At 33.8% G+C, this 72,089-nt stretch overlaps 3 protein-coding genes across 3 annotated transcripts in view; 2 read left to right on the plus strand and 1 right to left on the minus strand.

The window, feature by feature from the left end:
- Positions 1-5,596, minus strand: part of LOC105953535 (pre-rRNA-processing protein TSR2-like) — an 11,580-nt gene extending 5,984 nt beyond the window's left edge. Inside the window, exons 1-3 of the mRNA XM_088827219.1 lie at positions 5,419-5,596; positions 5,049-5,137; positions 4,598-4,705 (exon numbers count right to left, since the gene is read on the minus strand). Of these exons, the coding sequence (XP_088683345.1) occupies positions 4,598-4,705; positions 5,049-5,137; positions 5,419-5,596 (375 nt within the window). The remainder of the gene's footprint in view (positions 1-4,597; positions 4,706-5,048; positions 5,138-5,418) is intronic.
- A 9,116-nt stretch (positions 5,597-14,712) lies between these two features.
- LOC148766291 (uncharacterized) lies at positions 14,713-16,606 on the plus strand. The gene is made up of 4 exons (XM_088827107.1): positions 14,713-14,946; positions 15,068-15,156; positions 15,895-16,002; positions 16,132-16,606. The coding sequence occupies exons 1-4, from the start codon at positions 14,754-14,756 to the stop codon at positions 16,414-16,416; spliced, it is 675 nt and encodes a 224-aa protein (XP_088683233.1). The 5' UTR covers positions 14,713-14,753; the 3' UTR covers positions 16,417-16,606.
- A 5,423-nt stretch (positions 16,607-22,029) lies between these two features.
- Positions 22,030-23,250, plus strand: LOC105963947 (fasciclin-like arabinogalactan protein 12). Its single transcript, XM_012988444.2, is given in 2 exon segments — positions 22,030-22,838; positions 22,841-23,250. Coding segments are annotated over 2 exon segments (531 nt in total). The 5' UTR covers positions 22,030-22,567; the 3' UTR covers positions 23,101-23,250.
- The last annotated feature ends 48,839 nt before the right edge of the window (positions 23,251-72,089 follow it).

Raw genomic sequence — 72,089 nt, forward strand, 5'->3', positions numbered from 1 at the left:
GATCCAGGTAAGTTCACTATCCCTTGCACTATTGGAGGTAACAATTTTAGGTCACTCATTGATTTAGGTGCTAGCATTAATCTTATGCCTTATTCCATTTACAAAAATCTTGGGTTAGGTGAGATTGAACCAACGGCTATAACCCTTCAATTAGCCGATAGGTCTTTAGTTTACCCAAAAGGTATTTTAGAGAACGTGCTAGTGAAAGTGAATAAATTTATTTTCCCTGTGGATTTCGTTATACTTGATATAGATGAAGATAGGGAGATACCTCTTATTCTAGGAAGGCCGTTTTTAGCCACGTCGAAAACTCTAATTGATTGTGCTAGTGGTGATCTTTCAATGACGATGCATGATCAAACGGTCAAATTTAACGTTTTTAGCGCTAATAAAAATCCATGTAATGATAATGATTGTTATGCTATTGATCTTGTGGATTTTACAAATCATGAAGATTTTGACGCTTTGATCTTAGACCGTGGGAAAGGATTTTTGAGTGCAGGAGATGGTGGCGGAAAAGATAGTCGGACGGAGCAAGTTTATTGTGCGAGCTCAATTTCAACTCCGCCGAGAGACAGTCAAAAGAGTCGGGGTGATAATAATGATGAACGTGCAAGGTGGATGTGGCCACCTAAAGAACCAAACGAGCATTATTGGGGAGAGAAATTCAATCGCCAAGTGACTTCGGTCACGTTAGCTTGAACAAAGAAGCAGACAAAGTCCGGCTGAAGACTGTAAACTTAGCGCTTCTCGGGAGGCAACCCGAGCTTTCGTTTGTTTTTATTTTATGTTATTTTAAATTTTTAATTTTTATTTTATTTTATTTTTCAAAAAAAAAAAAAAAAAAAAACAAAAGTTTTGGGGGCACTAATAGGAAGTTTTTATTTTGCAGGGACCTAATTGCAATTATTCACACGGCCGTGCAAGAAAAGGGCAGGAATCTCACACGGCCGTGTGAGATTTTGGGGAAGCTACTGCCCAAAATAGGAAAAGGGCACGGCCGTGCGGATTTTACACCTAAATCTCGCACGGCCGTGCGAAATTTGAAGAGGCTACTGCCCAAAATTGGAAAGGGCACGGCCGTGCGGATTTTACACCTAAATCTCGCACGGCCGTGCGAAATTTGAAGAGGCTACTGCCCAATTATGAGAAATGGCACGGCCGTGCGGATTTTTCACCTAAATTTTGCACGGCCGTGCGAATCAAAAAAAAAAAAAAAAAAAAAAAAAAAAAAACAATTTCCATAATTCCCAAATCCCCTCTCTCCCCCAATTCGAACCCTCGCCTTCCTTTTTCGAAATTTTCCCTTTTTTTTACAAATTTCACCGAAAATTTACCAACTACACACATATACTACGTAATCAAGGTGGTTTGTTGTTGATTTGCACAGGGAGATTCAAGAACGGTGCAATTTTCTCGAAAAAACCCATTCCACCAAGAACGCCCACAAGGTGTTCGACGATTTTCCCGCACCGATTCTTGAGCCGGTACCCGAGCTATTGGAGGATAACGAGGAGGATGATGCTCATGCACATGGTGGAGTTGGTGAGCAACCTGACGGGGGTCCCGACGTTTAAACAGGAGTTTTCTATCCTTAAACTCCGGGCGAATCACATTGAGGGCAATGTGAATTTTAAGTTTGGGGGTGGTTAACTACTTGTTTTCGTTATGTGCGATTTATTTGTGTTTTTTTTTTTTTTGTGTGTTTTAATTTTTTTTTAGTTTGCATGCTTTAGTTTTCGTTTTATTATTCCCGTTTTTTTTTATTTGCTTTGATAAAAAATAAAATAAAAAAATAAAAAAATATCTTTCGATGCATCGATGAACTACGATGATGGGAGATGGTCAATGTTTGATGATGAGATTACTTGTTTTATGTTGATAAGGAGTATGTATTCGGTTAGCTTTCGATTCAACGGAACGTAGAAGTGAATTATTGCTAGAAATCACGCCTTATGCATTGCTTTGGTTGAATGTTTTGCATTTTAAATTTGGAATTTATTTGTGCTCAATCATGCTTTGTTCGGTTTTAAATCTCACCTTAGGACATTTATGATACGAAGTGTTGATAGTAAGTGATTTGAGATATGATTTGGGCCTTCTTTGAACCGTTTGAGCCTTTCAAGCCTACCCTTTTTGACAAATTATCCTTAGAACCTTGATTTGAGCCTCGGAGAAAAGGTATTCTTTCTTTTAGCCAATTTGTAGTAGGTAGAAAAGTGGAGATTTCTGAATAATCATCCCTTGGAGGTCGGTCGAAAAATTCTTATAAGATCTTTCTTCTTTTTCGAAAAAAAAAAAAAAAAAAAAAAAAAAAAAAAAAAAAAAAATAGAAGAAGAAGAAGAATAGATTGTAAGGGAGAAATAAGGACTAGTTGTTGAATTGAGTTGAAAACTCGAGTCATTGCCTCAAGGCAAAAGTGTTGACGTGTGAATTTTGGAGAATCGAGTTTATTAAAGTCCCTAGAGGTGAATTCATTGTTTCAAACGCCTATCTTTCAAATTTTGGCATAATCACCTCAATTCAAGAAAATTAGCCACACATTCCCATATTACCTACCTCGGACCAAAGAGCCTAACAATTGAAAGCCACAAAGCCCCAATGATCCCAATAGCTTATTGTTCAATATTAGTTGAGTAAAATAATTTGGTGAGTATTTGGAGTCAAATATATGCATGTAAGTATAAATTCTTTCTATCTTTAACTTGCAAATATTGGATACTTGAAGCAATTGTATGATTTGTGGTTTTTGGTAATAGTGAGTGACTACGTGCCGTTGAATGTTAAGCTTGCGAATACCTATGAATTTTCATCATAATTGCAAGTTCTGAAAACGCGAAGTTGACCAATCGATCTATGTAATGAGATGTATAGTCGTGTTTTGTGTTCTTACATTGATTTTACTTGAGGACAAGCAAAAGTTCAAGTTTGGGGGTGTGTTAAGTGTATATTTATACACTTAATTTTACCTTTTAATTGGAGCTTTTGATGTGTTTTTACGATAATTGGTGCTTAATTTGGTTATTATTTGTATTTTAGGTGCAAATTGAAGAATTGGCAACTTTTGGGGTGAAAACTGCAAATTCGGAGAAAAAGTGGGCCAAAAGTGAAAAAAGCAGAATTCTGGAGTATCAAGGACCGCGCGGCCGTGCGGATTTTAGGCATAAATCTCACACGGCCGTCCGGATGGTCGTGATGGCGCAGTGAAGAAATTTTAATTACACAAGGAAACCCGCCCTATTATATTTGTGCACCCTATTTAAAGGCCACAAGCACACAATTAGGATTATCTTAGATCTTTTACCTTTTATCTTTATTATTAGTTTTTAGTTTTTTTATCTTTTCTACACGCAATCAAGGAGCAAGAGAACGAAGACGAAGACTTGACGACTCTTCATCCTAGTTTTCCTTTTTCCTTTTCTTCTCTGATTTTTATGAATTTTCGTATTTTTATTATGTTTTTCGTAACGAACATGAGTAGCTAAGTTTTTATTCTAGGATTTTATTGGAACCCTATGTGGTGATTCGTACCTCTTATTCGACTTTTATGCAAGTTTAATTCTTCGATTATTTCTTCTATCTTGATCTTATTTAGTGCATGAGCGTAGCTAACTTATGTTGCTATTTGTTATTGTTAGAATTGATTGACAGATCGTTTTAATAATTAGAACAGGGATAGAAGAGCCTTCGAGTAGTTTTTCACCGAACGTGTGTGTTAATTGCATGTATTATCGTAGACATACAGATAATACCTTAGGTAGCCGTTTTCGAGACTTGTTATTTAATGTTTTATTTATACTAGGTTTGCATAGACATATAGTGAATCTTTTATGAATAATAGGCTCATAGCGCAGCGACAGCTGGTTATGAGTAATTTCGTGTCTTGGGTTAATAATCGGGAATCGTAACTTGCATGATAGGAGATTAATTGGGTGAAGAATTATCGCATAGGGGGAAGATAAAATCCTAGATCCGTTTATTATTGATATTTTCTCGTGATTACTTGCTTTCTTAATTAGTTTAATTTATTTAGTTAATTAATTTGACAACCCTGCGTAGGCTGGATAAAAATCACAATTGTTAGGATTTGGTACTTAGGATTAAATAATTTGCGTATTCCCTGTGGGATCGACATCCGACTCTCACGAGTCTACTTTACTACTGGTTTGCGATACGTACACTTGCGTGTTGGTATTTAGCACCCAACACATTCCTCTACACCCAATAAATGCGTGCATAGTCGTTCCCGTGAGAAATAATCAATACAAAGTGCAAAACGGGTCCGATGTGATGTGCAAACGGAAGAGAGCGATAAGGGAGGTTTTACAAAACGGGGAGTATTAGTTGTTCATAAGGACGATAAGGGAACCAATTACTGGTTTTGTTTGTTTGGGGGTCGGGTTTTGCAGGCATATCTTTTTTTCGTGAGTAAACATTTGTTAACTGATAACTAATAAAGACAACACTTTCTAAGGATCTTCAATTAAATTAATCGATACGTTAGTAATGAATAACCGCAGAACTGGCTAAATACACACATAAGACTCGAACGTTTCATTAAAAAAAATTAAAGTATGAAGAGTTAATCGATGTTACTTGTCTCACATAAGAAAGATTAGGAATATTTGTTTCCCGCAAACTCCTTATCGAGCCAAAGTTACCTTCTGAACATTCTTCACGCATTACCATCAATTTATCTGCTATCTGGATAAAATTCTTGTAAGAAAATATAGAAAAAAAATGAGAGTAGAAAGTCAATACGGTCAGTAAGTGCAGACGGGACTTTTATCGATGATCCAAACAGATCCTATATTTCGAGAAGACTCGATCTCACAATAAACGAAACAATGTCTATGGCAAACCAAAGAGAATCACATAATTCCATATCAAACTATCTACCCCTGCTTTCGTTCCAAGTTCGACTCATTAGCCTCAAAGTATTATAGATATTGAAATCGTTGAATCTAGTAGCTTGTAATAAGTAAGCAAGCAAATGAAAACGTACCGAAAAGCTGAAGTTGAATAACTAACGAGGAATTAGAAATACCTCATCGATGCTTCCACGGTCTACATCAGTATTGAGAGTATCCACGAAATCGTAAAGCATGTCGTCCATATGGCTAATAGATACTTCCTCTTATCCCCAAAATCAAACAACAAATTGAACATCAATTCACTCTGCTTACAGCAAAAAATGGAGAACAAAAAAACAAAGTCAAATCTCAATTTTATTATTAATTAGGGCACATTAAATCCAATTAGGCTTGCAAAAACTCTCCCCCGTCCGAAATTTTCGCAATACTTCAAAATTCAAATCATAATACCCTAATTCCACAAAATTAAAGCTAGCGCTAAAGATAAAATTAGAGCTATAAGAATTTTCATTCAGAAATTTAACCTAGAAGAAAGAAACATACCTTTGGACTGAGTAAGAAGACGAAAAATATCGTCGCCGAGTTGCTGCGATTTCAGGAGAGATCCCCGGCCGCCCCACTTGTTCTCGACGGCCATATGAAGCGCAGTCCACCGAGAAAGCAACAAATTAATTCCCTCCTGCAGCTGCACCGCCGCACCAGCCGTCGTCGCCGCCGCCATCGGATTCATATTCATCCTTCTGTGCTTAAGAGTGAACGAAGCACAACCCTAGAAATAAGGTCTGCACTTTTCATAATTTTTATGTTTTATACTTCTTAGATCGCGTGTTATCTCGCGCGCTTCTATTAAAGACGCGGTGGAAAATATTTTCTCTTTAAATTGTAAAAATTGCAACTTCACCATTTCACCCTTGTATTTTTTGGCCGTATCACTTTACCCCATCTATTCTTATTTTTTCTTACTTAACCCCTTGTACTTGGAAAGTTGTGTCTATTTTTTATTTTTGGAAAGTTGTATCTATTCTCATTAAAAATACGTGAAACAAATAAAAACCGACCAGAAACAAAAGATAAAGCAAGATTACGAATGTCATCTAAGTAAGCCCCAAAAGGGCACAATGAAGAGTCTTCTCCGTACAGCGCCGTAATGAGCTGACGACAATCATTTTCTATGATAATCGACTACCAGCCCTTTAATTTACTCGGGCATTCTGGATTGTTGCGAGAGCGGCATGAGCTTCGCCGCCTTCAACTCCTTGCAGTGTATGTCCAGGGATTGTTGCAACACTCTACCAGATATGTTCCCTTGGAATTTCGGGCCACGATGGAGATTCTGTAATGCGGCATCAAATTAATCTTCACCATCCCATTCGCAGGCGGAACGGGGCATTTGGAAATATATAGTCGGCTCAAAGCATGTCATCCGAAAGATATTAAGGTACTATCTCCAACTTCTCAACTTGCATCTCGCAAACCCTTTTCCCCATGCATGAGCTTCCCGGTTCATTAAATCCCACGGTTTCCAACAAATGACCATAGCTAGATGTAAGGTCTCCCGAGATAATTTCTTTCATGATCTGTCTAACCAACTTCGAAAAGAATACTGGTTCCGACGAAATATCGAGATCAAAGGGTTGACTCTGCCAAACCTCGGGCATGCATTCCTCTACACCCAATCAATGCGTGCATAACGGGTCCGATGTGATGTGCATGGGGAAGAGAGCGATAAGGGAGGTTTTACAAAACAGAGAGTATTTGTTGTTCATAGGGACGATGAGGGAACCAATTACTGGTTTTGTTTGTTTGGCGGTCGGGTTTTGCGGGCATATCTTTTTTTGTCAGTAAACATTTGTTAACTGTTAACTAATAAAGACAACACTTTCTAAGGATCTTCAATTAAATTAATCAGCACGATAGAAATCAATAACCGCAAAACTGGCTAAATACACACATAAGACTCGAACGTTTCATTAAAAAAAAAAAAAAACAAGTACGAAGAATTAATCGATGTTACCTGTCTGACATAAGAAAGATTAGGAGTATTTGTTTCCCGCAAACTCTTTATCGAGCCAAAGTTACCTTTTGAACATTCTTCACGCATTGCCATCAATTTATCTGCTATCTGAATAAAATTCGTGTAAGAAAATATAGAAAAAAAACGAGAGTAGAAAGTCAATACGGCCAGTAAATGCAGACGGGAGTTTTATCGATGATCCAAATAAAGCCTATTTCGAAAGAACTCGATCTCACAATAAACGAAACAATGTCTATGGCAGACCAAAGAGAATCACACAATTCCAGATCAAACTAGTTAGCCCTGGCTTTTGTTCCAAGTTCGACTCGTTAGCCTCAAAGTATTATTGATACTGAAATTGATGAATCTAGTAGCTTGTAATAAGTAAGCATGCAAATGAAAATGCACCGACAAGCTGAAGATGAATAATTCACGAGGAATTTGAAATACCTCTTTGATGCTGCCATCGTCTACATCAGTATTGAGAGTATCGTGATGCGATCTCTTGTGTATCATAAGAATTCTTTACGAAAGCGTAAGAAAACTCTTCATTAATATTTCTCTTCCTTATCAAAACCCTAGCACAATACGACTATTTAAAGATAAGAAAACCCTAGAATCCTAATCTAACTAGGAAAGATAATTACCTAAACTAATAAAATACTTAATATTTCTCCTAACTACTAACTCACGGCCGATTATATAAACCTAAACAAACTATTCTAATTAATTAATAATAACTAAATACTAAATAAATCAATAACTAAACTATTAATGTAAATAATAATTAAATAATAATTATAATCGCAACATTCCTCCCCTCTTGAAATTAACCTTGTCCTCAAGGTTCGATCAATTTGGTCCCTCTTCTTTGTGTTTCCACCTATGTTTGACGCCATTAAATTTCTTCGGAACTGATTTGATATGAACAATGCTGACAAGACAAGTGTAAAATAGTTTTTCGACCACTTCATTATAAATGGGCATCTCTTTCGTCTCTTCCACCTTCAAGTTTGCAAGCAAATTACTACTAACTTCAGAAATATTGTCGGATTTCTCGGGTACCACAATCTCCGCACTTAAAATCGGATCTTCCTTAAAGCTATGGAATTCTTTCAAAATCCCTTGCAATTCTTCGTTTTCATCACCGATTAATTTCTCATCTTCATCCCAAATTACAGCAACTGAATCCGATAACTCTTCTTTCGGCGAACTCACAACAAATTGGGACTCTTCGAAAAAATAATCGCCGTCATCTTTCTCTGCCTCTTGCGATAGGCTTGGCATTGGCGGCAACGGTGGATCTTCGAAAAAATCATCGTCGTCCTCTTCCTCTCCCTCCGGCAATAGGCTCGGCATCGGTGGCGGTAGCGGCGATGGCGGTGTTGGCCGTTGGTGGCGGTCTCTTCGGCTCTTATGTTGTCGTCGTCCTTGACTTTGTTCGAGCAATTTTTGGACACCAATCCGTATTTTCTCCACGGATTTTTCCAATCGCTCTAAACGTTTTCTCTCGGATGACATAATTTCACAAAGTGTTGATGTAATCTCAACTTTGCTCCAGCGTAGCTTGATATAATCTCTGCCTTGCTAACGAAGCGTTGGTGTTAATCGCAACTTCGCTCTGATACCAATTGATGCGATCTCTTGTGTATCATAAGAATTCTTTACGAAAGCGTAAGAAAACTCTTCATTAATATTTCTCTTCCTTATCAAAACCCTAGCACAATACGACTATTTAAAGATAAGAAAACCCTAGAATCCTAATCTAACTAGGAAAGATAATTACCTAAACTAATAAAATACTTAATATTTCTCCTAACTACTAACTCACGGCCGATTATATAAACCTAAACAAACTATTCTAATTAATTAATAATAACTAAATACTAAATAAATCAATAACTAAACTATTAATGTAAATAATAATTAAATAATAATTATAATCGCAACATTATTGATGCGATCTCTTGTGTATCATAAATATTTCCTACGAAACGTAAGATCTATTCTTTAATATTTTTCTCTTCATAATAAAACCCTAGCACAATACGACTATTTAAAGAGAATAAAACCCTAGAATCCTAACCTAACTAGAAAACATAATGACCTATACTAATAAAATACTTAATATCTATCCTATAACCACTAAACCTACGGCTCCTAACTAAATTAATACTTAATAATATATATTAAATAATAAAATAATAACTAATGAATAAATATACGATATATTAAATATATATCGTATCAAACCACCCCTCTTGAAATGAACCTTGTCCTCAAGGTTCGAGTTAATTTGATCCCTCTCCTTTGCGCTTCCACCTATGTTTGACTTCATTGACTTGCTTCCCGATTGACTCCAAAAAACACGATGAACGACCGAGCTTTTTAATACATTGTTCATGCTGATCCAACGAAATTCCAAAGGCTACTTTAGCGAAAATATTCAATCTTTTTCCCGACAAATAAACCTTTTCAATCGTCTTTGTAGATTTTGTCTCCTCCAAACTGACCATCGGTTCTTCGTCTCCTTTCTTTTGAACACCATGGAAATCTCCCAATATCCATAGTAACTCTTCGCTCTCCTCTCTGGTTAATTTCTCGTCTTCGTCCCACTTTATCTCGGTTGACTCCGATTCTTCTTCTTTCGGCTCTTCGTCCCACTTCATCTCAGTTGAATCCGATTCCTCTTCTTCTGGCGAACTCACAAAAAATTGGGGTTCTTCGAAAAAGTCATCGTCGTCCTCTTCCTCTTCCTCCGGCGATAGGCTCGGCAGCGGCGGCGGCGGTGGCTCTTTGAAAAAATCATCATCGTCCTCTTCCTCTTCCTCCGGCGTTAGGCTCGGCAGCGGCAGCGGCGGTGGCGTTGGCGGTAATGGGCGGCGGTCCCTTCGACGTTTGTGTTGGTGTTGACGTCGTCTGTGACTTTGTTCGAGCAATTTCTGAAAATCAATCCGTAATCTCTCTACGGATTTCTCCAATCGCTCTAACCGTCTTGTTTCGGACATCATGATTTTCACAAAGTTTTGATGTGATCTCAACTTTGCTCCAGCTTAGCTTTGATATAATCTCTGCTTTGCTAACGAAGCGTTGGTGTTATCGCAACTTCGCTCTGATACCAATTGATGCGATCTCTTGTGTATCATAAATATTTCCTACGAAACGTAAGATCTATTCTTTAATATTTTTCTCTTCATAATAAAACCCTAGCACAATACGACTATTTAAAGAGAATAAAACCCTAGAATCCTAACCTAACTAGAAAACATAATGACCTATACTAATAAAATACTTAATATCTATCCTATAACCACTAAACCTACGGCTCCTAACTAAATTAATACTTAATAATATATATTAAATAATAAAATAATAACTAATGAATAAATATACGATATATTAAATATATATCGTATCATATCGATGAAAATATTACCTACTTGTTAAATAATATGAAGGGGAAGTTCACCATTTCACTCTTGTACTTTCGGATCGTATCACTTTATTCCATCCCATCTATTTTTAATCTTTCTTTTTTTTACCCCTTGTACTTGGAAAGTTGTGTCTATATGGCCAACATTGTTAGTGTCCATTGTCCAAGCAGTTGCCTTATATATCATCATTTGGTCAGGGTTTTGAATTCCAAAAATACTTGCACTCCCCCATCCTCTACTTATATTTTCCCAAAAAAAATTGGGTCGAAATTGTAATATATTTGAAATTTTAATTACGACCATCCTCTAAGGTAAGGTTTAATAATTACAAAACTCGTTCTGTCTGGGTGATTACAACTACCTCTTAAACTATAAGTCTTCTTACACGTCCACCATTATGGTGTCAAATTCAACCAAATCTTATAGAGTTCGTGTAATGTTCTCTAGTCTTTACACATTTTCTGCAAAAATGCAGTTTATGATGCACCACAATGAGATATATACAAGCCAAAAAACACATCTTGCGGTCATATTGATTCAAAATGTGGAGCTCCAGCGGGATAAAACGGATACAAAACTGAAAATATTCCATATAATCTAAAAGATTATACTAAATTTGAAACCGCAAGGGTGGACGATTTATAGTTGATGGGTGGTTGTAATTCCCCAAACATGAGGGTTTTTTTTTTTTTTTTGTAATTTGACCATACACAGGGGTGGTTGTAATTTACCCTTTTTTTTAATTGGATTTAAATTGACGAAATTCAAAAAATTTGATAAAATAATGGATTTTTGAGATACTATATCTGGTGAAATACATCGGGTAATTATTAACCGTTAATATGGTGAAATTACTTCCCATTAAGCACACATACACATTGGTGTGGGTGTGATTGTATGCAAATCAACGGTTAGATTTCACCGTGTATAGCATCAAACAAACCTAAAATAATGTTAAGAAAAACTATGTGAGGGTCCATTGAGCCAACATATCATCTCCATGGGACTGGTCAACAACCTTCCCACCAGCCCATTTCTCATAGTTGTTATACAATGTAACCCACACATTGTAGGTTACTATACGCCCCACGTATCTGCTCACGATCATCCTCCAACATGGGCCCCACTGCCGAACTGGGGATCGAACGGTAGCCAATATCGTTCCCCATCTTCTCTTCTTGTTAGGGTTCACAACTGTCAACTCGGTCTCCCCTGAGCCGACTCAGATCTTGGCATCTGACAAGGAGTGTGAGCAAGCCAAGCTTAGCTGTTTTGGCAGGTTCAAGCTCAAGCTCATTTTGTTTTGTTTGTTTGTTTTTTTTTTTTTTTTTTTTTTTTTTTTTTGGTTTTTTTTATAATAATTACTAATTTTTTTTATTAAAAATTGTTTATAGTATAATGAACTTTAGTATATATATTTTAAAAAAAATTAATTTTATTTTATATTATTATGATAATATTTTATATTATTATGCATTATCTAAGTAATATAGATTTGCTTTCTATTTAAATATTAAAAATATTTATTATTATAAACTAGTTACTATTTAGTTATTCGGTAACTAATAAAATAACTCTGTCTCTTTTTTTTAATAATAATAATAATAATAATAATAATAATAATAATAATAATAATAATAATAATAATAATAATAATAATAATAATAATAATAATAATAATAATAATAATAATAATAATAATAATAATAATAATAATAATAATAATAATAATAATAATAATAATAATAATAATAATAATAATAATAATAATAATAATAATAATAATAATAATAATAATAATAATAATAATAATAATAATAATAATAATAATAATAATAATAATAATAATAATTAAAAAAAACTAAAAAAAAAAACCCAGCTCGTAAGCCGGCTCACGAGCTGTCGAACAACTATATTTAGGCTCGAGCTCGTCCGAAGCTTGAAGTCGTTAGCTCGGGTTCAAGCCTTTGTCGAGCCGGCTCGGCTCGTTTACCACCCCTACATCTGACTCGGTCTTTGCCACGTCATTCATGACCGCCTAGTAGCTCTTCCTCGGCGACGACGGAATTCCGACGTTGTTCGGAACAACTTTAGTCTGCAGGTGAGTTTTTACGAAGGAGTTTGCGCGGCCGTCAATGTCTAGGTCAAGATGGAAATTGACGAAGTGATCGTGTCGGGTTCCAATGGTGTTCTCTCCAACTAATGTACCGTATAATTCCTCTCCATCTTCTGTTTGGTCCTTGTGAGTGTATTTTGATGCCTTCACCAGGGCTGGCTCTAGCATGCTGGGGGCCCTAGGCAAAGCGACAACATTGGACCCCTGTAATTAACATATAGTTTTTATTTTTGTATTGATGCAATGCATCAATTAATGCCAAAAAAAATATAAAATAAAATAAATTTTACCAAACTAAAATAGTAAATGAAATTATTCCTTATTGTAGGACCAAAAAAATTTGTATTAGCGCACAAGTAAATTCACAAGGTTGTGAATTTTTTTGTTAAATATTTACATAAACAAATTCAAATTCATCAACAAATGTTTTTTTTTAAATAATAGAACAAATAAAACAATTGAAATTCATAAATTTTAATTCAATATTAGAAAAACGAGTGAAATTTTAGTAACAAATATAAATTTTAGGGTGTTTATAGTATAATTAAGTAATTAACTAACAAAAAAATGTTTAGTTTTAGTAGTTTGGGTTTTTTGCACCAAAAGGCGAATCCCTCGCCCCAAGGGCCCCCATCCCTTGGCCCGACAAGGATTGATGGAGGATGTAAATCATGGTAACTCAACGGCCCGTTAAGGTAGCGGACCCGGACCTGGTGCCCACAAGGAACCAACCCTCATTTGGAGTTGAAATTCCCACACTGCGGCTGCCAGGATTCGATCCTAGGACCTTAGGGGTCGATCTTAGGATATTGGGGGCTGGGCGAAGCAAAACTTGGGCCCTAATATTATATATATATTTTTATTTTGTATAATTGTTTTTATAAATTATCAAAGAAAAAGTGAAAATTGCAATAAAAATTAAATGTACCTACCCAAACAAAAATAGTAGAAAAATCAATAAAAAAACAAAAAATAAAGAAAAAGTTATAATACAACACATTTTCATTTCTTGAAGTCAAGTGGTAAAAAAGAGTGATAACGATTGAAGGATAATATTTTTGTTAAAGTAACCGAGGACCCACACAATTGAATATACATGTATTATTAATCATCTATTATATTAATTAATTGAGGGGCCTACAATAGATATAAAATTTATAATATAAAAAATTAATGTCTACTTTATACAGATATTTTATATAATATATAATACGTATTAGTATAAAAAAAACAAAACAAAAAGGAAAAAAAAAAGTGTACAGGTGGGCCTCCACTTAAAATGGGACTCTAGGAAACTGCCTAATTTGCCTAGCGGTGGAGCCGACCTGGGTTATTTCTATGCTACACCCGGTGAAGGTTAAACCGGGTGATTTTTTACCGTTGATAAACTCACATGTTTTGAATTCGTGATAAACTCACATGTTTCGAATTTGTAGGGACAATTAATTAGTTTCATAATTAAAATTTTAGATTTATCAAAAAAAAAAAAACATAAATTAAAATATTATTCTTCTCCACCACTTCTCTACAGCTGCTCAAAGAACCATGGAGTTGCATGCAGCAGAAGGTATCTTTCCTCTCATGACCTCCCACGAAAAGTATGTGAAGGTGATGCTTGTGCAGGCTCAATAATTATTTTTTTTTTATTTAAATTAGAGATTCAATATAATATTTGATTCAATATAAATTAGAGACTAAAAAAAAAATTCAAGGCAAAATTTAACGGTACCAATATCTTATACGAAAAAAAATTCTGGAAAAATCCTTTAGTAGAATAATATTTAAGTAATAGATTTTTATTTGTATTTTAAATAATAGATTTTTAAAGATTTGGAAAAAATACTTTGCAACAAGAATTTGAAAAATAAAATAATATTTGTGTGTATTTTTTTATATTGTTTGGATTAATGAGAGAAAATAAGTTTTGAAATCTTGAAAATATTATTAAATATAATTTAAAATGTAAATTCCAATTTCCCCCTCTTTACTTTGGTTTGGTATTAGTTTACCCTCTTCTACTATCACCCCAAAGTAGTGTTTTTCGTTACTTGCTAAAGGACATGTAACGGTGGGGACCAAAAACGTTTAAAATTGAAACTTGGAGGTGAACTTTGTTCACATTGAAACAAGGGGATCAAAAGTGAAATGGGGTCAAATACGAGGGACCAAAAGTGCAATTCTCCGTATAATTTCCAATCACGTCTTAAATAGAAAACGCTGTCGTTTGATAAATAAACATAAGGCGATTTAAGGAGTACAAAAACTATGAAAAACGCCGACCAAATTCCTAGGGTTGTGCTCTGTCTGCGGAAGGATGAATAACAATCTGTCGACGGCGGTGATGACGGCTGAGGCGGCGGCGCCGCTACTAGAGGGAATTAATTTGCTGCTTTGTCGGTGGACTGCGCTTCGTATGGCCATAGAGAACGAGTGGGGCGGCCGTGGCTCTCTCCAGAAATCCCAGCGGCTCGGCGGCGATATTTTTCGTCTTCTCACTCAGTCCAAAGGTATATTTCTTTCTTCTAGGTTAGTTAGTTAGTTTTCTGAATGTACATTATTATAAAGTAGTCTAATTTCATCTGAAAATTCTGAATTTGTTGTTTGATTTTTTTTGGGGCTCATCATCAGAGGAAGTATCTATTCGCCATGTGGACGACATGCTTTACGATTTCATGGATACTCTCAATACTGATATAGAAGATGGCAGCATCGAAGAGGTATTTCAATTCCTCCTTATTTATTCTGCCCCAACTTGTCACCATGTTTCCTTTGCATGCTTACTCATTTGCAGAAACCTTTAATTTATTTATTTATATATCTGAAAGTCTGTACTAGATTCAACAATTCCCTCATCCTAGCTATTTTGGTCTGGAGTTTTGTCATTCGATCCATTTTTTTTAGAAACATATGTGCAGTTTTGTATCGTCGATTTTGGAATATGAGGAAAATAGAAATGCAAAAGAAAAAAATATGAATTTTGAAATCTAAACAACAATGAAAATGATTTTGTGGAATACTATTGATGGATTTTTGGTACCTTGGAGTAAACAAGGGTGTACAACAGAAAATTACCTTATATAGGATTTTACCTTCTAACAAAAAAGCAGTTATTTTAGTTGTTAATAGATCCAAACACAGCCTTAATGTTTCTATGTGTGTATATACATAATTTTATACTAAAAAATAACTGAACCTTTTCTACTGGTCGACAAGTATTACTATCATCAAAATTTTGAAAGTACTACTTATATTCAAAGCTTATAGAAAATGATTACCATAGGCATAAGAAGAATATGACCCTCAAATGTTCACAGAGTATTTGCACTTGCACTGTCGATCGGTTTAAAGATGAAAGGCTAATCTGAACTTACTGATCATATTGTGTTTTTTCTTTTTAATCTTTTCAATAGATACTTGTTTGTTTTCTATATATTTTTTACACGAATTTTATGCAGATATCGGAAAAATTAATGGTCATGCATGAGGAATGTTTGGAAGGTAATTTTGGCTCAATAACGAGTTTGCGGGAAATAAATACTCCTAAACTGTCTTATGTCAGACAGGTAACTTATATCAACTCTATGTACTTGAAATTTTGTTTTGAGATGAAATGTTTTGATACTTTATTCGTTTCTCCGGTGTTGTACATTATACATTTTTTTCTCCATTGCTTTCATTAAAATTATTGTCAGAGGGGAATCAATGACGACGAGGAAGACAGTGAAGACGATGATGATGATGATGATATACTAAGAGAAGCTAGCTTGTCCAAAATGGAGGTTGACGGTGAAAACAAAGATACATTAAGAGAAGGTAACTCGTCTGAAATGGAAGTTGATGCTCGCCAAAAAGACTCAGTTACTGATGATCGCACAAGCATGAGAGGAACACCTGAAGCTGTAGATGAATGGATTGTAGTATGCTCCAAGCGTCGTAAAAGTCGAAAAAGTCGAAAAAATTCAAGTGCTGATATATGAAGTGTGGGGTTGCATGTATGTTGCTGTTTTTACAAGTCTTTTTTCAACTATCAAAACCTTTTCCACTTATGCTTGTGATTGGATTTCAGGTTTCTTGTATCTAATACATTTTCTAGGTTTCTTATTTAGCTCTTCCTGATGTAAATGCGCCTTCTGCAACGATTTCTTATTGATATTTAGTTTTATTTATACTACTCTCTACTCATTAATGGATAGTGGTCTCTGCCATTGGCTAACTTTTATCCTGAAATTAGAATGTTGTCGGACAATGAAAAAGCTAGCGCGAAATTACCACCATGGATTATACACTCTTAAATTATTTCGGTGTCTAATGGATGATGGAATAGTTACAGGGATCGTCTTTTTGACTTATATAACTCGTTCGATATTTGGAAGAGTATATATGGCACCTCAACTTGCAGGTTATTGTAATATTAGACCAGCAATCTAAAGATTCGGGAATAATGATCAAGAACAATCAAAACAATCATGACAGTTTATTCATTTTAAACTTAATTTCTGAAGTGAACCGAAATTCATAATGACATTTAAAGTCTAGATGTAACAACGGCATCAACCATGCATTTAATTTAACATTCAAAATAGCGAATCACAACAACAATTATTAAACAAGGTTTTACAAGTCTCACACAACAACATAAAGGAAATAGATATTGTTTTACATCCCCGAATTTAACAAGTAGAGAGATCCGATCCATAAGTAAAACATAGTAATAATAATACTGAAATAAAACTAGGGCAAATGGCAAAAAGGCCCATCACATAGGACTTAAATACGTTTTAGTCCACAAAAAAAACAGTCTCTCAATTAAGTCCATCCCCATGTCTAAGATACCCTCAATAATATAATTCTTATCAATTACACCCATTATGCTCTTACTTCCTTAATATTACACATTGACCCCGGATTTAAACAAATATATCACATTAACCCCCCAAATTTTTTTTTTCAGAAAATAATTTTTTTTCTGAAATGTTTTTTTTTCGGCCAGATTCCGGCGTTGACTTTTTTTTTTTTTTGAAATTTTTTTCTTCCTGATTTTTTTTCCGGTCGGTCAACCACCGTTGACCGCCGGTCTCCGGCGTTGACTTTTTTTTTAATTGTTTTTCTTAGAAAAAAATATTTTAATTTATTACTATTTTAGCTACTAAATTACTGTCTCAGACAGTAATATTACTGTTTGGTACAGTAATATTATAAATATTATTTTTCCGAACAGTAATATTATTAATATTATTGTCTAAGACAGTTAAATTACTGTTGAAGACAGTAATTTAGCATCTAAGGCAGTACTATTAATTAAAATATTTTTTAATTAATGAAAAAAATGAAAAAAAGCCAATTAACAGCTAAATTACTGTCTCCCATAGTTAAATAACTGCTGGAGATAGTAATTTAGCAAACGAATACAGTAATATTAATTAAAAATATTTTTTTTAAGAATAAAAAAGTCAATTAACAGTTAAATCACTGTCTCCAACAGTTAAATAACTGCCGGAGACAGTAATTTAACAACGAATACAGTAATATTAATTAAAAATATTTTTTTTAATAATAAAAAAGTCAATTAACAGTTAAATTACTGTCTCCAACAGTTAAATAACTGCCGGAGACAGTAATTTAGCAACGAATACAGTAATATTAATTAAAAATATTTTTTTTAAGAATAAAAAAGTCAATTAACAGTTAAATTACTGTCTCGAACAGTTAAATAACTGCTGGAGACAGTAATTTAGCAACGAATACAGTAATATTAATTAAAAATATTTGAAGAAAAAAAAAGAGTCAATTAACAGTTAAATTACCGTCTCCGACAGTTAAATAGCTGCCGGAGACAGTAATTTAGCAGCCAAGACAGTAAAATTAATTAAAATATTTTTTTTAAGAAAAAACAAAATTATAAAATAAAAAAAAAAGTCAACGCCGGAGACCGGCGGTCTCCAGCGGCCAACGCGGAATCTGGCCGGAAAAAAAATATTTCAGAAAAAAAATTATTTTCTGCAAAAAGAAAAAGTTTTGGGGGTTAATGTGATATATTTGTTTAAATCCGGTGTCAATGTGTAATATTAAGAAAGTTATAGCATAATGGGTGGAATTGATAAGAATTAGGGTTAAAATTGGGATCAAAATTGAAATAAAAGTTAAAATTAGTTAATTGATGAAATTGGGCTAAATTGGAGTGTAAATCATGAAATTGGAGTTGAATTGAGTTTTAATGAATTGAGGGTAATTTTGGTATATATGAAAGGATTTTCCTTATTTGCAAATAAGTTTGAATGTGTTGGATTTATTTGAAAGACAAAAAAATTGGATGTCTCTCTTTTAATTAAGTGCCCTTGTCATGGGCCTATTTGCCATTACCCCATAAAACTAATCGAAGATCGACGGGACAGTGAGATCTCTCAGCTCAATCAACCATTATTCATCACAAACCAGTGCAAGCGTGTATAAGCTAGTCACCTGCAAAAACATTATGCAAAAATCGCGCTTGACTGTAGTTTAAATTAATGTAATTAAGACCATTGGTGCGCACTTAGGTGATGGGTAAAGTATGCAATTAAACTTGAATGAAATATATACGTTCTCTGGAAAATTCAAACCCTGATCATGCATGCAATTACTAAACTAATTTAAAGCCAAATCAGTTGAAGCCCACATATCGGGAATGCCAAAGGGTTCCACTCGTTAACCTACGCTCAAGTCAGAAAACTATCACAATATAAGCAAATAATATTAATTAATTGCCTAAATAGTGCTTACCTTGTTATGTGATTGATAACACATATTTATAGGTGGAGTTTGGTATGGTTTTCTTGTAGAAAAACAATGTGGGACAAAAACATTAGACTTTTTCCCATAGCTTCTTATGAGGTTCTTAATTAAGTGCATTTGTGTTGGGCTTTTCCTTTGAATGAGCCTCATGGGCTTTTTGGGTTAAAGCCCAATTAGGCGCATCACAATCAAATACCAATTCTTTAACTAATTAGATCAATTGAACATATTCATACATATACATATCCCAAAATTAATACACGTTCGAGCATAGCATCTATAATAATTTACAAAAAAAAAAAAAATTATATTGTACCTGATCCTTCACCATCATCGTCTCCATCTCCTGATCCTTCACCATCATCGTCTCCATCTCCTTAATTAGCCATGCATGACAAAAGTATGAAATCATTGTATACTTGCATTTATCCACATATATAATTCGAAAGAAAGAAGGAAAGAAAGGAAAAGAAAAAATAAAAAAACACACTTAATACCTGCCCCTGCTCGACTCATCATAGCAGCCTCCAAAAGATTAGCAAAAGTCGTAACGTTTACAGCAACGCCGTTGAAATCCAAATCCATCAAGTCCACGTAATAATAGCGAGACACTTGGTTACACAGCATCTTAATCTTTGAGTTATGCGGGAAATGCTCACGGTTGTAGTCTGTGATTCTCCTCGGCACCCGTACAGGCTGTGTACATTGTCTGAGAGTCACGTCTTCATTTGGCAGCTTGGTTAGAAGAGATGCAGTGTTTTTCAGCCCTAGCCATATGGCATACTCATCCTTGCCATCGACAAACGGACGCAAATTATAGGCAAACTCCTCCACCATATCACCAATGTGATCGAGTTTCCATTCGTTGCACGAACTCAAACCGTCGACGGGGCGTTCGATGCCCAGAGCCATGAAATTCATGCAGTCCTCTTAAGAGTAACCATTGCCACTATTTTCAAGCCTACGGAAACATTCTCCAGCTGTCTCACCTGGTTTCATCTTAACCATAACCCTCGTACACACTAGAATGTTTTCCATGTTTTCTTCCATGGTATATAATATATATATATATGGTTTGAGTTTATAATATATCCTGGAGTGTGCATGCAAGTAATTATAGGGTATATATAGAGAGGAAAGTTAAAAGAAACAAATGTACGTTATCATACTTTTACATCCATCACGTGAAGAATAATGTTTTTTTTTTTTTTTTTTTTTTTTTTTTAATTAAAGGTTTTAATTAGTGACCTATCCACATCATATGCAGGTCTGATTCCTCTACCCATTTCGGCACAAAATCTCTCACCATTTTCTGTAGTTTGATTCCTCTACATTATTATTAATGGGACCCAATATATATGAGTAAACTGCAAAAAATACTCTATGTAATCTCCAAATAACAAAAATCGCCCTGTGATACATGTTAGAATCCCTTGGATTCTAATTATACGAGAATTAGATGAAACTTGTGCCACAAGTTTACATATACCATGAGCTAAAGAAGGGAAGAGTCCTCGAAACTTTTAATTCTTTTAATTTGTCATTAATTGATTTATAATAGGAATTATTCTTCTAAAGAGTTTCTTTGTATTGAAAATATTATTTCCTACGTGATTAAGAGTTTCCTAACCTAATGGACTCTGGTTTTCCTTGTTGTACAGTGAATCAAAAAATACGTAGGAGAGCATATATACGAGAGCAGCATGGGATCGTGATTGTTAGAATCCTTTGAATTCTGACTTCGCAAGGAAACGTGTAAAAGACTTGTACCACAAGTCTAGATATGCCGTAATATAAGAAGGGGAGTTTCCTTGTGTTTTAATTCTTTATTTTATCATTAATTGATTAATAGTGAGAATTATCCTTATACAAGCATACTTATTTTTTTTATATTTTATTGTCATATATTACTAGAGTTTGAATAGATATGGGAATTATTTATTGATAAGGCAAAGCAATCTCCTATTAAGACTCCCACGTGACTTGTATTTTTAAGATTGTGGTCTCTGACTTTTCCTTGTATAGGGATCTTATGGCGTTGGATATAAAAGGAGAGCTATCTCAGCAATAGGTTTCAAGCCTTTTATTGGAGAGAAAAAAAAAATATTTTTCTGCTCTTATTTTTGCTGCTCCCGGAACGTCTTTGATCGAGAGAAATTTTTCACAGAAAATATTTTTCCTCTCGTTTTTATTGTTCCATCGTGATACGTGATTTTCATAGAAAATATACCGGCTTCAAGGCTTTGTGGTGAAGACACCAAGATTCAAGGAGTATCACAAGTTTGCTTTTTCTATACAAAAAGAAGATCGGTTCTTCGGGAGAGGGGCTTAAACAGATCTCGGGAGGAGATCGATCCGCCACCTGAGGGATTCAGCGTTGAAGGGAGTACAACCGTGCGGAGCAAGGGACGTCCTGCAAATTGAAGATTTATAATTCAACGTAGTATACAAGAACGGCGTCAACAAAGAGGGAGTCTTTGTATTTTGATTAAGTCCTAATATTGGGGATAATTACACTTTTCGTCCCTATACATTACCACTTAAACGATTTTCGTCCCTAAACAAGATGAAGTTACAATTTTCGTCCCTAAACATGTCACTTTTATACCGTTTCTGTCCCTCCGTCCATTTGTCCAGTTAGTTTGGACGGAAAATTGCACGTGCGCCGCACGTGACACACAAAAATACATCTGTAGTATTTATTTAACTCATTTGAAAAATGGTTTTGAGAAGCAGTATTGATTATAGAGCCGTTGAATTCTCGATATGTTGTCATTTTCTTTGTGTACGATGTGGTGTACAAACTACTATTGTGCTTGTCATCTTAGATTAGTAGGCTAATTTCTCGGGGACTCTCGACAGCGCCATGTTTGGCAAGCAACCAAACTTCTTATTTCTAGTTGTCCCATGAACATCCAACTTCATCAACTGAAACTGCTTTTCTTAGTAACTTTTATCTGCAGATAATCAAATGTTTGTCTTACATTTTCTGAAAATATACATGTGTACGGCAGACCCACATTAATTTCAAAAAAAAAAAAAGAGAATTAAAAAAAAATGATGGATGATTAGATATAGAAAAATGATGTTGCAATGACAAGAATTTGACAAGAAACCAACAATACAATGAAATAAGGTGAGTGAGAATTGAGTTATTTCTTAATTTTCCCACCTTAATCTGCCATTGCTTTCACCTTGATTTTACTCACCACACTATATATAAACCTCACCTTCTCATTCATTCTCTTCGTCGATAAACCTCCAGTAATCGATTCGGTTTATTTTGTTTGTGCGTCATTCATTCTCTTCGTCGATAAACCTCCAGTAATCGATTCGGTTTATCGCACAAAATTAGAGATGAAACAGTTGGTACTTATCCTATTCCCCTTACTTTTCCTTTTCTTTGCCGCACTAACTTCCGGCCAGTCCACGGCGGCAGCCGCCCCTGCAACGCCAGGCCCAACCAACCTGACCGCCATCCTCGAGAAAGCCGGCCGATTCACCATATTCATCCGCCTATTGCAGAGCACCAAAGTGGCGGACCAGATCTACACACAGCTCAACAATTCAAACCAAGGCCTCACTGTTTTCGCCCCAACCGACGGCTCATTCTCCGGCCTGAAATCAGGCACATCAATTCCTTCTCCGACGAGCAGAAAACCGAACTCATCCAATTCCACGTCCTCCCTTCCTATTTCTCTCCGTCGCAGTTCGATACCGCGAGCAATCCCCTGCGCACGCAAGCCGGCGGCAGCGAAGAGCTTTTCCCCCTGAACGTAACCGCCTCGTCGACGGGGAATCAAGTGAACATCACAACTGGAGAGACGAACGCGACGGTGGCAAATCGCCTTTATAAAGAGGCGCTCCATTCCCCAATATCACAACTGTAGAGGCTATTTTTGTGTGTCACGTGCGGCGCACGTGCGATTTTCCGTCCAAACTAACTGGACAAATGGACGGAGGGACAGAAACGGCATAAAAGTGACATGTTTAGGGACGAAAATTGTAACTTCATCTTGTTTAGGGACGAAAATCGTTTAAGTGATAATGTATAGGGACGAAAAGTGTAATTATCCCCCTAATATTGTATTCGTAAAACTAAAAATTAGTAAATTTCATTTGCAGGTCCCCGTGGATGTATGGTACAATTGTATCCGAACCATATTAAAATTTGTGTCTCGTTTATTTCTGTTTTTACAAACTGCTTCACGAACCGTTGCAACACTTCACGCAACAGTAACGAAAAACTGAGACTGACACAAACAATTTATATCTGCACGAAATAAATTCTAACAATACATATATTGGAGATATTAATATTAAATGATACATTTCACTAATAGCTTAAGCTTTTGGTTGAGATGGTCATTCAACATGGTATCAGAGCCAGGCCAAATGAAAGGTCCTGAGTTCGAATCCCACAGCCACCCATTTAAAAATATTTCAAGTGCAAGGCTTCAAATGTAATTTGCCTGCACTTGAGGGGGCGTATTGGAGATATTAATTCAACAACATAAACTAGCAAAAAACCCCCGTGAAATTTAGTTAAAGGCAGAAACGCCCTAGTTGAGTTTCGTGTGGCTCACTCGCTGGATATGCGGCTGTTAGCTGATTTTTGGACGTGAAATGACAAAATTAGCCCTCAAAATGTATTTACATATATGTACATTATCATATGCATATATATTTTCTTTTTAATTTAATTATTTAGAAATTAAAATATTATTAAAAAATTATTAAACAATTAAACTAAAAAAATATTAAAATTTTGGTAATCAAATTAAGTATAAGTTTTTTTAAATACAAAATAAAGAAATACATAATAATGGTATTTAAGTTTTCTTTTGATGTAGAGATAATTTAAAATATATACGTAAATTATCTAATGATAAAAATAGAAATAAAAGACTCCATTGTACTATTATAATTAAGATATAGCAAAAGTAAAATAATTAAAATATTTATAAAATATAAGAATTTATTAATTGCAAAACTTTTCAGGGGTATCTGTGTCTTTTTCTATCAAGTCAACACTCAAATGAATAATGGATCAAGTGTGCTATATAAATAATTTCATAGGGAGGTTTTTGCTAATTTATTTATTACATGGGAGTTTTTGCTATTTAAAAATTACACATGGTTACTTTTTGCATTTTGCTCCAATATATACCGATTCTCTCTGTGTACGTACGTAATATATCATATATATATATATATATATATATATATATATATATATATATATATATATATATATATATCCTTTAAATAAAATGTATAATTTGGGGGGAATCTCTGAAAATGATTCAGAGGGAATAAAATGACATCACTCCTTGACAATAATTGCCTTGGAAAAAATGTCCTAGGATCGATCGGTCCAATTTCCAAATATTCCATAGGCTTTTCCAGGCTTAATTCCACTTTCCACCCTCAAAATAAATTAATAGCACTTTGTATTCTGGAAAGTCGAAAAACAATAAATCATGCATAATGCACCCTAAATGAATTTTTAAAGCTAAAAAAGGTAATTTAATAATTTTAGTGGTATTTTTTTAAGATGTCAAATTTCAATTCAATTTCCTTTATTCATCAATCATTTGAAACTATAAATTACAAAAATTAAAATACATCTAATCAACATATTTAATTATTATATTTTTTATGAAAAATATTTTACGGAAAAAAAAATTCCTTCATCTATTTCGTTATCAAGTAATTTAAAAATCATTTACCTAATATTTCCACAAATTACAATAAAAGATCCATCGATCGAATAATGTAGTGATAAAATTTTAATTTTATTTATTTTGTAAGAAAATATAGTTTTTTCAACAATTTTGGTGTGATTTTTATTTTTTTTCGCACTTTATGTGCTTGAAATTAGGTTGGAAATTGAAGAAAATAACAATTTAATTTGTATTTTGCATCCTGGATTTATTTTTTTTGAATTTGCCTTTATTTTTCAATTCATGGTGCATAATAAATGATTTATTGCCTTTTGAGGGTGTAAATGTACTTGTTATATTTCAAGGGTGAAAAGTGCCAAAGACTCTATTTCAAGGGAGTAAAGTGGAATTAAGCTGGCTTTTCTACTACTTATTTATTTATTTTCTCCTCGTCACCTTTATCCCATGTCCCATGTAGATTATTTATTGTTAAATATGGATATTATTCTATGTAACTTGTGTAATTAGTAAAAGAATATCACGTGTCAATGTGTGACAACATTTTATATATAAGGATAAGGTAAATTTCACTTTCCCCTTGTACTTTGGCTTGATATCACTTTAGCTCTTTTTACTCTTAATTGTATCGATTTGCAGCCCTGTACTTGAAAAGTTGTCTCAATGTGGCCCTCACCGTTAGTTTTCACACATTTGACCTTAACACCGCTTGATCCAAGTATGAAAATTACAAAAAAAACCACCTCTCTCAGTTTAAATAATTATTAAAAAAAATTGTGATTGGCCAAACGGTGTTAATGTCATATGTCTGACAACTAACAACGGGGGGGGGGGGGGGGGGGGGGGGGCATGTTGAGACAATTTTTCAAGTGCAAGGGCGCAAATTGATGCAATCGAGAGTAGAAATAAAGTAAAATGATAACGAACCAAAGTTAATGGGGAAAAGTGAAATTTACCAATAAAAATATTCATAGCTAAACAATCAATTATATATTTATCTTTTCTACCACAAGTTATACAAAAATAATTACTTAATAAATTAATTAAGATTTTCTTTGGTAATACCATTAATTTCTTTCAAGTAACTCATTGTTATTTGGGTGTGTGTATTTTGAAATGGGAATGAACAAAATTTGGACAGAAGTTTGGCAAGAAAAATGTAGTCGAGGCAAGAACTAGGTTCTTTCTCCTTAAGACAAACTTGCCCCGTGCAGTGCTCTCGGTTACGGCAATTGTCTCCCAAGATACAACGACTATTTCAGTTCCAACAAAGTAGCACACCAATTATTGGAACACGGTGAACGCAACGACGTTTAGGACTTTATAAGACATGAAGAAAAGGACTTGATAATGCAACAATATGCAATGAGATGATGCTATGATGAGAATTGAATTCAATTAATGTATTGAATTCCATGTCAAAAATGAATTAATCAAATGGTGGATTTTGGAATCTATTTATAGATTTTCAAAGGTTATGACCACAAGTCACAACTCTTAGGAAAATAATTTCATGAAAAGGTATCACACCTTTTCCCATTAATCACACACCTATCAATTTAATAGGTGCGTAAACACCTCCATCTTTTTCAATGGTGGTATTTCAGTTTATTATTTTCCACACTTAAATATTTTAAATGATCCATTAATTTATCATTCATCAAAAACTAATTTTGAGAATTTAAATTTAAACCACTTAAATATTCAACAAAATTTGAGTCAAGTACTCAAAATTTCCAACAATCCCCCACATGAATGAAATTAATGCATGCAGACACTTTCAAAGTCCAAGCGATTTGTTATTGCATCGGGAGAGGTGGCTTATGGCTTTGAACCTTCCTTAGTAAAATGCTGTCGGATTTACTTGTTGCTTAGTGAACGCGATGTCTTGAACTAATCAACTTTTATGTAAACCAAGACAACAACACTTACACAATAACATATCTAACGTCTTTTGTTCTCACGTTGTGTCCATTTCGGCCTTGGACCAATTCTTGGATTCATAAGTGTTTCATTGAAGCGGCCCTATACTTCACACTTACATAGGTGATCTCCCATAAAGAATACCCTGCCGTATTCCACCTTAAAAGATCATAGGAATCATTAAAAGTCACTAGACTTAACCTCACCACATTTGACAGGTAGCATTTGGATTTTAGGGAATGGTAGGAATTATTTCCAAATGCTCGGTTTGAATTTCCATAACTTAGTTGTCCCATTGAACCAAGATCTTGGGATCTCCAATCTACAAGGTTGGGTTACCATCATGAATTTTCGTTTGAGTTGGGGGTTTATAGACCCATTCCAATCACTAACTAGCACATTTGATCTCTATTGATTCCTTCGTCAAGGATCAATCAAATTATCTCTTGACTTCGTAAAGTCAACGTTTATAATTCCACTAGAGATCAATTGCTGAATGGTGTTGCGTCTACGATCGAGACTTTACCATTTTACATATTATTTTGTGCTGTTTTGTATAGCCAACTGACTACTACAATTATTTTCAAGCACCAACTAAGTCCATCACATAATGTCCTTTAGAAAATTATGGAGTTATCCAACATTTTTCTTTAACTTCCAATTATGTCTCGACTTCCATAGTGAATCGAGTTATACATTTATTTTGAGGACTTCCACAATACAAAATCATTTATGGACTTAGTATCTTAGTAGCACATATCCAATTCATATGAATTTACTTTTCAAGTACAATTGGATATCTTCTATAATGTAATTTACGTTTGTACTTGCAATAAAACTTATTAGTTCATCAACTTATTACATATAGGATTACCTATTTACTTGACTTGCTTAATAGGTCAGTCAACATGTAGTTCATCAGACTACAATCTCTTCAAGAATATTTTAGTTGAACCATTGTTCACCACTATTCTTTATAGTCTTATATTGATGAATTCAATATGACTAGCATTGTCTCAACATAATGAGACTCCAATAATTCATCAAATCCTAAGTGATTTTAATCTCTATAAGATTTGCATCAACAGGACCATATTTTCCACATTGAAATATTTTACTAATATTTCATTAGTTTTCATGATAATACCATGATTATACCGAATAACTAACATGTCATTTACTCAAAAACATGTACTCTTATGTACATATATCACACACGTACTTTTCAAACTCGCCAAGTTTAAAAGTATTTGATAACAAATTCTTATCAAATATGCAATTGCTTTAGAACTTATTTAAGTTCATACTATACGAGTTTCACTAATTTTTCCTTTGTCTCAAAGACAATTAACCCCCAAGTGGACAATTCTTCATTAATTGCCCGAGGTTCATTTTCTAACTCCTACATTAGAAAATCAAAATCAAACTGTTGATTTGCTTAGCTCTCTTTTATTGAACATTTGGTTATTTATCACTTTATAGGTTACCACTTGATCTCATAGAGAGATATATCTCTAACTAATCATTTACACTTAATAAAGTGCTTTAAATGTAGTTCATTGTCAATTTGGGATGGTGACTTTTCACCTCCACATACATTAATTTCTCATTCACCCCTAGTCGAGTTTGAGAAATTAAACACACTAGATTATCTAGTCAAAGTGTAGAGTTTTATTCCATAATTTATAAAATGGAATCCACTTAAATTGTTTGTCAAACTTGGGGTCAAAATCCAATTTTTCAAACACATTTAATTTCAAAGACCGTACATTTATTTGCATCAAGAATGACTATCTTGAGCACTTTCGTACTTAGCATATTGAATAAATATGCATTTCAACATTTTTAAGGCTCTTTTGGTACATTTACCTTAGTCAAAACACCCCCATATTTCTATGGTCCAAAACCTTTATGTGGTAAAATAATGAGAAAGTGGTGAGCCATAATCTCCCCCACAAATTCTAGCTTACTCTAGAATTATCAACATGGCTTTCTTACTCATTAACAGTTCGAGTATTTCATTTCTCAATACTTTCAACTGTGGTTGATAAGGACTAGCGATTTGATAAGTACAAAACTTGTCAAAAAATACCCCATATCATCCACGTCAATCACTTTGAATAACAATTTTTATTCATATACCATGATCATTCTCATTTAAATGCTTCTAAGGCCTCGTCTTTTTTACTTAACAAAGATACATAATAAACTTTTGGTGTAAATACCACAAAACTAACAAATACTTTTCTCAATCTTTTAAATCACCAATGTGATTTAATACTGTACACATTGTGTTTATTTTGTCGTTATAGAACACACTATAAGAAACTTCTCAAGATACTCAAATCAAGAAAGTTCTTGTCAAATTGTAACAGCTTGTACACAATTCAAATCTAGAGTTTAGAAACTCCTACCGTTCACAATATAAAAATATTGATCCAACAGGCAACTGGCCACAATAATCTCGCGTATAGAGATTGTTTGACATTTTCCGTAAGAAAAAACCTCCATTGCTTTACGAATGGATCAGATGTTCAACATCATAAAATTCGATTTCATTCATTCATAAGTTATACTTATGTCTTATGAATACAATATCCAAAAGTCAAGACGATCCAACCGATCGATCATCTTCAATGTTCTTTTAGATAACAACTGCCCAAATATTCCTTTAGAAATTGAGCTTGTTGAGTTTCGATTGGATATTAATTTCAAATATTATATGCCTCTAATTGCACACACATACAAAATTATCATTTTAAAGATAAAAATGCATCATATTGATATTCAATATACTAAATATTGAATTTAAGCATAATAATATCACAAATAGCATGAATTCTCTATGATATAACATAACATTTGGAACTAACCATGGGCTTATAAACATACATATATGCACGTAATCATAATTACATAATTCCAAATATTCACATGCATCATATAATTTATGCATACAAAATACTTATATGTACATAAGCATTTCAAGATTAATATGGAATAAATAATCCATTTCCACATTTAATAAACCATGATTAAACATCATTATTCTCATGCTGAAAATCATTTATATCATAGCATAAATATCCATATAATTTAATCACGCATTACAACATAATTTCCAATTCATAAAAAATATGCTTCAACAAACATATATTATATGCTTCTAATTCTATGTACTCATTGACATAGTTATCATATAAATAATATAACATAACAAAAAAAATATTATATGTTATTTCATGTGTGCGACAATACTAACATCTCATAATATTATGCATTAAATTAATTTAAATTCTGCATACGAATTTCAGCAAAATCTCATGCATATATCAAGATTAATCCAACCATAACAACATATCGAAATAGCATTCAAAGTAACTAGCATGCTTCGAACATAACAACATTCAAGATTTATCATGCTCTCATAAATAATGTTATCATGCCAATTATAACATATAGTGCAAATATTATTACGCCATAACTATATCATGCAACATAATCATGTTCTTATCTCATATAATACCATATTATTAATCATATAATATTATCACTTAATTGCATGAGATACATTTTTATAAATAAACAGGCGTACCCGAAATAATTATAAACGTGTCGTTTCAAATTTCTGGGACGAATTTGAAATTCTCGCATAAGGAATGCATCGGTAGTTTTGGCAACACTGAATAACTTAATCATATCTTTAGCATCCGATGTACGATTTTGTTGATTCAATATGATCCGAATAGCCAACGAAATTTCCTACAACTTTGGTCTTTTAAGTTTTCTGAGATTCGGACTGTATCATGATCAAATTATGCCTCCAAGTTGAAGTATGTGTGCTGTATATGATTGCACCTACAATGGAACCACGAAAATATTAAATAATATTCAAGAATTGAGAATAATATAAACCTCATCATAATTCGGGTGTGATTCCATCATTATTCTTCGATTAGGTCTTCTTTCACCAGAGTTTAGTGCACCATAAAGTGTTAGAGACGTGTTGGTACGCTGGGGTTGCATCGCTTCACGAACGGTTGCATTTTCATGAAAAGGTACGTTGGCAGTTTTGGCACTCTTTCGTGTTTTCATTATAACTCCTCCGTATGAACTCCGATTGTGATGATTTAACATGATCTGGAAAGAAAACTTGATTTTCTACAAGTTTTGTGAAATGGTACTTTTACAGATACGGACCGTATCACCTCCGAAAATGGGCTGGAACATAGACGTTGTGTTCTGTCCGAAAATGGCATTCTCCTCCTATTTGATTTCGTAACTTCTTGGATTTTGAGTAGAATATCTTCTTCTCCATCTCGAAAATACAACTTTGAGTTTGTCTTAAGATTGTTATTTGGGTGTGTGTATTTTGAAGCGGGAATGAACAAAATTTGGACAGAAGTTTGACAAGAAAAATGTAGTCGATGCAAGAACTAGGTTCTTTCTCCTTAAGACAAACTTGCCCCGTGCAGTGCTCTCGGTTACGGCAATTGTCTCCCAAGATACAACGACTATTTCAGTTCCAACAAAGTAGCACACCAATTATTGGAACGGCGAACGAAACGACGTTTAGCACTTTATAAGACACGAAGAAAAGGACTTGATAATGCAACAAAGTAGCACACCAATTATTTCGTACTTTTTTTTCTTGGGTACGTACAAATTTGACATGGCGCAATTTTATTGGTTGGTTACGTTCCGAGAAGTACAACCCTATCGGACCCTAGACAACCCCTAGTTTGATTAATAATGTAATTTAGGAAGTCAAAAGCAATATTGCAAGACAATAATCATTTATATCTTATCAGAAAAAAAAAGAGGGTTAAATATAAAATCATCCATGTACTATGGATTTTGTATCATATATACCCTTTGTACTATACATAAATACAAAACCCCTTCTACTGTTACATTTTTCTTTTACATTTTTTTCCAAAATCTGTTTGTCCGTTGGTTTAGCTGGACGAAAATACCTTTGGTAAAGCCTATAAATATAAGGGCATTTTCCACTATATTTGTTTAACATTTTCTATCAATTTTACTTGGGAAATTTTGATATTTTACTTGTTTTCTCCAAAACATCTAATTGCTTAGATTTTTTTTTTCTGAATAAAACCTGTTATTTTTGTCATTTTGAATTTCTTCATTTTTTTCTTAAATATCTCCCGGTAGATCAAAATCTCAACAATCATAAGATTGTAAAGATGTTTGTAATCGACTGAAATGTTAAAAAAAATATATTGGAAAATGGCGCAAACAAACCCTTATATTTATAGGTTTTAGCAGGGGTATTTTGGTCCACCTAAACCAACAGACAAACAAATTTTGGAAAGAATGTAACGGTAAGGGTTTTTTTTGTATTTATCTATAGTACATGGGGTATATAATACAAACCTCCATAGTAAGTAGTGCTTTTGTATTTAACCCAAAATAAATAGATTTGTATTTTTAAATTTCAAAAAAGTCTTGGTAAAAAAAAAAAAAAAAGATATAGCTCCAGTTTAATGAAGTTGTGTATGTGATGGGGGTTTCTTTTATTTTTATTTTTTGGCAAATTAGTAAATCCTAGTACTGCAGGGCTATTCCATTAGTTTATGCACACTGGTTTGATGAAAATTTTGGTTAAAAGTTCTGGTTAAAAATTCAACCATACAACTTACAAGATGTATTACATAATTTAATGATTATAAATCAGTTTAGTTAATGGTCATATGTTAGTTGTATTACTCAAGAACTAATTAAATGGACTCTTTTGAGGTGGTACATGACAACATTAGTGGTACTCAACAATATAGCAGAATTTGTGTAATAAAGTTATATTAGCGAAACAAATAATAAAGTTTAGTCAAACAATTAATTGTTGGAACGGTTGTAGATAGGCTGGAAATCAGAATGGAATTTCTGAATTCCGTCGATTTCGATCCGAAAAAATTCGAATTCGGAACCTTTTTTTTCACCCCGATTTCGAAACCTTCCGACGACTTCCGATATTTTTCTATTTTTTTTGTAACAGGATTGGACTTGTATATAAAATTATCGGAAATTCCGATTTTCGATCTGATTTTAGTTCTGAATATTTCGATTATTTTCTTTATATATATATATATATATATATATATATATATATATATATATATATATATATATATATATATATATATATATATATATATAAATATATAAAAGGACTAAGTAAATTAAAACCTTAGAAACAAATTGGTTTGGTATGTATAAATAATTCTATGTTACATTTTCTTGCATTTTTTTTGGAAACTCTATGTTGCATATTGTTTTTCCGACATGTGTTTTCATTGCATTTTGTTGAATTCTCTTTGGAATTTTATTGTATATTGTTGGAAAGTTTTGAAAAAAAATTGAATGTGTTTTCATTAAAACTCCCATAATATCCGAACTTGGAATGGAAAATTATAAGTTAATGGATTTTTGAATTCCATTTTTTTGTTTGGAACGGAAATGGGAAGACTTCCGAAAAAAATTGATTTTTTTTCAAAAAAGTTATTTTCGATTTGTTACGTCCGATTTCTACCCCTAGGTGTAGAAGAAGTAGAATGAGCTTGGTTAGGGGTAAGCAAAAATGCCAAAAAAAAAAAAACAAATCTCGAACCGAAAACTGGAAGAAAAAAAAAAGGGCCAATATGTACCGTCTTGACTTAAAAACCGCATGTACCCAAATTTGTTTGCTGAAAAACCGAAAAAATCGGTATGTGTATGGAGAAGACAAAAAAAAATACTGAACCAATTAATGAACAAAACGAACCAGAGTATAAAATGACGTTGTTTTGATGTATAGTACAAATACTTAACTTCCATGTCTTTTTATGGAATATAAATCTCACTTTTTTTGGATCGTGGTAGGAAATTTTTGACTTCTTTTTATGATAGTAAGTTTATTTTTGTTCTTTTAGGATGTGGCAGGTTGGTTCTTGCTTAATTTTGGGTTGTGCCATGTTGTTTTATTGGTTGATGTTGGGTTACTATTTTTTAATCCTTAAGCAAATGGACTGAAAAACCAAAATTCGCAGTTGATCAAATATTGATTTTTTGTCGAACCGATTCGAATTGATCAACGAAACTGGAATAAAAGATAAACCGAATTGATACCGAAACCATTTATCGAAAGTCAAAAACCGATTAGCACTGAACCAAAAACCCTACATGTTTGGTTTTTAAAATATGAAAAACCGATTATATTTGTATGTATTTGGTTTTTTGCAAAAACCAAATCGTACCGACCCATGGAGACCCCTAGACTTGGTTAAGCTAAGACCTATGTGAAGAAGTTGGGCAAATTCCACTTTCCCCCTTGTACTTTGGCTCGATATTACTTTACCCCCTCCTACTCTCGATTGCATCGATTTGGCCACGACACTTGAAAAATTGTCTCATTTTGGCCATTACTGTTAATTGTTAGAAATTTGACCTTAACATCGTTTGGTCTAAGTATTTTTTAGAAAAATCTAATTTCTTTAGGCATAATGAGCCAAACCAGATGGAAGAGAATCCCCATCGTTACAAGGGAAGGGAAAGTTAGCGGCAAGACAATGTGCCAACTTGTTTCCAGACCGTTTCACAAGCGAAAAAATGCACGAAGTAAAGGATGGAGCTAACGAGAGACACTCCTCGACATAAGTACCGATTGACGAACCAGACCCTGCCCCAGCTTGAAGAGCATTGAAGACGGCTAAGCAACCTCCCTCTAGCACAATTGAGTTCCATCCCTTCCGATGAGCACACTGCAACTCAACTAAATCCATATGTGCCTCACATTCTTCCGCCGAACGGAAGCCAGGAAAGAGCTTCGCCGCCCACCAAATGCAAGAACCAAAAGAGCCCCGCGCCAACATCGAGATAGTGTAATGAGGCTGGCCGACGGGAAGAGTAGCGTCTACTTTTAGTTTCAGGAATCCCATCGGGGGGGTGTGACCAAACGGATTGGTACTGCTGCCGGGCCAAAGTGAGCCTCCCGCTCTAGTGTGAGCAATATTCATCAAGATACCTTGTTCCCCAGACTACGATATCCTCCTGTTGTGCGTCCACTTCCCCATGCATAATGCTATCGCGATTACTCCAAACCTTCCACGTGATAATAATAGCAAGACAAAGATTATACTCAGACAAATGCTGGGAAAGAGAGTCGAACCAATTCCAAGCGGAGGTGTGCTGTGGGAGGATCTTCAAGAAAAACGGTGCCGCCTGCCAAACCTTTTCCATATTGGAACAACACTGGAACATGTATAAAAGTCTCCCTTGAATAGCCGCATCTAAAGCAACAAGGATCGGGATCAATATTTCTTCGGAAGAGTTCGGCATCGGTGGGAAGACTATCTGAACTAACTCGCCAAACGAAGTGGCGAACTATTAGGGGTATATTCAGTTTCCAAACCATATCCCAATTGTGCTGGGCAACCCCGCAAGAAGAGTGTGACGTGTTCCTTCGCGAGTTGGTGTGGGTCCCAAGTTGTTGGGTCGCTTGGTTATAGCACGAACGAACCGTGAACTTTCCAGATTTTGAAAAGTGCCAAAAACGCACACATCTTGCGCAACAGAACCCATGGGAATTGTCAAACTTCGATATCGATCAACGGGCCAAAACACCTCATTAATTAAAACCAAATTCGAATCTCTAGTATCCTCTGCTCAATCAAATGCGCCACTCGATTGGGGTGGCTCGTCGAGTTGGGTCGGCGTGTGAGAATCTTGAAGTTACCATCGGCCTTGAGCCATGGATCACCCCAAATGGCAGTAGTGTTTCCATTTCCAATTCGTTTCCTCAGCCCAGCTTAAGAAATAAGAAGATGGCGCGCGTGAACCATACTCCGCCAGGTTGCTGAAGGGTGGCAGCCAACCTCTGCTGTCATTACGTTGCCATGTGGAAATTATCGGGCCTTCATAACCCTAGAGAGGAGAATGAAAAGAAGAAATCAATTTCTCTTATATTTCAATTGAAAAGAGGAAGATAGTATATATACATACTACTGACGTAAATTAAGGCCTAAACTAAATAATATATATGATATTATTGCCTACATACAATATTATATATATGTAAACAAATCACAGAGATTGGCGGTGAGATTGACAGATCCCAGACTTAGTGCGTTGATTTCATTCCTCAACACTCCCCCTCAAGTTTGGAATGTACATTGATAATTCCTAACTTGTTCAATAGATGAGAAAATTGTGGGGAGCTTAATGGTTTCGTAAATATGTCAGCAGGTTGTTGTGACGTAGATATGTGTTTCACCTTGAGCACTCCTTTTTGGACCTTTTCCCTTACATGGTGACAATCAATTTCTATGTGTTTCGTTCGCTCGTGAAAAACCGGGTTCGAAGCAATATGTAATGCTGCTTGATTATCACAATATAGGTTGACAGGTTGTGAATGATGTATGCCCAAGTCTTTTAGAATAAATTTCAACCAAGTAATCTCACAGCATGTTGTGGCCATCGATCGGTATTCGGCTTCTGCGCTAGACCATGACACTGTAGTTTGCTTCTTGGTTTTCCAAGAAATCAACGAATTTCCAAGGAATATGCAGTACCCTGTAACAGACCTTCTTGTATCTCGACATCTAGCCCAATCCGCATCACAAAAGGCAATTAATTGAATCGGACTATCTATGGGAAGAATAATTCCTTGGCCTGGTGTTTGCTTTAGATAGTGTAATACGCGATGAGCTGCTTCTAGATGTGGAATTCGTGGCTTATCCATAAATTGACTTAACACGTGAACTGGGTACGCTAAGTCCGGTCGTGATATAGTCAAATAGATTAGTCGCCCAACAAGCCTGCGATATGAAGGAGGGTCGCTAATTTCATCACCATCAAATTTGCTGAGTGATAAGTTTTGTTCCATTGGAGAAGTGACTGGTTTTGCCGCTAGATATCCCACATCTTCGAGAATTTCGAGGCATATTTTCTTTGCGAAAGGACAATGCCTTTGTTGGATCGTGAAACCTCTATCCCAAGAAAAAAACTTCAACTGCCCAAGATCCTTCAACTTAAATTGATCGCTCAAAAATGACTTCGTTTCTTCAATATCTTGCAGATTGTTTCCAGCTAGGATTACATCATCCACATAAATGAGAAGGGCGGTGAATTTACCATCTTGGGATCGGACGAATAAAGAATAATCGGCCTTTGATTGTTTGAATTTGGCACCCTTGAGAGCAGTGGAAAGTTTAATAAACCATTGACGAGAAGCTTGTTTGAGACCGTACAGTGACTTGTGAAGTTTACAAACTCGTGTCTCCCCCTTTCGTCCGAAACCAGGGGGTAAGGCCATATAAACATCCTCGTCAAGGTCTCCATTTAGAAAAGCATTATTGACATCGAGTTGGTGAAGATGCCAATTTTGAATTGATGCCACCGCAAGGAGAAGACGTACAATCACGAGCTTTGCAACTGGAGCAAAAGTCTCATTGTAGTCTAATCCTTCAACTTGATTATATCCTTTTGCTACGAGTCTCGCCTTGTAGCGTTCAATGGAACCGTCGGATTTGAACTTAATCTTGTAGACCCATTTACACCCAACTAGTTTCTTTCCTCGAGGAAGGGCCTGAAGGGACCATGTTTTGTTTGCCTCAAGTGCTGCAAGTTCTTGCTCCATAGCAAGGCACCATTTAGGGTCACGAACTGCCTGCGCATAAGTTGATGGTTCTTTCTCTGTCGAAAGAGAAGTTACGAAAGCACGGTGTTTGGGTGACAATTTATCATATGAAATGACACTAGATAAAGGATAAGTAGTACCTTGTGCTTGAACCATGACCGAGTTAGATGATTGGACGTTCCTTGAGGGAAGAGAAATACCAACATGATACTCACGCAGATAACTAGGTGTCTTGATGGCACGGGTCGGTCGTGAAGAATGAATTTCTGGAATCGGGGACAAGTTTGAAGTAGGTTGTTCGGTGTCTGGAGGAGTTATATTGGATGGAATAGTCTGGGAAGAATTTTCAGTATTTTCTTGAGAATTTTCTTCTTGAAGCAGGTGGTTGGATGAGAATGTTTCGGCATTGTGGGAAAGTTGTGTAGTAACATTATAATCATCATCATAAGTGGGTGGAGGATAATATAAATGAGGTATTTCGGCAGCGGAAGTGGAAACAGGAAAAATATCTTCGTGAAAAACTACATCACGTGAGACAAAAACTTTGCCAGATGAGAGGTCATATACTTTGTAACCCTGTTGAGCATATGGATATCCCAAGAAAATACATTTTGTGGCTCGTGGATCAAATTTGGTGAGGCGTTGATGATGTGTTGAGACGAAACACAAACATCCGAACACTCTTAAATGGTTATAGACAGGCTGTTTTTGGAAAAGTTTTTCAAAAGGTGTTTTCCCTTCAAGAAGAGGTGTTGGGGTTCGGTTAATGAGGTAGGTAGCAGTTAAGATAGCATCTCCCCAAAAATTTTTAGGAAGATTAGCCTGGAATAGTAAGGCTCGGGCAACATTGAGGAGGTGACGGTGTTTTCTTTCGGCTATGCCATTTTGTTGTGGAGTGGAAACACAACAGGTTTGATGAATGATGCCTTTATCGAGGTAAAAGTTTTTCATTGTAAACTCGGGCCCATTATCACTTCGAAGGGTTTTTACTTTCAAGTAGAATTGTGTTTCGACAAGGTTGATGAATTTAGTGATATATGAATGAGTATTTGATTTTTGATGCATCAAATAAGTCCACGTGCAACGAGTATAATCGTCAACAATTGTGAAAAAGTATTGTGCCCCCTCAATTGATTGAATATGATACCCTCCCCAAATATCGACATGGATTATTTCAAAAGGAGTTTTAGTACAACTGGAACTTACTGAAAAAGGTGAACGAGTTTGTTTGGCTAACGGACAAATTAAGCAACCAGAAATATCAGAAAACTTCATGTCTCTTATTGAGTGAGATAACAAACTAACTATCTTATTTGATGGATGACCAAGGCGTTGGTGCCAAATGCTCGAGGAGTGAGAGAGGGGTGAGGTGATTGCAGAACATCTAGTTTTGTGTGGAGTATCAAGGTAGTAAAGTCCTCCTCGCTCAGTTCCTGTCCCAATCATTTTCCCCGATTGTCGGTCCTGTAGCATACAAGTATTATCAGTGAACATGGCAAGATACCCAGAACCACGCACAAACTTGCTAATCGAAATCAAGTTTAATTTGAAAGAAGGAACGCAAAGCACATGACGCAAGATAAAATCAGAAAAATGTTATCCCCGATATGTGTGATTGCAGCAACGGCTCCACTTGGCAGGTGCACGGTTCTATTGGTGACGGGAGATTTTGTGCTCAAGAAATCAGCCGAGTAAACCATATGATATGTGGCTCCTGTGTCGAGAATCCAATACAGTTCTCTCTTGATAACAGATGCACAAAAAATATTACCTGATAAATCACTCATAGCAGACGCAGTACCAACGTGATTGTCCATTGAATTAGACTTGAGCAGCGTCATGAGATTTTCATATTGCTCCGCCGTGAGAGAGTATGGTGTGGATGGTGCTGGTGTAGTGGCGTCTACGTGATTAGCCTTCGACGAAAAACTCTTGCACTCGTGTTTGTTGCTTAAGGAATTCGTCCTTTGCAACTTTCGACACATGTCGATATTGTGACCTTGCAAACCGCAATAATCACATTTCAAGTGTGATCGGCATATTTCAGAATCATGTCCAATTTTGCCACATGTTCCACACTTGAGGTGTGGATTCTTAGGCGTGAATGTCCCCTCATACTTTCGTGGGTTATTCTTTACCGCAAAAGACGAGGCCTCAACCAATGGGATGTCTCCATTTGATTTTCCTCATTGTTTTTCATCTTGCAGAATGAGGGAATGAGTTTTGCTGACAATAGGGAGCGGATCCATGAGCAAAATCTGCCCTCTTGTACTGGCGTAAATTTCGTTGAGGCCCATAAGAAATTTCATTGTCTTCTGATTTTGTTGGAATTGCAAAATATCTTTCATAGCCCCACATGTGCATTTTGGAATACTAGATAGTGCTTCACGTTCATCCCAAAATCCTTTAAGCTTTGTGTAATAAGCTCCAATGGACATGTTTCCCTGTTTACAGTCATGTATGGCTTCTTCAACATGAAAAAGGTGTACACTGTTAGTGCGTGAAAAACGATCTTTTAGGTCGGACCAGATTTCTTCGGCACTTTCATTGTATGTTATACTTGCTCCAATCTCTTGTCAGATTGAATTAAAAAGCCACGCATTTACGAGATTGTTGCAGCGTCTCCATTGTTGGAGTTCTGCAATAGAAGTCTCCGCATGTTCTTTGATGTTTCCGTTGACGAAACCTTCATTGTTCTTGATGTTGAGAGCCATGAGCATAACACGACTCCAAGTGCTGTAATTTTCGCCATTTAATGGCTGTGTTACGAGTATAAGCCCGGGTTGATCGGAATGATGGAGATAAAGGGGTTCATTGGGATTATCAAATTTATTGACTGTAACTTTGGCTGATTTTGGTTCATCTCCTGCCATATGTGTTAGCAAGGGGAAAACAGATAATTTTATGAGTGTGGAAATTTAAAGGTTTCAGAATCGTATTTGCTCTGGTACCATGAAAAGAAGAAATCAATTTCTCTTATATTTCAATTGAAAAGAGGAAGATAGTATATATACATACTACTGGCGTAAATTAAGGCCTAAACTAAATCATATATATGATATTATTGCCTATATACAATATTATATATATGTAAACAAATCACAGAGATTGGCGGAGAGATTGACAGATCCCAGACTTAGTGCGTTGATTTCATTCCTTAACAGAGAAGACCGGGCTGCGTAAAAATTCGCCAGAGTTGTTTGGCGAGTAACGCCTGGTTGAAAATCCAAAGGTTTCGAAATCCCATTCCTCCCAAAAACTTGGGCCTGCATAGTCGTTCCCACGACGCCCAAGCCATTTTCTTAGTCCATCCATCACCCCACCAGAACTGCCTAATTGTCGCCTCAAGTTCACTCACAAGGGCGGCTGGGAGGGCGAAGCAAGACATCATATACGAGGGAATCACCGACGGACTTGATCATCACTTCTTTACCTGTTTTAGAGAGTTGTTTTGCTCCCCACCCGTTCATTTTCGCCCAGTCTGTTTCCGAAAAACTGGAAAATCTCTTTTCTTGACTTCCCCCAAGACGCAGGCATACCAAGATACCTCTCATGTCGATCGACAATTTGAAATCCTAGCAGCCCATGAATAGATTGCTGAACTTCCGGCGGTGTAGAGGGGCTGAAGCACATTGTCGACTTATCAAGGTTGATCACCTGTCCCGATATACGTGCAAACTTGGCTAATGTCTCTCCCGGTGTGGTGGCATTACTCATATCCGCCCGACAAAAGAGAAGTGTGTCATCTGTGAAGCACAAGTTCGATATTAATGAGGATGAACAAATATGGGGACAGTGGGTCACCCTGTCTAAGACCACGGGAGGGTGTAACACTTCCAAACTGTGATCCACTGAATAAGAGAGAATACAAAAAAGGATGAAACACAACGTATAATGAGCTCAATAAAGTTTAAAGGAAATCTAAAACAAGCAAGACTTTTCTTAAGAAAATTTATTCAATTTGATAGTAAACCTTGCTAATATCAATTTTAAAGCAAAGTGATTCTCCCTATTACCAGATTTAGTCTCAATATAATGGTTCACTTCGTAGGCAACTAGAACATTATCTCTTAAAAAAATGTTAAAAAAAACAAATTATAAAAATAAAAATCGAGACAACAAGAAAACATAGTCAATGCAATCATAATTATTTTTTTTTATTTTTTATAATTACTTAAACTGGGAGGAGAAGATTTTTTGTAATTTTCAAACCTTAGACTAAACAGTGTTAAGGTCAAACCAATGTACAAGGGTGGAATTTACCGGAAGAAGTATTATCAAATTTTCTAGAATTGTTTACATTAAATAGGAGGCCACGTGTCAATATGTTAGTGGCCTCTTATTTTCTCTTTAATAGATAGTTCGTGTAGAATTTAATCTCTTTGAGAAATGATGTGTGCCACATTTTAAGTTTAAAAAAACCATATATATATATATATATATATATATATATATATATATATATATATATATATATATATATATATATATATATATATATATATATATATATATATTCAATTCATATATTACTCTTTGTTTAATTCATATATTTTGGGTTTTCATTTTGAGTCGTTTATTTGCCCTACACATCTTTCATAATGATGGGTCAGATTGTCGTTGTATTCGGTATCATAGGTACAATTGTTTAATTTATAGTTTACCTCACTCTGCTGTAAGTCTCTCTCTCTTTTCATTTTTGTAGTTCAGATAACAAAAAATCATTCCAGTTTTTATTTTGGAACAAAACATATGTATTTAATTCCCTGAAATTCTGAAATACAATCCGAAATAATTTACGAAACTATTTTAGTCTTCTTTAGTGACAATTAGAGGTGGAAATTATTAAAATCCGATGTATAATCCTAAATAATTTGCGAAATTTAGCAAATTAATTAATAATAAACGAATTATGTCTTGGCTTTTTCTTGCTTTTTAAAATTTTCAGAAGTTTATTTGAAAAAATAATTAAGAGGATAATAAAACTCTCCTTACGTATCAAAAAAATAGATTGTTTGACGCAACATACGTTAACTTTCCATTCAAACAAATAATGCATTGCAAGAGTAATCTCATACGAAATAAACCATGAAAAAACAACAACGAAACTTTTTGCACTAGTAATCATACATATATTATATTATGTTTCAATAAACGTGGTATTGCCGTCTCTCCTAATTATTTATGATTTATGAAAAAAATTATATTAATTATAAACTGATTAGCTTGACTCCCCAACCAAATTCACGTGCAAATCAAGTGCAGATCTTGTGCATATATGTGATTATATGTGCAAATTTGTACCTTTTCTTATCTCGCTAGCGTTTTCGACAATGAATAATAATTCAAAATAAATGAAATATGAAATTCTTTAATATTAATTCGTTAATATTATGTTCAGAGACATAACTGAAATATTTAATATGATAATATGACATACAAAAATAAAGATGTTAGAGTTCACGATTCGTGTTTTTGACAAAACAAATTTCTATTTAATTTACACACATTTAAATAACCTCGGAAGAGTGACATGCATGAAAGATTAAGAAATAAGGGCAATTAGTACTTTATATGATAGGTGAATAAAAATAGAATATTTTGACTTTCAAAAAACCCATACACCATTTTGGAGTTGGTTAAAGTACCTCAAAAAAACTCTCAGCAAGAAACTTTTCTTGCTCGCCTTGGTGGTCTGTTGGAAGGTCTGGGAAATTAGGAAGGTGATTGTTTGTCAGTTATGAACGCTCAGAAAGGCGATGATTCCGCACTAGTTGTCGCGCACCATCCAATCAACACAACTTTTATCTTTTGCTTGATTAGGATATTAATTTTGTTGAATGTACCAAGCCATATTTAATTTCCACCAAAATAATATTTTGGTACTAAGTTGCTAAAATGTTATTTTTCTTAAATTGGAATCTTGATTTGTTTTACACCATAGAAAGAAAAATGGACCACAAAAGTTGTTTGAATAATTGAGCTTTCAAGACTTAATAATTAAACACCCAAATTATTCATTAAAATTTTATGAAAGATGAAATTAATGCCACATGGAACAAATAATTTCCCCAAGTATCGTGTGTCAAATTCAAATAATAAATTAATTGAATTTTGTTTTTCTTGTTTTTGCAATCAAAAGTTAAAAAAAAAAAAAAAAATTATAAATTGATCGATGATTCTTAGAACGGAAATAATATTTTCTTTATGGAATTATTAATTGAATTTAGCATATTATGATTCACACACAATGGATAGAAATTACTGGTTTGGTGGTAAGGGGGCTATGATGTTTTCTATGGGTGTTCAAAATTGTTCAAACATAAAAATATATACTAAAAAAAATAAAGTGTACATTTTTCATATATTATTATAAAATATAAAATTTCTCTCGATGTGTTCTCAGTTTTTGAAAAAAAAAAACATCACTTCAACAATATCAATATTCTTTTGCAATTTGCAACATTTAACATTTGATACCCTGTTCGACTAGGTAGTTATGAAATAATAAGATTCATTAAAAAATAAGTGTAAATCAATTTTAAAACAAATAAAATATATAACATTTTTCATTCAAATGAAAAAAAGACAGTCATAATATCCCCAATCTAAATAATGCTAATACATAACAATTAAAAGATACATTAGAAAGATTTAATTTCAAAAGAAATTAAAGTTTCAAAAAAAATTAAATTGACAAATCTTATGAGCTAAAATCCCCCTAGTTTTACTTATTTTCTCCATAAAAGTTTTTGAAATACAATGAGATATAATGGTGAAAAATAACTAAAAAATTGTATTTTTTTTTAATACAACCCCTGCATTTTTTAAGGCATTGAAAAGTAGCACTAGTTGTGTAAGCTTAAGGAACAAACATAGAAAAAGTTATTTACTTATGTGGCAGCTCGAAACTCTTTACCTCTGAAATGTTGATGTTTAACTACCACATGAGCTATAGCAATCTGTTGAAATAATTTAACATGATATATATATATATATATATATATATAATGAATTAAACTTGTAAAATCATTCTTCTATATCACTCTTTCCCGGGTTATTGAAATGTGTGTGAATCGAATATACATTTGTTTTGTCGAAAACACGAATCGTGAACCCTAACAGTTTTATTTTAGCATGTCATATTATTATATTAAATATTTCAGTTATGTATCTGAACGTAACATTAACGAATTAATATTAAACAAAATCATTCTTCTTTTACTTCGAATCATTATTCATTCTTGAAACTCGCAAGAAAAATAAGTCGCACGTATAATCACATAGTATGCACGAGATTTGCACTTGATTTACACGTGAATTTGGTTGGGTAGTCAAGCAAAACAATTTATAATTAATAGAATTTTCATTCATGAATCCTAAATAATTAGGAGAGACTACAAGACCACGTTTGTTGAAACATAATATAATATATGTATGATTACCAGTGCAAAGATTTTCGTTGTTGTTTTTTATAATTTATTCCGTATGAGATGACTCTTACAATGCATGTTTAAATGGAAAGTAAACGTATGTTGTGGCAAATAATATATTTATTTAATGGGTAAGGAGCGCTTCATTGTTCTCTTAATTATTTTTCAGATAAACTTCTAAAAATTTTAAAAAGCAGGAAAAATGCCAAAATATAATTTGTTTATTATTAACTAATAGGCTAAATTTCGCAAATTATTTGTTTGTAATTTGTTGTAGATTTTTTTCTTATCCATTGTATTTATTAATTTTTATGTTATTTTTTTTTTGAACTGTCATCATATATTATATATAATGTAAATAACATATATCTTGCTTGATTTTCAATATTTGGAAAGTATAAAAATATTTTGCCCAATCGCATAATATTTTACCATTTACCGCCTTCTTAATTCATGGTTATTATATTTTTTACACACACATCAATATTTTCCAATCAATGAACATTAATATTTTTCCACTCAATGAACATTAGTATTTTCTGAATCTCCATAATATATATGATTTCCCAATTGTCAATACCCATTAAATGGTAATTGATATTTTATCTATAAATAAATAATATTTTTGGAATTTCACTATATAAACTTCATATTCTTTACTATATTCCACCATTGTTTTTCAGCATAACGAAAATCTCCAATGTATTCTTCAATTTTTGTTTCTTGTTCTGTTCTGCGGTGTGAAATTGTTGCCTTTTTTTTTCATTTTCGTTTTTGTTCATTTATTTCTTTATTTTCTAGATTGATATTTGTATCAAAAAGTTTATTATTGATACACTAAATTTGTGTACTTCATCTATTTAATTATAATTTTTACTCTATCAATAAGTTTTAATTTGTATTTCTAATTAACTAATAGTTGTAATTTATAATATTTTTCAGATGAATACCCTCCCAAAGTTACGAGTGATGGGGCTAGAAATGACATGTGCCTTTATTATGCTTTTTAATATGATTGAATCGTGCATATTTACATATTATGGCGTGCATAACAAATGATTGGTATTTGAAACTTATAGGGAGTTGTCAGACTCGATTTTGAATGGAGAAGCAAATGATTCACCAATACATAGTCGTATGACACTGCCTCATTCTTTTACTGGACGACTGATGAATCTATATAACTATATAATATATAAAACATGAATTTCACCCTCAATTGATTGACATTTGTCAATTTCATTATTTGACATGTGTCCAGTGTCTAATTTCATCTTATGCGGACATCTATTCTAGGAAATGACTTACAAATGGCCACTATTTTCAAAAGGAAACAATTACAAAACTAGGCCATAAAGAAAAACAATCAAAAAAAAAAAAGAAAAAAAAGGAAATTGTATTAATTATCAAACAACAATGCGTTATTGGCAATTCTTTCCATATGGAGATGAAAATAAAATAAATATTGGGCGGTAGTTGAGACCCTTTATTAACTTTTTACCTAAACTTTTATTAAAAGTCTTTGAAAACAAGTCTTCAAAATATCACTCCTATGCCCTAGTAATTTACGCCCAACAAATTGAAAAATAAAAAAATAAAGATTCAATTTAGATTTAAGAACATGTAGAAGAATTAGTTCGTAAAGTATTGGATTTCAAATGAACTAATGTGACTCAAACTTAGTTCCGATAAGAGTTAAGAGTTTAATTCGAGAGATTTTGTAGGGTATTTTTGGTCCTCTAGGATTTTATGATGTGCAAGTATAATAAATATAGAGTAAAAAGCAGTTTGCCTCCTAAACTAATGGCCGTTTTGCACTTTGCCCCCTAAACAAAAAAAATTTGCACGGGTTTACCTAAACTCGTTAATTCGTTGCACGGTGCCCCCTAAACTCAATTTTCCGGCAATTTTGGACGGAATGTTATATCATGTGCAATGCACGTGTGATTGTCAAGGGTAAATTTGTCCATTCACTAAAATTCTATGTATTAAATATAAATTAATCACTAAAAAACAAAAGATAAAAAAAAAAAAAAAAAAAAAGAAAATTGTCATCTTCTTCCCCCACCAACCTCCCAAACCCGTTCCCATGCCAAAAGAACAGAGAGCATTAACGAATGGAGCAATTAAACTTCATCTCCATCCATAACTAGATCTTCAATCAATTCTAACAGAGGGCTCGTGGTCTGCGTGCGACATCACCTAAAAATCTTAACAAACCAGTGGCCACACAGTCGCACACATGACACAACATACATTACCAGATAATTATTTATTATTAAAATATGCAAATTTCTCTCTCTAAGAAGAAAACAATAGCTACTAGTTCTTTTCATCTTCATCTTTGAATCTCTGTATCCCCAAATTGAAATCCTCCACCAAACCGCACACACGCGCTATGGCGTCTCTTCTCACCAACGGGATTTCGCCCTTCTCCTCACAAACCGTCTCCGAATTCTCCAAAGCGTCTCTATTATACTCTCAATTCCACCGTCTGCAGAAACCCTAATTCCAGAACCTCCCTCAAAATCAGGGCCGCCATCTTGCAAAAAATCAGCCCTATTCTCCCAATTTTCCTTTTTTCACCCCAAACAATCTCGCCCCATTTGAAGTGAAATTCAGGCCGAGAGAGAAAGAGAATTTCGACTCTGCTGGAGATTAAATGGCAGGGGGAAAAGGGTGAACGCAAAATAGGGAAAATTGACTGTAGCACGGCTCATGGATTGAAAGTTTAGAGGTCGAAATGAAGGTAGGAAAGTCGGAGGTGATGATGATGATTTGCAGTTAGTTGGTCGGCCAAGGGAAGAAGATACAATATTCCTCTTTTTTTTTTTTTCCTTCTTTTAATGATTAATTTATATTTAATATATAGAATTTTACTGAATGGACAAATTTACCGTTGAAAATCACACGTGCAAATCACATGATATAACATTCCGTCCAAAATTGCCGGAAAATTGAGTGTAGGGGGCCCCGTGCAACGAATTAACGAGTTTAGGTAAACCCGTGCAATTTTTTTTTGTTTCGGGGGCAAAGTGCAAAACGGCCATTAGTTTAGGATGCAAACTGCTTTTTACTCATAAATATATTTGCAATATTTTTATAGTGTGAACCTATATTTAATATGTTTACCAATTTGAATCTAAAATTGCGTTATGTATGTCTAAAATTTCATATTTATATCTTTTAGTTAAACTAGTTAATTTATTGGAGTTTTTGAATATATTAAAAATAAATTCCATCGTTTCACCCTATCTTCGAAAAAGTTCACAAATTACATAAGTCTAATAAGTTTAGAAATCTTAAATACAAGTTTTGGAATCTGATTATATTTATAAAGTTTGAAAATTTCAAATATTTAAAATTGAAAATCCTTTTTTCATTTATGACATGATTTAATTAGGAATTTCTTTGTAGATTTCGATGGAACTATTTTCTAGAAAATTAGTTTGTATTTCCTTTTTCTTTTGCCTATAAAATATGTAGTGTCTTAGTTAATTTGCTAACATCGCCTTTGTGTTATCGTTAGTGCACAAATGAAATTAGAAAAGTTCATATATCCATGGTTATCAAATCGTAAATCGAATCAAAAATCGTTTTGTCAAAATTGTGAATCGTAAATCGTTAGATTTTTTATATTTCATTAAAATATTAATATATTGAATCATATGCATGTATTTATGAGACATTGTATAATATATATATATATATATATATATATATATATATATATATATATATATATATATATATATATATATATATATATATATATATATTTTGTTGCATAGAAAATCTATAACCAAACTACAATAGTTATGTGATTAACATGCTAATATCTAAAATTTAATAGTAAATGAACTTTACAAAAATGCAATACGTTAAAAAAAGTTTACTATTACAAGTATTTTATTGATTAGAATTTTATTTATAGTATTCGTCAAAGCAAATATTTATTGTTATTAGGTTCAGTGAATATATATATATATATATATATATATATATATATATATATATATATATATATATATATATATATATATATATATATATATATATATATATATTCAAAAAGGGAGGTCCACCATTTTAATCACTGTAAAAATAAATCAACATAGAGATAATTGTGTAACCAAAGGCACACTAATTTTTAAGGAATATTTTACCGTCTTTTTATAACGTAAATTATATTCCCTTTATCGTATAATAAGTCAGCAAATATGTTTTCCTCTATATTATTTACATAATACAATTTTACTAATATAAGCAAACTTAATAAACGATAAATGAGAACTTTGCTCTTATTTAATGAGGTTAATCAACTGGAGCTTTTACCGTCCATAATTTTGAAGGCGCATTATTTCCTAAAAGGTGATGTTTTGTGTGCAGTAGTAGGTTCGAGGTCATCAGCCACTTGAAGAAGCCTCATCAAGGCGCGACCAATTCTTGCTTCGGAGCTCGATGCCGGATAGAAAACGGGGAGTCAACTGCGGTTTGGGAGGATGCATGGCTAAGAGATGATGATGGTCACTTCAAAATCATTACCCGACGACCCAACCACTCTAACTTTCCAAATAGAGTTGCCGATTTGATTGATAATAGTTCCCGCACAGGAATCTACATTTGATTGAGACCATCTTCTGGACAGTGGATTGAGATCGCATATTATTTGTTCCGATAGGCACAAATGCAAGTGCGAATTTATGGGTTTGGTACTTCGCTAAAAATGGGCGGTTTACGGTTCAATCTTGTTACAATGCTGCTACTCAAAATGGATGCTTTCTTCAAGTTGGACAGCGGCCTGCCGAGCATTCAACCAGTGGCTACCCTACCCGCGATTGGTCAAGAATTTGGGAGCTCAATCTCCCTCCAAAGGTTTGTCATTTTATGTGGAGGATTTTGACATAAGATCACTACGGACTCGAGGTGCATTTGCTGCAGGTATGCACAAGAAACAACGTTGCATATATTGCAATATCATGGATGGCTGGACCATTTGTGGGAAGCTCATTCGTTCTCCTTAAATCTCGTTCTGCTATCCTCATCATTACTGGACGTGGTTTGGACATATTCGATATCACTTTACCGCCGTCCACCTGCCATTGGCGCTCATCATTTCCTGAAAATCTTGAAGTGTCCATGATAGTTACCTTCATGGCGGAGACATAGCTTACCAATCGGATAACTTAGAATGGAGCGCGGTATCTTGAAGAATACAATACCCACAAGTTTAAACCGCTTTTTGGTCATACACAGGAGCTCCCACGTGTTTGTATCTCTCCACCGGTTGGCACGATTTGGGTATGAAGCATTACATCATTTCAATGGTCGTGCAGGATTGGCATACAGTGGCGGAATGTGAATCTCACGCAGCCTTCTTTGCTTCGCAATGGGACACTTGTTTGAAGTTCGATTATTGTCAGGGAGGATTGCATATATGTCATCAACGCACTCAACTCAGGAACTAACTTGGAATCGTCATTCGGAACCTAAGTGGAGGAGAGTCTTTCCCTAGCATCCCGTTTAATTTTGTGCATCTTCTTCTTTGTCAAACGTTATGATTATCTGTTGGCACATTATTTTTCCACTCATTTCCTTTCTTCTTGTAATAAAGGGGATTCTCTTCCTCTTGACTTGACTCTTTCATCCAGAATAAAGTCTCTGTGATCCAAAAAAAATAGCTTATACCTAACTAGGTTTTACATTCTTAGATGTACAACACATCAAATCAACAATAATTTTTTTTTCCTTATTTACTAAAGTAATTGAAGTATATTACACATACTTAATGTGACTTACACCATGATAAACTGACACGCTTTGAGCACTGATAGGGACCAAATCAAATTATTCAATGAGGGTTCATTAAAATCTTTTTTTGTAATACTCCCTTTGATTTGGCTATTAACAAAACCAACTAAGCTTAAATATATATTTTAAGTTTGAGAAATTATGATGCTCGATTAGAGTTCGAACTCGATTAGGAAAAAAAAAGTTCAAACAACATTAAGCGAATCGATCTTGATTCATGTTCTGCTCAATTAAAACTCGTTCGAGCTCTATTCAATTATTATCAAATTAAACTAAAAACTAACTCTGTAAGTTTTATGGGAAAAGATACAAAGACATTAATTTTTTTTAAATTGTTAAGATTTCCTTTAAACAAGTTTTATAAATACGTAATGCCATCAAAATAACAAGCTTTTAATGTGGTAATAGTGGGTAATTTAATAGTAAATAGGGTGGGTAACCTACCGTGTGTTAAATGCACCTACAATAAATTTTTATTATTCATTGACACACACACACAAATATATGTTAGCGTGTTGAGATAACGAACTGCAAAATGTGAAATTACCTAAATGGACACTCATCGGACATATATATAGCATAGCTTTGAATATTGTGGGTTTTAATTTCAAATACCTATACACAATAGTTAACTACATTTACTCTCGAATTAAGGAGCTAATTATTTATTTATTGAAGATGACGACTATATTATAAAGGGGCTCTTTGAGGAAACCCCCTCATTACTTCTTTTAATGGAGAGAGGCCCAAAATATTTCTCTCCATTTGAGAAAAGTCCACACCTATTTTCAGCCATTATATTTTCCAGCTTTGCCCCCACCCGCCACATCATCATTGTGTCACGTGCTCAGCTTTTTTTTTTTTTCCGTTTTTTTCCGCTTTTTTTCCCTTCTTTTTTTTGTATCTGTTTCCTTAATCGACTATGCTTCATAGTCGATTAAGGAAATTCTGTATTTTTTTTTTTTTTTTTATTTCTTTTTAATTTTTTTTTTATTTTTTTTTTCTACATCAGGTGTATTAATGGACAATGATGAAGCATAGTCGATTAAGAATCTGCTACTAAACATAGCAAATCACAATCCCAAAAAAAATGCATAATGAACTATATTTTACAAAATACAAAAGATATACAAACATTATAATTGATTTATACAATTGGAATCAATAAACAAAAAATCCAAAAAATAAAAATAAAAAATTGGAGTCGATCAACCTTAATCGACTACCAGAGCATAGTCGAGTAGCTTAATCGACTATTGAATATGTACATAGTCGATTAAGGTTTCAGCCTACACGGATTTCTCTACACCACCAGCCCAGGCAAAAACCACCAAAACAAACCACACATCAAAAATTTGCAGCGAAATTATATTAAAAATCTATAACCTGCCCTCCGTTGGCCAATAATCATTGGCTGAAATTTTCGAATCAAACCCAAATTATTTATACCATCACCACACCATATCAACTCCTCTAAAACACTATGCTCCACCCTTGCATCACCGCGTTGTACCTTACCCTCCCTAAATTGTACATTGCACTCATACCTGGGCATTCTTCACTCCCTATAAATATTCACGCCCTTTCGTCTTCTCAAATTTTTATTTGTAGCAAATAGCTTCTGCAAAAAAATTGATGGTACAAAACAACCAGCCCCAAGGAGCGGCTACTCCGCCTCAGGCGACGGCATATCCCCTAAGCCGCCGTACCAACATCTACTCGGAAAAGAGCATGAAAGCCGGTAAGGATTATCACAGATCCACCTAAGCCATGTATTAAGAATATCATGAAGGCGGACGAGGAAGTGCGCATGATATCGGTGGAGGCGGTGGCGCAGCGGAGTGGAGAGAATATGGTGAATTTACATGGAGAGGAAAATAAAAGACCGGAGAAAGGAGTAGGGTTAGGAATTAAGTTATTAAAACTAAATAAGGGTAGTTTAGGGATTATTAAAGATTCATTTTGTTAGAAATATACCTAAGGCGGTTTTCTCTAATTATCACTACAAAAAAAGTCACTTTAAATAACAAAACAATGGTAAGAAATCTATTGTTTGTCACAAGAACACATTTATTTTAACGAAGTTTGTAATTCGTTACAAATACATTTATTTTTAGTAAGATTGAATGGCTTCGTTACGCAGCGTACAATTTCGTTACCAAACATATTGTTTTTTAGTAACAAAAATAAAAGTGGGTTACCCAAAGTGAATCCTTGTTACCAAAAGTTCAATAAATAGTGACAATGAGAAATGTTGGTTACAATAGCATATACTTGTTACAAAAAATAATATTCTTTAGTGATGAATGCTATTTTCGTTACAATAGTTCGGTAACTTATTTATAAAAATTAACAAAATTCTCCCATTTTTTTTTTTTTGTAAATAATGTACAAAATTTAGTAGTTAAAACTAAATGTAGGCACTATGTTGATCACACTGTGATCTTATCAGTTTGCTTACTAAATTGATTATTGTAGATGAAAATTAAATTTCATTTGAATTATCTTAACACAAGTTATTGAAAAAAGATCAATTCAGCTCTATAACTAAATTGGATACTCGAAACGTGTAATCCGTCATTATAATTTTGTACTAGTCTTTTATTTCAAGTCATAATTAATTTCTAGTTTTTGTGACTTCAAACAAAATATCATTGTAAGTATATAAATTTACTCGTTAGTAAATTATTCTTCTAATTATTTGCTAACTATGAATATGGTCATTTGTTTATTTTAGCATATCATATTGTCATTTTTTATTATTTGTTAAGGTAATTTTTCACACACACATATATATTCAAATATAGCTTGATGATTATGATTTCATTTAGAAGAAGTAAACACCACCTCACCAATAATCAATGATTAGTATATTTTTTGGTTTGACTAACTATTTGAGCAAAGTATTAATTTTACTTTATAATTTATATTTTATCTCCTTTTATTTTTCAATATTTACCTTTTTGATTAAAAATTAATTTATGAAATGCAATTATTTTTATCGAATTAGCTGTATAGCTAGATTTTTTTAGGCTTGTCTAAATTCGTTTTTATCAAATATGTTTCAACAAAAAAATTTTAATTATAGTAGATTCATTTTTTATTTATAAATAAAATAAATTCATTGTAAAGTCAAGATTAAACAAAAATTGGTGAAAATAATCCCAAAGTACTTGGCGGTATTTTTCCCCCTTTTATTTCACAAGATTACTCAAGCTGCACAAAGGAAATAAAGAGACAAAACTAGCTAGGGTTTTCGTTTCTCACCACACGGCGCACACCATAACCCTTGAACAAGGGAAAATCTGCGATTTTCAATTCTCACTGCGGGCGTACACACCATAACTCTTCCCTGTCCCACCACCGCAGACCTATTTACAACATTATCTCAATAATATTTGATTTCTCATATAACAACGATTAGGCGAATCGAAAGCTGCGATTTAAGGTAAAACTTGAATTTAAATGCTTTGAAGCGGAGAATTTTTATTTTTGTTTTCGTTTAAGTAGAAATTAGGTTACATTTTTGCAACCTTGCTTCAAGATTAGTGACACTAATCATAAATATTTAGTATAGATTCTATTAGATTGATATTAAGAATACTCGGGAGACCAAATTCAGTAGGTTCTTATTACATACTATGTATACAGTATTATGTTAGATTTACTATTTCTGATTTTGCATTAAGAATGATATATTTTATCAAATTGTCAAGTTTATTTGTTATTGGATTCTAATGGCCCAGTGCTGAAAATATCATAGAAAAATGGTCAGTTAGAACTTTGAACTTAGTGAGGTTTTGGATTAACTACCATTTATTGATAGTAGACAAATACTTGAAATGTTTTAAATAAGGTGATTAAGAAAAATGTATTAAGAGTAATTACAAGAGGGTGAAAATTAAAAAGATAATGAGAACTTTTTGGGATTATGTTTATATGCTTAGTATTCAGAGCTAACTAGATTGATATTAATCCAGCAATACAATTGATATTATGTTTATACGATTTTTCGTAATCCAGCTATATGTTTATTCTTAGTGCGACGAGTACCGAGAACTTGAGGTTACCTGCTGGGAAATCAATGGAGAAATTTCCAGTGATACATTTTTTTCAAATACCTAAATATTTAAGGGACCAAAGACTAGAATTTGATCTTTGGGTGTTGTGAAGAGCAACATATATGTTTTTATGAATTTAATCTAAGTATGTAGAAATTTTTAGTTTTTTAAAATGGAGTTAAACAGAGATACTTGACCATGGTTCTTGAACTTGAGTTGATGGGGGGCAAAAATTCTACAAATGTTTCACTGCGTAATTGGTTCGTCTTTTGAAGGACTCCGCTTGCATGCTTGCTTTGACATTTTAAATACATATTACGTTTATTTGTAATTTTTAGGAAACAATTGCCAAAGGATTTGAAGCTTGGGATGCTATTAACCCACAGCTTCGATTTTCTTGGTTTCTAGTTAAATATATTTTCTCCACTTTTAAATTCATGTTTAAGATAATTAAATGCAGTCTTCATTTGGTAAGCTATAGTTGAAGAGGGAAAATATTCAACCTCGCTTGGTTCTATGAATGTTCTCTTAACTCAACCTCTATCACAGATAAATATTCCTCAAGGTTAGCTTTTTTCTTTAGTTACTTGTTTTAGTTGTCCAACTCTGGTTTACTTCAATAGACAAGTATTTCGAATATCATGCCTTAGAGCTGAGCTGAATGAGATTACATGTGTGGTTAGCAGAATGAGATTAGATAAGCTATAAAACAAATGGGCAATATCACAACACTTTGAGAGACATTGCGTTATGTATATATGTGGGGTTACTTAATTCGAAGTTCTGAAATATACCATTGAACTCGATGATTTTCTGATCACGTGTTGCCGTTTTCTCTAAAAATTGGACATGGGTATTGAGCAATAGTTATGTCGGCTGATTAGTGTAAGATTGTAAACATCACCAATCTTATGTTCTAGGTGCCATGTCTCATCCATTTCATTTAACATGTCTTATTATGAATGAAGTATCCATCGGCTATGATTTAAAACTGTCATTTTTATGAGCATTGCCAACTAGTGTTATAAATGCTCAGATGAATTATGTGCATACTAGGAAGTATTACATATAATAAGTGGTGTTGAATTCTACATGTGATAAATTTTTAATTACACTTGTGTGTGTATGCAGGTCTTAGGAGTACATACAATGGTCGATTGTGCCATTAGCTTAAAAATAGGCAATATATGATGTGTTGCATACATTATGTATTTTAATTTTGAAGAATGTATATGTAGGTACATTAGTTGCTCCCAATATTCTTTTGTAACAGAAATCATTATATTTGGTTTTGGTTGTGTATATGTATATTTTAATTATAAATAATTGTTCTTGTATTTCTTTTCAGATTGTTCTTACAATATCATATTATGTAATATAGGTCCACAAGCTATAATCAAATCTTTATATTAAATAAATATTTAAAAAAATGCTATTTGTGAGGATTTGTTTGTCATATTCAGTATTTGTAACGAATTTAGAATAATAATAATAATAATAATATAAAAATAACCAATAAAGAGTATTGGTGAGGACGATAGTTGTCGTAATAGGTATTTGTAACGACTATTGTTATTATCAGTATATATTATATAATATTCTAAAATTCAACTTTTTGTAACGAATTGTGTATTGTAACGATAAGAGATAGTAGTAGTGAGGACATTAGTTGTTACCATAAATAACATATTGTAACCAAATTCGTCTTTGTTACAAATACAATGGTAACGAAATATAAAAATTAGTCGCCAAAACTTTTAGCGTCGAGCTTTAGAGGACAACAACAGGTAACGAATATTGTCATTACAAAAGGGTTTAGTGACAAAAATAGCACTTATGGTAACGAAGATTGTCCTCGCCAGAAATACATTTTCTTGTAGTGTATTTTTTAAAGGGGGTGTTTCCTTAACTACATTTGCTAGATGAGGGGGTTTATTGCTAATTATCCCTATTATAAAACAATCGAATATAGCTCGAACGAAATCAATTGGTTGTATTTTGTTTCCTCTTTTATGTCCCTAAATTGTGAATGTACGTACTTTCTATTTTTATTTGTTGTTAAGAAGAGTTTGAAGGTTTGAATATGGAAATTTAAAGATATAAATTAATAAATTATCACGAGAAGTTAAAGGTTTGAATATGGGAATTTAAAGATATAAATTAATAAATTATCATAGAGAGAGATCCGTTGTGTGAGAAACCCGAATTTCCATTACATGTGTTCTACAGGCCGCACTCCATCTTTTTTGCTGGCGAGTCCTTTTTTTATTTGATTTGTAAAACGGGCCTTGCCGTCGGTTTTCAGTATGTCTCCAGATAGGGCTCAGTAGTCCAGCTAGCTAGTGAGCGGTTCTTACGGCAGGCATCTACTGCAACGCAAGCACCATTGTTCGCCACCACCCGAGAAGCAAAAGATTCGAGATTCCGCTCTGAAAATACATACATAGATAGTTTTCTAATGCCAAGGCCAACGATGGAAGCTCGGGATGGAGTGGTATGAGGCGCAAGTCTCAAGTAGGGGTGGGCATTCGGGTCGGGTCGGGTTATTCGGGTTATTCGGGTCGGGTTATTCGGGTTTTTTGCAAAAAAAAAATTACCCGAACCCGACCCGAAATAACCGGGTACCCGGTTGCCGGGTACCCGGTTATCTCGGGTCGGGTTCGGGTCGGGTTCGGGTTTTGCTATTTTCCTCTTTTTTTTTTTTTTTTTTTTTTTTTTTTTTTAGAAAAATAAAAGGAACTAATTTTATTTAAGATATACATATATCTACAGACATATATATATATATATATATATATATATATATATATATATATATATATATATATATATATATATATATATATATATTTTGTACTGATAATCTGATATACATATACACTGATATACATATATAATAGACATATCTGATATACATATATAATAGATAGACATATATATATATATATATATATATATATATATATATATATATATATATATATATATATATATATATATATATATATATATATATATAAATAAAAAAATAAAAAAAAAAAAAAAAAAAAAATTTAACCGGGTACCCGGTCGGGTACCCGGGTAGGATTTCTAATACCCGGACCCGACCCGGTTTGGGAGCACCGGGTACCCGAACCCGGGAAAAACCCGGTTACGTAAAAAATTACCCGATCCGGTCGGGTAATACCCGACCGGGTCGGGTTATACCCGAATAACCCGACCCGAATGCCCACCCCTAGTCTCAAGTACGGTCAATTCCGCTTTGGGACCACGCCTTATTCTGCCGTTATCATAGGGGTAGAAAACGCATCAAATAAATAATGTACAAAATTTCTCAAGAAAATTCTTGTAGTTTAAATAGGAGACTACCCATTGTCTGCATACGTCGCGCGTTCGATCCGCTATCAGCGCACTCCAATAATTAACCTATTATTATTTGTTACTCCTTTGTTCTAATTGTTGTGGGCCAGGCAAATACTAAACTAATATAAGAAAAAAAGTCATCTTTTTCATTTTCTTATTGTTGCGGCCTGTCGGACAGGTAAAAAGCCCAGACACTAAACTAAAAAAAGAAAGAGAAACATAAACAAAAATCAGGGTCATAACCTTTTAGGGTAACTACGGACATAGGTATGGTCAAATTACGAAAAGCACCTTATGTTTGGATAATTATAATCATTTATCAATTATGAATTTTCTTATAAGTTTATACTCACAGTGTGAAATTTAAGATAATCTTCTAGATTACATGAAATGTTCTCTAATTTGTACTGGTTATGTGAAAAAAACGCATTTTCCAACGCACCACAATCTGAAAATGTGCATAAAAAATGCATTTTAATGGGATGCATTTTAATATGTGCCAAGAAACACATATTATGATCATCTTGTTTCGAAATATAGAGCTCAAATGGAATAAAAACATGTACAAACTAGAAAACAATCCCTATATAATCTAAAAGATTCCACTAAATTTGACACTTTTGAGGGTGAACGTGTAAGAAGCCTCAAAGTTGAGGGGGTGATTGTAGTTACCTAAAGAAGAGGGGATTTTCATAATTGACATTACTTTAGGGGGGTGGCCGTAATTTGCCCTAACTGTTAACATAAAAAAAAGAAAAAAAGAAGGAGATTCTTAGAAGTTTGATTTACGATATATTACATATTACATGTATATTAGAAAGAATAGAAACTTGATTTTAGATCAACTAGTATTTTGCATCATGCGTTGCATGGGCGGATATTGAAATAAAATATAAGATAAGTAAAATTAGAAATTAGTAAATATATATGACATGTACAATAGCAAAAGAATGGAACACTGAAAATGAAAAAAAATAGTTAAAAATTCCACTAATTGCAATCATAATCTATATATTTATTTTAACAATAAAAATTAATACACATACGTGTGCTATAAAAATGAGAGAAAAGTTAGTGCTAGAAGGGGAAAAAAAAAGAAGAAAAAAAGAAAAAGAAAAAAACAAACGTGAAATTTTTTTTCAATGTTGATCGTGTTAACTTCCGGATTCGCCCGTTTGCCCCCGAAGCATCGCGTAGACCTATTATTCTCTCCGGAGAGAAAGTCGGGTCTAGCTGATTTCCGAGAATCTGTCTTTGATAGACTTGAGATGGCTCTGCATCCAGATGTCTACTAATGGAGCACCGATCATTCGGGGGGAGGCGGGACACTGCGAGGCACAAAAGCATGCCGGGGCTGGCGACGGACAGTCTAGCGACTTCCGCTACGCACCTGAAACCTTTTAGTGGTGGGTAAGGGGAAAAAAAGAAGAAAAAAAGAAAAAGAAAATAATTAAAAAAATGTTACCTATAAAAAAAAGAGAGAAATTTAGTCCTCGAAGAAAAAAAAGAAGAAAAAAATAAAATGAAAATATTTAAAAATAAAAAAATATGAAAAAAAAATTGACCGTGTTTAGTGGGGAAGGGAAAAAAATGAAGAAGAAAAAAAACACAATTAAAGAAAAACCGAAACATGTTTTATTAAAAAGGAAGAAAAAACAAATAATTTTGAATGTGCTATAAAAAAGAGAAAATAAAGGAAATAAATATTTTACAAAAATAATTTTAAATTTGTTTTCAGGGTTTCAGTGCAAAGTTTTTTTGTTATATAAAGATTGAAAAATATATTACAGAAAAAGCCTAGTTTAGCGAGTTTTATTGATAATTATGCAGTTTGGAAGACAAAAATTATAATATTTTAATGATTATTAAACGTATTTTCTCATTGAAAATCTATGAATTATGGATATATATATTTTTTCAATGTTGTTATTTAGTTAAAAAAATTAAAATAAAGGGCCTCATTTTTCGACTCTCCCGTCTTTGCCTTGGGCCTCTCAGACCCTAGGCAGCCCTTAGTATGTGGTTCGAGGCAAAGAAATATCAAGACACCATATCCGTTTATCGTTTATACTTTACATGGATCTATTTTTATGTTAGCTATTTTATTTATTCTTCTCCAAATAAGAACCATCCATTTACAAATTTCATTAACCACAAATTTATTGAGCGGCACCAAATATTTCTATGGATTGCTTTTTTGGCCACTTTCGTCGTCAAAGTGCCAATGGTACCAATTCATATTTGGTTACCCGAAGCTTATGTGAATCAGGTGACTATTGATATGTTTAATCGAGCGACTGCAGTTAGGTCACCTATTTGGAGTTAGCATGGATGTAAAATGACAACTAAGCATCTGCACTTGAATATATTTTAGGACAAAATGCACTTCGCCCCCTCGAAATTTTCAATTTTTCCAATCTCTCTTTCACAAATTATAAAATGAGACTCCCCCCCTTTAAAATTTGATGCTACCCAATTGACACTTTCCAACATTTTTCTCACCGGTATTTTTATTTCTCCGTTCACTTGAAGGGCATTTTCGTCTGTTCACTTGGGAAAAGTGCATTTTGTCCATTCGATTTAATGAAACAAAATTCAATATGGGTCATCTTCTTCCCGTGACACATCCCCACCAACCTGCACCGTTACACCACTTTGCATCCGCCTTATGCTCTACTGCACCTGCTTCGCCGCCTGCAACCACCCACCACCACACCGCAGCTGCAACACCATCACGAAGAACCCGTCCCAAATCCAGATACTCAGCCGCCTACAGCCAGCCACCAATAAATTCAAACAATCTTTCCTCCACCCTTATATAGGATTTTAGGTGGCCAAATAAATTGAAGGGATTTATGCGTCTACGATGTGTAACTGATCGTCGTCTTCACCGCAGATGTCAATATTGGGGAGGGGCCAACATCAATCACTGGAGAAGGCGGGGCTACATCAATTAGGCTGCAAAAACTACTAACGGAAAATGTGAATTTTGAGCCAACGGGATGATGGTTATGGTGATGGTTAAATAAATTAGTGTTGTGAGGAACTTGAAACTTGTGAGAGCAAGCACTAGGTGGTGGGTCTTCTGCCTGAAGATGATGGCTTCTTAAGATAATGAAGAGCGGTGGTAGTGAAGGGGGTGGTGGTGTCGTGGTGGGAAGAAGGAAGAGCATTAGGATTTTTAAGGAAAATTTGAAATTGCAATTTGGTCCTTAGAATTAAGGGGGTTTTTGCTCATAAATCCCTATTACCCAAAAATGTTTTCTGTTCAGTCCTTATACGTTTTTTCTTTGTCTGCATTCTCTACTTCTAACTTTCACTTGCACTTCACTCCCTAGCCACTTGAATTTACATAATTGCCCTTCATAATTGATTTTGTATTCCTTTTTTCTTCTATATATTACTATACTTATAATGAAGAACTCCATATTCCTACTTCAATCAATTATTTTAATTCCCAAACAACTCCAAGGTTTATCTTAAAAAATAAAATTTAAAAAACGCAAGCAAAAAATGAATACATGTTTTTTCCCAGATTCTCATCATCTTTGCTTCTCTTCATTGTATTCTTCTTCCTCTTCCTCTTTCTCTTTCTCTTTCCCTTGCTCTTCCTCTTCCTCTTCCTCATCCTCTTCCTCTTCCTCCAATTCCCTCTGTCGAATTCCCTCCATCGCGAACATTGACGCACACAACAACGATACTTTTTCGCCGCATAACATATACGTTATATAACAATCGACGAAACTTTTTCGGTACTCTAGGCATACGTTTGTGCAGAATGTATTGGATATCTACACAAACGCATGCCTAGAGTACCGAAAAAGTATCGTCGATTGTTATATAACGTATATGTTATGTACCAAAAAGTATCATCGCTGTGTGCGTCAATGATCGCACAGTGTTATATATTCGATGAACCCACTATATATATTTTCGGACATTATGAAACATGGAAGTCTAAAATTGTATTATTTGATCAATTTAGACTCCAAACCACTCCAAACCACTCGATTTATATATATATATATATATATATATATATATATATATATATATATATATATATATATATAATTTCTATATATTTATTTAACCATATAAATCAGTATATATTTAGTTTATTGATGTTATGTTTTTAAACATGTTTTAGAGCTTTGTAATAGCTACTAATTATTTATAAATTAAAAAATTCTTAATATTCTGCACAAACGTATTCCTAGAGTACCGAAAAAGTTTCGTCGATTGTTATATAACGTATATGCTATGTAGCGAAAAAGCATCGTCGCTGTGTAAGTAAATGTTCGCGACGGAGGAAACTGGAGGAAGAGGAAGAGGAAGAGCAAGAGGAAGAGCAAGAGCAAGAGCAAGAGAAAGAGGGGAAGAGGAAGAGGAAGAGGAAGAGGAAGAGGAAGAAGAAGGAGAAGATGATGAAGAGAAGCAGAGATGATGAGAATCTGGGAAACAAATTCTCATTTTTTTCCCTGCGTTTTTTGAGTTTTAATAAACTTTGGAGTTTGGGAACTAAATAATTGATTGGAGTAGGAATATGAAGTTTTTGGTTATAAGTAAAAAAAATTAAAAAAATGTTAAAAAAAACAAAAAGAAAAAAAAAGAAACAAAAATAAATAATTATATTTTTATGTATAGAAAACATGTTTTGGTGAAACACACTTTTATGGGTAATAGCACTTTTATAAGTGGAAAATAAGGGTAGTTGTAATTATTTATATAAGTGAGGAGCATTCCAGACTTTTCATGTGAGGTGCGAAGCGATGTGTAAGTGAAAGTTAAAAGTAGGGAGTGCAGACAAAGAAAAAACGTATAGGGACTGAAAAGAAAACATTTTTGGGTAATAGAGATTTATGAGGAAAACCCCCTAGAATTAGATGGATAAATTTAAAATCGGGTGAAATTGAAAAAAAAAACATATATACCCTAAAATGACGCATATACCTTAAATGGAATCAGAAATTTTAAATCACTTAAAAAATGTTCCAGAGTTAGAATTATGGTCAAAGTGCAACTATAACAATTTTGTCATGTATATTATTAAAATTAACTTTGGAATATAATAGAATTAAACAATAAATTAAATTAAAAACACAGCCTCAACTAGGGGTAGAAATTGGAATAGAATTTTCGATTGCAGCCGATTCTCATCCGGAATTTTTCGATTTTGGAAAAATATTGTTCAATCTGAATTTTAAAATTCGACTTCCGATTTTTCTGAAATTATTTGGATCAGAATTGGAATATTATATATATATATATATATATATATATATATATATATATATATATATATATATATATATATATATATATATATATATATATATATATATATATATATATATATATATATATATATATATATATATATGGAGAATTACAGTTTTGGTCCCTCGTGTTTGGCCCAATTTCAGTTTTGGTCCCCCCTTGTTCCAAAGTGAACAAAGATCACCTCAAAGTTTTAATTTTAAACACTTTTGGTCTCCGCCGTTACATGTCCGCTAGCAAGTAATGAAAATCACTATTTTGGGATGAAAATTGAAATTTTAAATTTTTCTCGGGCTGAAAAATAATTACAAATTTAACTACTTATAATTTTTAATAATAAAAAAATAAATTAACAAAACAAATTATTTTTTATTATACTTCATATAATTATAATTATGCTACTTATAATTAATTTTTTAATAATAAAAAAATAACTAAACAAATTATTTTTAATCATACTTAATATTATTTTTAATTTACTCAAAGAAAAGTATTATTTTTAATTATACTTATTATGATAAAAAAAGTAATACCAAAAAATAAATTAACTAAACAAATTATTTATAATTATACTTAATATTATAATAATTATGCTACTTAAATTAATTTTTTAATAATAAAAAAGAAATTAACTAAAAAAGTTATTTTAATTATACTTAATATTATTTTTAATTATACTACTTATAAAAAAATTTAATAATAAAAAAAATTATCTAAACAGATTTTATATAATTATACTTAATATTACTAATTATACTACTTATGATTAGTTTTTTTAATAACAAAAAAATAAATTATCTAAATAAATTGTTCTGAATTATAGTTAATATTAGATTTAATTATACTACTTATAATTATTTTTTTAATCATAAAAAAATAGATTAACTAAATAAATTTCAGTATACTTAATATTATTAAAAATTTAATTATAAGTAGTCTATTTTAAATTTCTAATATTTTTTTAGCCCCCCAAAAAATTAACTAATATCTTCTGTCGTAATGTACTTTAAGCACACTATATTTTTCTCAACTATATCACGAATAAAATGATGTTTAATATCTATGTGTTTAGTTCGTGAGTGTTGAACAAGATTTTTTGAAATGTCAATAGCACTTGAATTATCACAATATATGGTCAGGGTATCACTGGTTAACCCATAATCTCCCAACATTTGTTTCATCCATATTAGTTGACCACAACACCCTCCAGCAGCTACATATTCTGATTCAGCTGTTGAAAGAGATACACAATTTTGCTTTCTACTAAACCAAGAAACTAGATTATTCCCCAAAAAGAAACATGCACCTGAGGTGCTTTTTCTGTCACTAATATCCCCAGCCCAATCAGAATCACTAAAACCTATCAAGTTTGTATTTGTGTCTTTGAAAAACTGAATCCCTAAGTCTACTGTACCTGCAACATACCTAATAATCCTCTTCACAGCTTTAAGATGAGTGACTTTGGGATTAGCTTGATATCTGGCACACACACAAACACTAAACATAATGTCAGGCCTGCTTGCTGTTAGATACAGAAGGCTTCCAATCATGCTTCTGTAGAGAGTGCTGTCGACATGTTCTGCAACATCATCCTTAGACAGTTTTTGGCTGGAACCCATTGGAGTTTTCATGTGCTTGGCTGATTCCAACTCAAACCTTTTGACCAGATTGAGAGCATACTTCTTTTGATTCACAAAAATTCCTTCACCTGTCTGTTTGATTTGGAGTCCTAAGAAGTAATTCAACTCCCCTACCATGCTCATTTCAAAAGTGTGAGACATAGAATCTACAAAAGACTGCTAAAGGTTAGCACAAGTAGAGCCAAAAACAATGTCATCAACATATATCTGAACAATAATGATATGATTATTAGTTCTTCTAACAAATAGGGTTCTGTCCGCCTCCCCTCTATTGAACTGTATTTCAAGTAAGAAGTCAGTGAGTCTTTGATACCAAGCTCTAGGAGCTTGTTTAAGACCATACAGTGCCTTCTTAAGCTTGAAAACATGATTAGGCTTGGCAGAATCTTCAAAACCCTTTGGTTGTTCTACATATGCTTCCTCATTTAAAACCCCATTCAGAAATGCACTTTTGATATCCATCTGATACAGTTTGATTTTAAGAAAGCAGGCTATAGCAAGAAGTAATCTAATAGATTCAATTCTAGCTACTGGAGCAAAAGTCTCATCAAAGTCTATACCCTCAATTTGAGTGTATCCTTGTGCTACTAACCTAGCCTTATTTCTAACAATTGTACCTTTTTCATCAGTTTTGTTTTTGAAGATCCACTTAGTTCCTATCACATTTACATGGCTTGGTCTGGGAACTAAGTACCAAACATCATTTCTGATGAATTTATTTAACTCTTCATGCATTGCATTTACCCAGAATTCATCCTTCAGAGCTTCTGCAATATTCCTTGGTTCCACTGAAGACACAAAACAAGTGGTTCCAGTTAGTGCACATTCAGAAGATAAATTTGCAAATCTTACCATATCTCTGTAGTTCACTCTCTCTTTCCTTCTGGTTCTTATTCCATCAAAGATATCTCCCACTACTTGAGTAGATGGGTGATTTTTCTGGATTCTACTTGATGGTTCCTTTTTGCAGACATCAAAAGTTGGCTGCAATTCAGTCTCTGAATTCTTTGTAGGATGTACTGAGTCAGGTGTGGTGACACTTGGCTCTGCACCTTCTTCTCTTGAATCTGGACTGTTTGTATCTGGGCCATCTGTGGCAGAAGTGTTTTCCTCTGTTGTTTCTCTTTCAGCAATTAAGTCATCAATTTCATCTTCAGCTGTTTTACTGCGGAGATCAACAAAGTCATCAAATACCACATTTACAGATTCAATAATGGTTCGAGTTCTTAGATTATATACTCTATAAGTATGACTGTTATTAGAGTATCCCATAAATAAACTCAAATCACTTTTTGAATCAAATTTAACTAGATGATCTCTATCATTTAGAACATAGCAGACACATCCAAACACATGCATGTATTCTAGGTTAGGTTTCTTACCATAAAGAATTTCATATGAAGTCATCATGGATCCTAATCTTAGATACACACGATTTGAGATGTGACAGGCTGTGTTGACAACCTCAGCCCAAAACCTTTTAGACAGATTTTTTGCACTCATCATCACCCTAGCCATTTCCTGGATGGTTCTGTTTTTTCTTTCAGCAATGCCATTTTGCTGAGGAGTTTTTGGAGCAGAAAATTCATGCTTTATACCCTTTTTATTACAAAATGCAAGAAATAAAGCATTCTCAAATTCTTTTCCATGATCAGATCTTATCCTACGAACAGAAACTTGAAATTGAGTTCTAACAAACCTGTACAAATTTTTGAATACTTCAAAAGTGTCTGATTTTTCTCTTAAAAAATACACCCAAGTATATCTTGAAAAATCATCAACACATACAAAGACATATTTTTTACCACCTAGACTTTCTACCTCTATAGGACCCATAAGATCCATATGTACAAGTTCAAAACAAATAGTGGTACCAACGTGTTGCAACACTTTGTGTGGTACTCTGGTTTGCTTCCCCTTCTGGCACATTCCACATATAGGAATATCCTTGATCTTGAGATCTGGTACTCCTCTTATGGCATTGTACTTGTTGAGCAGCTTCAGATTCTTGAAGTTTGTGTGTCCTAGTGTCTGGTGCCACAGCTCTACTTCACTTACTCTTGAGCTCTTGCATGAGATGGTGTCACCTGTTTGATAACAATTATCCATTGATCTGGAACCTTTAAGAGTCCATATTCTACACTTTTTTTTGGTAAATTCTACCTTCTTCTTTGAGGTGTTCCTTGGAGTGATGTGGCTTATTTTATATAACATTTTGTCACTACTGAGTTTTTCACAAAATGAACGAATATGTCCTGGTGAGAAACAGTAATGGCAAACATAACCTCTTATTCTGGAATCTAGAGTGGTGACTGTGGACTTCCTGCATTCCTTTCTGTTTGCACCCTTTTCTTTTACAAAGACAATTTCTTTCTTCTTAACTGGCTTCATTTGTTTTTTGAACCCTAGCCCTTCATGTTTGTAGTGCTTTTCCATTGACACAATCTCTTCGAGTTTAGTTGTGCCAGTGTTCATCCTCTTGATTGCTAGAGTTGCCTTTTTTAGTTCATCTTTTACCTTTGCCAGTTCAAGATCCTTCTTGGTGATACCAACCTCCAAATGTGTGATTGTTTCTTTGAGAGAGGAATTTTCCTTGTTGGCTGCATCCAGAGCTTGAGTCTTCTTCTCCAGGTCAAGGGCCAGTTTTTTACACATTTCTCCCTCATCACTAGCTGCTTCAATACTGGATTCTGCTGCATTTAAAGAAATAGAGTTTAAACATGTATAATGATCAGTATTAAACTCAGAAATTTCAGATACTGAAAGTGTTTCAGAAGGTGTTGCAGCATCCAGAGAAACTCCTTGTGATTCTGTTTCAGAAGCATTTCCAGTGATATATCTGACAGAGAGAGCTTGTTTAGTGGATTGCTGTTCCTCTGTCTGTTCAGGTTGCTCTTCCTCCTCATCACTGACAGCACAAATCAAACTCATTCCTCTTCTTCTCAAGGTATTTGCACATTCATTAGCATAATGTCCAAATCCTGAACAAGCCCTGCATTTAATGTGATCTAAGTTAGGTGGTTCAGAATTTGAACGAACAAATGAAGAATTTTTTAGAGTGTTCTGAGAAGATGTTTGAGGAAATGTTCTCTGTGGAGTAGATCTGTTCCGGGGCTGAGTTTGTCGATTTTGCGGAGAGCCATCTGGAAATAATTGTCTGGGCTTGATTCCACTCCGCCTGTATGCCCTATTGAATTTCTGAATTTGGAATGCAACATTGTTGAGACATTCCTCTGCATCATCATCATATTCCGGAGCAACATCTTCCTTTTCCAATTCTGCCTGGAGTGCATTTGAGATAGCCTTTCCTTTCTCCTTTCTTTGATCTTCAAAGTTCATCTCTCTAGACTTTAGACTACCAATTAATTCGTCCAGCCGTAGAGATGATGTATCTTTGGCCTCTTCAATAGCAGTAACCGTCATGCTGAACCTTTCTGGAAGAGTTCTTAATACCTTGTTCACCAGTGTCTCGTTGCTTAAAGGACCACCTAAAGATTGAAATTCATTAGCTAAATCAATCAATTTCTCATTGTACTGAGAAATTGTTTCAGTTTCTTCCATTCTCAGTCTCTCAAATTTGGAGGAGAGTAATCTGAGCTTAGTTCTTCTGACACTGTCTGATCCTTCACAATGTAGCTGAAGAACTTCCCAAGCATCCTTCGCAGAAGTGCACACAGAAATCAATTTAAACACTGTTAAATCTACTGAATTAAAAATCGCATTTAACGCCTTTGAGTTTTGGTTAGCATTTGATAGATCGTCTGGTGTCCACCGTAATTCTGGTGTTGGAAACACATCCCCATCCGCATCTGTGATAGTTGGTGGCTTCCATCCAGTGAGAATAGATCTCCAGGCTCTCTCATCAATGGCTTTGATGTACGCCCTCATCTTGACTTTCCAGTAGGTGTAGTTTGTGCCGTCGAGTACAGGAGGTCGCATAGAAGCAGTCATCTGAGTATCCATCACGAATTCGTTTCTGAAAAAGAAAATAGGAACAAACACTTAGTATACGTCAAGTGTTGGCTCTTGATGCCAATTGAAAGAATTTATGGTCCCGAATTCGTTTAATACAGAGGTGTTGTCTTAAGTGTTATGACACTTGAATAAACAGGCAGCGGAAATAAAAAGAAACAATACTCAGAATTGAAAAATGTTCACAAGTAAATACTTGTGAACTTGCCCTTTACAGTACGGAAAAAGAATATATTAAAATCAGTATTCTAAGAATACAAATGGAAGAGGTGCGAAAACTTCTTCCTTACAAATGAATCATTCTCATGATCATTCTTACAACCAAATCTAGATACTAAAAGAAAAATATTAAAAATTCTAGATTTCAAAGAATGTACTCATAAGGAGTACGTACAATAGATCCTAGAAACACACTAAAATTCTCGAGATTAAACTTCAGCACTCTTTTTGTTTCTTCGAAATCTCTTTATTCTTGAGTCTTGAGTTTGGTATTTATAGACTTGCCAAGCTTCCACTCCTCAGCCCATGATCTGCAAGAAAACCAACCACAAGAGCACTCAAGAAAGTGGGTTAGTGGGTTAGTTTGGAAGTTAAGATAAATTCCATAATTTAATCCACTAAGCACTACTTAACCCACTAACTAAAATTTAGTTTAGAGAGTAAGAAAGTTAAAAACACAATGTGGAATTAATCCAAGTGTTTCAATCTTGACTTAATTAAACAAGTTTAATTTCCAGAAGCAGCTTATTAATTAAGGAGCTAGCCTATTTGGTTATTTTAATTTTAAGATAATTTCTAAGAACCCATATTATTTTTTAGCGTGTCATGCACGTGGTTAAATGACATCAACCATACGTTATCTAAAATTCTAATAGCGAATTACATAATATAATAGAGTGATGGGGCCCATTTTGGCAGGCTTGGGCTGGGCCCAAGGAAGTAGGCTAGAGGAAGAAACTCGAGTTGGGCCGGAGGAGTTTGTACGAATTGGTGGTCCAAATTAGGCTTTAGCTCGTATGGCAAGGCGCAAACTGCACTGGAAGAAGGAAAGAAGATATCTTATACAAGGAAATGAGATAAAATCGGATAAGTTAATAAGGAAACGTGTAATTTAGAGATAATTGGTTGATTACACGCCTCTTGATAATAGACAAATATCTAAAATATTAACTCACCTATATAAACATATGTAAAACCCTCATTAGGGTTACGTTTTTAATACATCAATAACATCTTTCTTTACTTTTTCTCTACAAACTTTATTTTATTCTTGATATATCTAGCCACCGCTGCCCGATCCGAGTAGGGTTTTGGAGAAGGTCTTGAGGGTGCGAAATTCGAGCACCATCAAGTGGCGCCGTCTGTGGGAAACTTCGAATCGAGTTGAGACGTTGAGTGCTACAGTGAGGGAAGTGTCATTAATCTTATTTTTTCTATATTATGGCAAATGAATTGATCTATTTGGAAAAATAAGTTTATTTGATTTCTGTGGTGGAAGTTAATTTTTATTCGATCTGCTGCAGAATTATATTTTCACAACATGATTTGAGAAACAAATGAGTTGTCCCCTGAAATTTTATTCGAGCAAGGTGATTGAATTTATATAAATGATTTTTGTGTTCTAACTTTTTATATGGTTCTCTTTACTCGTAAGATTTTAGGTTTTCAGAACAATCACATTGTCTAGAAATTTTAATTGGATTTATTTGAATATGAGTTGCTCGGATGGATGATGACTTGATCTAATGTGCTTAATACGACAAAGTGGCGCGTACAAGTGCAATGTGGTGGACTCATATGCTTGAGCTTGTGGGCAGTAAGATTTCTTTTTGTTTATTTTATTCTAGTTTCACCATTATGCCTAACCTAGAAATACCGTGGGATATAAAATTTTCTATTGTGATGTACTGTCTTGTTTGATATCTAGGATGAATTGATGTGTTCTGCATTCTACCTGTTATAATAATGTATTACTTTCTCTCTAACTAAAAATCATGTTATTCTCATAGTTATTGGTCCAGTATATGTTTTTGATTTATGATTTGCCAATTTGGCAATTTTAAGGGCTTGTGTCCCGGTGAGGTGCTTTATCCCCCATGATGTACTATTATTACTTTTTCGTTTTGCATGAATCTATCTCTTGCTTAAATTATTTTGAATTCATTTTTATTTTGAAGTTAGAATTATCTTAAATGAACTATCACTTATTATAATTTTCTGAGCTCGCGTATTTCTGTTGTGGATTGCACATTCGCACTAAGTTAAGTTAGTTTTTTGATTTCTTTAAATACATGTTTATTTTATTTCAAGCCCAAATATATGTTTGGAATTCGGTACTAATTAAAACTTGCAGAATAAGGCTCGAGAGAACATGAACTTACACCCTATCTCCTAGCCTAGTTGCTCTCTTAGAAATCGCACAAAATCCTCAGATCGCCATTTTATTGAGCTTGCAATGCCTAACCAAGCTCGGAGTTTATTGGCAAGCTTATTTATCCTTTGGGATTGGGTTCATAACAGTTCGCTTCTCTATCTATGGGAACTTGTTATTATTAGAATTATTTGAACTAATATTTCTTTGCAGCTCGTTTGCCTACTAAACTCGATATTAATGAGCTCGTTATTATTAGAACTATTTGAACTAATATTTCTTTGCAGCCCGCCGGTCTACAAGAACTTGATATTAATGAGTTCGTTATCATTAGAATTGTTCGAGCCAATCTTTTGTTGCAGCTCGCCTATGTATCGAACATCACCGTTGATGAGTTCGTTAATATTAAAATTATATGAATTAACTTTAATTGCTAGCAACTCGACTATTTGTTATTGGAGCTCGGTGCTTATCTGGGTTTATTTACCGGAGCTTGTATGATTGCTCGCATTCATTTTATAGAGCTCGCATCAATCCCTTAAGTTTCGAACTCATGAGAGCTCGTTTCGCCATAGGCGCAAGATAAGTCTTTCCTTTAGCCTCAATAAGTTGTAGAAATTCTTTATAAAGTTCTTTCTACATTTAAGTTCTAAATTTGCATGATATGTGAATTGTAGTGCTTCTCAATTATTAAGGTAGATTGCATGT

This window comes from Erythranthe guttata, chromosome 12 (genome assembly GCF_056151865.1).
Source record: "Erythranthe guttata isolate IM_541 chromosome 12, IM_541, whole genome shotgun sequence".
NCBI lineage: Eukaryota > Viridiplantae > Streptophyta > Magnoliopsida > Lamiales > Phrymaceae > Erythranthe > Erythranthe guttata.

Coding starts and splice junctions, on each gene's coding strand:
- LOC148766291 (XM_088827107.1), top strand. CDS start 14,754: ATGAATAACAATCTGTCGACGGCGGTGATGACGGCTGAGGCGGCGGCG. Junction 14,947..15,067: donor TCTTCTCACTCAGTCCAAAG/GTATATTTCTTT, acceptor GCTCATCATCAG/AGGAAGTATCTATTCGCCAT. Junction 16,003..16,131: donor AACTGTCTTATGTCAGACAG/GTAACTTATATC, acceptor AATTATTGTCAG/AGGGGAATCAATGACGACGA.